We start from the raw sequence: 72,089 nt of genomic DNA, 5'->3' as shown, positions 1-72,089 counted from the left end.
GAAGATTGGCCCTGAACTAACATCTGTGCCCATCTCCCTCTATTTTGTATTCAGACGCCACCACAGCATGGCTGATGAGTGGTATGTAGGTCTGCACCCAGGATCCGAACCCACGAATCCCCAACCACCAAAGCGGAGCACGTGAACCTAACTACTACGCCACCAGGTTGGCCCCAAGTCCTTAAATTTCTAAGAGGGGTTGCCAATAAAACCACCTAGGCTTAGGGTTTTCCCTGTAGAATTATTTCCTTTAATTTTTTCCCTTCATTTTTAGTACTCTTTTTTGTTTAAAATTGCAAAGTATATTTATCTCCTATTCTATTCTGATAAGTCCATCATCTGAGGACACTATAATTTCCCCCTAAAATATGAGTGTTTTGCCACAAGAGAATTTTTCAGGTCTCTAATCTTCAATATGGTGGAAATGGCACAGGATTTTCAAAGCAGTTTCATCAAACGGCCCCTTTATTTATGACTCTGAGGAAAAGCAGGCGAGTATTATTAAGTGGAAGTTTTAAATAAAACACTCCACAGGTGTGGGCGCTGTGACTCTCACTTTTGCTCAGGTAACAGGTGAGGCACCAGGGCCCCAAGGGACAGACTCAAATTCTCTCTGGTCTGGGAGGTTTTGCGTTTTCTCCGTGACTGGGGCTGGTCTGACTCTGTCACGACCCTCGGGTTGCAATATTCCTCTACCATCGATCCCCTTAAATTTCATTACTCACCCCAAGAAGATGACCAGAGACAGCTGGAATCAACGGCTGGACCTTCCGCCTGCTTCGGGTGTGCACTTTTCTTCTTAAGAAGAAAAACGAGGAGGGAAGCCCAGGTCTAAGTTCACTGTCCATCTTCCCTTCGGGTTTGATGTCCCTAACCTCCTGGCTTTTCTTTACAGGCTTTTCTCATCTTGAGGACACAAACGTTGTACGTTCCTCTCGTGTTTTACAGCTTTTTACGTAATGTAAGAATTTCATCAATGATGAAACAGAAGCTCAGGAAGGTAAAGAAACTCAAATTGACTAAAGTACAATTATGCGCCCACCCCACACCAGTTAGCTCATCCCCCCGCCGTCCAAGTGAGTTGCGGGTTGTTACTTCTTCTTTATAGATGGGGGACCAGCGTCACGCGTTGGTGAAATTCAAATCTGAGTTTTCTGTCTCCAGACCCAAGGCTCCTTGCATTGTTTTACTTGATTCTCCTGTAATTTCCCAGGGCCACACCACTTGGTTGAGTGGTGTAACCAAAACCAAAACTCTGCTTGACTCCTAGTCCAAGAAGCTGTTACCACACTGCACTGCCCGAGCTAAAATAGCAAGCCTTTTTCCTGAATATTTGTCAGTAAATAAAAAGGTTGGATAGATGTTATGGCAGAGAATACTAGGTGTTCCCCGATATCTACCATAGGACATGAGGAAGAAGCCTGGGATCCTGCACTGACAAGCACTGTGTCAGTCCTAAACTGTGTTTTTCCATTTCTTTCTTTCTTTCTTTGGTGAGGAAGATTGGCCCTGAGCTAACATCTGTTAACAATCTTCCTCTTTTTTTTCTTTTGTATATCACAGTTGTAAGTCCTTCTAGCTCTTCTATGTGGGATGCTGCCACAGCATGGCTTAAAGAGTGGTGTGTAGGTCTGCACCCAGGATCCGAACTGGTGAACCCTGGGTCACCGAAGTGGAGTGCATGACCTTAACCACTACACCACTGGGCCGGCCCCTCCATTTCTTGAGAAACAAATAAACTGCTACCTTGTTTAAGATACTGTGTTTCTGTTTATTTTTTTCCTTGTTGCCGTCAAACTTAATCTTGACTAATAAACCTTACAAAAGATTATTTTGAAGTAGTTATTCCAAATCCTTTTTTTTTTTTCCGGTGGGGAAAAACAAATGTTGCTAAAACTCAAGCTATCTCTTCATTATTATTTTTCTTTGGGAATAAAGAGGCTGGAACAGGGCCTGGAAATGATGTCTTGGAGTTTTAATGTTCCCGTGTGGGTTATGTAATAAAAATCCACGCTGCTGGGCGGCTTTTTAGAAGTTCAAGATGAATGAACTAGGAAACCAAAATGTGATGGAATGACTGAAGCACAAAGGCCTGCACGCGCTCCCTCATCTCAGTGGGAAAAGCACAGTATTTACCGTCTTTGCAAGGCTCGCTCACCAGCGTGGGGCACAGATTGCCCAGCGACAGTCAAATGTCAGCCTTTTCTCCCAATGGCTTTCAAGCTTGTCAGATGCACCCATCCTCGTGCAGCAGCGCAGTATTTATGCACCGCCGACGGGACGATGCATGTGTAACACGTTATACGGTGACTGATAAAACTTTCAGCTCCTGAGAGCACTTTTATGAGACATGCAATTAATTATTTTCAAGAACTTAGCTCTTCTACAAAGAATGTGTCGATATTTCAATTGGACCACTCAGCCATTTCAACCCAGATAAATGACATTGCATCCTTTAAAAAGGGAGGCTGTTATTATGGACAATTTGATACTCAAGGCAAAAATTATATGATTAACCGGAGAAAAAAGAAGAAAATAGAAATCTACAGTAATCTCATCCCCGGAGCAGCAGTTCCCAAGCTCGACCCACACCAGAGTTACCTGTAGGGCTTGTGACTCAGAGGGTGCTGGCCACCCCCCCACCCCAAGTTTCTGACCCCCTAGACCTGGGTGGAGCCCAGAACCTGCACATTTGACAAGGTGCATGGGGATGTTGCTGCTGCTGGCCCCAGGACCCCAGTTCGAGAACCACGGACTTAAAACAAAGGCCTTCACATGGACGGCGTCCATCTTTTCAGTCTTCTGTTAGCTGCATGTCACCGTTCTTGTCAAGGTCACCGATAACCTCCACGTTGTAAATACCAGGTCATCTCTTGACTCTTTGTGACTTAGCCCCAGACTTAGACACAGGGATCATCCCTTCCCTCTTGATGCACCATCCTCATTTGACCTCTGAGTTCCTCTCCTTCCTCGCTCCTCCTTTCCTGACCTTGAATGAGGGGGCGCTCAAGGGCTCAGTCCGGGACCTCTGTTCCACTCCGTCTATGCTCACTCCCCTGATGACCTCTTCCAGTTAGTAGCTTGACTTGCAGATACCACCTCTCTGGGGAAGATTCTCAGGTCTGCGTGCTCAGGCTGCTCCTGGTCCCTGGGTGCGTACACAGACTCCTGGAGCCAGCTTCCCACTCTGCGTCTCCTCTTAGAGACGTCTCAGACTCAACATGCCCCACACTGAACACCTGACTCCTCCCCTCCTGTTCCTGCAGACTTCCCCATCACCAGTGGGCCAAACCAAAAATTTGTAGTCATGTTGACTTTTCTAATTATTTTTTTCAGCAAATTGGGTCAATTCTTCCTTCAAAATATGTCCAATATTCCTCCACTTCTCTGGCTCCTACCCTAGCCCAAGCCACTGAAGTCTCTCAACTGGAAACTGCACGAGCATCCTGGGTGGTCTCTGCCTCCTACGGCGGCAAGAGAGTGCCTTCAAAAACGTGCATCAGATCGTGTCATGGCTTTGCTCAAAATCTTGTCATCTCTTCAGAGAAAAAGAACAAAACCTTCACAAGGACCCACAAGATCCCAGGTGTTGTAGCCTCCACTGTCCACCCGGCTCGTCTCTCTTGCTTAGAAAGCTCTGGCCACACTGGCCCCTGGCTGTTCTCTGAACACTTGTTCTTTCTTCCTGGAATGTCTCCATGACTTGCTCACCAATATATTCAGATTTTTGACTTTTTTTCAAGTGAGAAGCCTGCATACATCGGAAAGGCCTTCCCCCAAACCCTCTGACCCTGCTTTATTTTTCTCCACAGTTTCTTTCTGCAAAGCAGAATCATGTGGTTCAGTTGCTTATGATGGAGCTCCCCCCACCCCACTGAACCCTTGTGAGGACGGGAAACCTTACCTGCAGTCTAACCAGGGCCTGCGAAAGTGTCTGCAACACAGTAGGCTCTGTGAACACATGAATGAATGACTTCTATTCAACGCAAACTTTGTACCACATACAATTTGGCCACCTGACAATAATAATATGATGATAATAATAATAAAACAGAGAATAATAATGCCTAACATTTCCTGAGTACACATGGCACTCATTGAATTGCCACAATCTTTCAACCTGGATACTGTGATTTTGCTCATTTTGCAGATGAAGAAAGGGAAGTTTAGAGAAATTGAACAGCACACCCGAGGTTCCTGAAGCCGAAGTCTGCATTCTTTCTTAGTTTTTTTTTTGCTGGGAAAGATCGGCCCTGGGCTAACATCTGTTGTCAATCTTGCTCTTTTTTTTTCTCCCCAAAGCCCCAGTGCATGGTTGTATATCTTAGTTGTAAGTCCTTCCAGTTCTTCTCTGTGAGCTGCTGCCACAGCATGGCTGCCAACAGACGGGTGGTGTGGTTCCACGATCAGGTACTGAACCCAGGCCACTGAAGCGGTGAGAGCACTGAATCTTACCCACTAGGCCATCACATCAGGGCTGGCTCCAAAGTCTGCTTTTTAACCACATCAGTGTGTGGCCTCCAGCAGAGCAATTTGGGCACATCTGCAAATATTTTCATAAAATTTAAAAATATAACGTACATCAAGTTATGCAAACTTTTAAGAATTTTCTTATCAAGACTTGTAATAATTATACATCTATGAATCAGAATGTTAATAAAAAATTAATTTACCTAAACCCACACCAATTTTGAATAATTGTCAACTTGATTAGTGAAAAACAATATCTTATTGTTGTATTGATTTGCATCTCTTTGCTGTTTTGGTTGAATATTTTGCAAGATATGTATTTGCCATCACTGGTTTTCTCTTTGTCCAAATTTCATATTTATGACTCTTCTCAAAAGAATGCTTATGTTTTCAATGATTTTTTAAAAGTCTTCCTTCACATTTAAGAAACCAATCACTTATTGCATATATTTGTAATATTTCCCTCAATTTTTCTTTGTCCTTCCATTAGGTTTGCTATATTTTTAAATGTGTGCAAGTTTTTGGTTTTTATATAATCAAATCAGTTGGTTTTTCTGAAATGCTTCCCGATATTTATGTCAGAAAGCCTTTCACATGTAAACATGGGCTGATAATTTCTTCTCATTCGTTTGTGGATCCACTTTAACATTTACCTCTAAAACATTGAGATTTGTCTCGTGATTGAGTTGGGGTCCAGAGCTCACCTGTGCAAATGTGTGGTTCCCCAATTGTCTCCAAACCATTTATTTAAAAATCCAATAGACCAAGTCCATCCCGAGCTGAGAGAGGGAGAGAGAAGGACACAGACATGTCCTTGCCTAAGTGTTATACCACATGAACCTTAGCATCTTTTCCTTTCTGGAACTAATTCGATTTTTTTTAGTCCAACGAATTTTTTTAGTTGACGATTTTGTCTTTTTCAGGTACATACTCCCATGATCTGTATTAACAATAACATGTCTTTAATTTATTTTTGATTTGTTATATTGGCTCGCATCTTCGGTAAAATGGTATTTCTAGTCATAGCAGAAAGTATATAAAAAGAAACCCCCCAGTAGGGTTTATTTCAGGAATGCAAGGTTAACTTGATGTCATAAAATTGATTAATACACTCAACCACATCAGCAGGTCATGGAAAAATAGCAATTGACAAAAAAGTATTTAATAAAATTCAACCTCTTCCTAAATTTAAAACCAAGATTAGAAATACATTTCTATTACATTTAATTTGAAAAATGTCAGCCCAAAGGACGGTATTTTATTTAAAGATACAACAGCTTAAGTCAAGAAGAAGACAAGACTAGTTGCTTTCTTATTTACTCGTTTGTATAACATTTTCCTGATCAGTTTCTCTTTTTCCTTCTTTCCACCTTCGAAAGTTTTGCATTTTATTTCTGTTTTAAAGTAAATGCCACCAGTAATTAAAAATTTTTTAAAACACTTTTAAATTAATATCAAAAATTGATTAGTGTCTATTCACGCTCCCTGAAAGGTGAGGCACTGAGCACAACTTTATTTCCTCCTTCCTCATTCTGTGGCCGTGACGTGTGACACTACACCTGCAGGATTCATACGAACTTTGTTCTGACTGCGAACCTTTGTTTCACGCCTTCAGGGTCTGGTGCTGCCTGCCCTCTGCAGGTCCCGCCCCCCTCTCTCCCCTCAGGGGTCAGCCACCCGCCAAGGCGGCTTATGGAGAGGCCCTGCCCACCCTCCCACCTGGCCCTCGTGGAGCAGCTCTCTCTGCTTCGGATCTTCTTCCCTTCTCTCACTTAATTCCCATTCATCCTTTGTATCAAGCATCCCTTCTGCATGCCCTGACAATGTTTCGTCCTTTTTCAATTATGGCATTGACTAAAATTCGTAATTATGTATTTATGTGTGGGAAATTACACGTTGTCTCTTTTCTCCACCAATCTATCCACCCACCTGGGCAGAGACGGGGTTTTGATGACCGTTTGCTCTCCCCAACTTTTTCTAATTGAAGAAGTGAACGATGCATATCTTAGATATTAATTTGCATAATCATACTGACAGTGATTTGAATACATCTGTATGTTACCAATTTCATTGTTCGCCAGCTGGAGGAACCTGTTTCTTTGAACTGGGGACGGTGAGAATGACGAGGCCAGGATAGGGTCACACCTTATCACTATCGCCTCTCCTCCCAGGCAAGCAGAAGCCCTCCATGGGGGTTCAGATGTGTTCCCTGAGGCACGAAGGTTTTCATCCCCCATCCCAATTTGCAGGGAACAGGAGAGATCAGAGAGCGTGTCTCAGTCTTTCCAAGCACTGGATCACTTCTCTGTCCCTGTCAGTGATTTCAAATTAATTCCCAAGATACATCGCTGTGAGCTTCAGAGAAAACTTATTTGATGCATTTCCCATCATTTCATAATGAGCGTGCTATCTTTTTCATGATTAAAAATAAAATGTTAGCCAAAAGAGAATGGCTCTTCACAAGCTTTGGACCTTTAGTGGAATCTAGTTCTACAAAGGTTTGAATTTTAGACTTAAACTGCAGTCCAAGAGGATGTTCGTTTCTTGTTGCATTTGCTTGATTTGTCTGCAATTAGAGTATACCGCCCTTACTTCCACAGTCGTTTGGAAATCCGTCTGGAGGGACGGGCTGGAGCTGCCTTGTGCCAGTTTGCAAGAGTTGAACGCCATGTTTTCAGGAATTTAGCAAGCCATGTGTTAAACCCTCAGTAACCTGAAACCAGCCATGGTGGACGTTTGACACCACGGAAATTGGCAGATGCTCCATCCAAATCTGGGCATTTGCCCTCCAGAGAGCTGATCGTTAAACATTTACCTGCACGCGCCCGAGCAGGCTCGAACCACGGCGTATCCCCCAGGCGGTTCACAGGCACAGCCTTCCACTCTGAGTAGCTTAATCCTTCACGCATTTGGTTAAGCAAGAGCGGATCTGGAGTGTTGCCCTGCTCTGTGAGCACTTCATTACCTTAGGTGCTTGGCAAAATCGGAGGGCACCTCCTTCTGTAGACCAGACATATTTGAATATTTGAATGAGTAATGAGGCAAAACTTCAAGATTCCAAGAACCTTAGAGACCAAGCACAGGCTTATACAACCGCTCATTTATTTTCTACACACACACACACACACACACACACCTTACAGGGTGTGTGAGAATAGTCAATACCCTCTGCCTGAGTGGTCGGCCCTCTCCTTTCGAGATTAATTCTTATTTCTTCTATCTTAGAGCAAAAGTTTCCTCTTTTTCGTGAGGGACAGATACTGAGGACTTAACTCATCTTTATTCAAACAGGAAAGAAGTTCTTTTCCACTAGTATCCCTCTAAAGGCAAAGATGATTGGCAGTGATGCTATCCAATTAGAACACCATTACCAGTGATTGGCAGTGATGCTATCTAATTAGAACATCACTACGAGTGATTGGCAGTGATGCCATTCAATCAGAACACTATCCCCCTGCTGAAGCGAGGTTGGTGGGAGGGTCCTTCTCTCTTCTTCAGCACCTATAGGTAAACAGCAAGCAGGTACATACTGTGAACAGTTTCCTTCTAGAAACGTTGTCAGCTGTTTCATGTCCATCTGTTCCCAAAATGTGACACTGACCTTTCTGAGAACAACGCACACAGATTATTATGGGTCTCAAGTGGAGAATAACAGCTAACAGTCACAATTTGCTTTCTTCTATTTTCCCCAGAGGAAAAGACACACGCACACACACGGAAAATGCGATGAATGTCAGTGGGGCTCCAGGCCTATAAAGAGGAATCTGACCACGGGTCTCCTGGAACGTTTGCACACAGTAGACATTGGTTCAATCCAGCACCAATACCGGTCACGAGAATAACCGGTGCCCAGCATATCCAGGCTGCCCAACTCTGCGTTCATCGACATTGCTCTTCAGTTCTCGTCTGGTATTTCATTGCACATTCCCCAGAACCCCTTCAACAATTCTAATGTTCCAAACCCCAATCCCTCTCTGCTCTTTTTTCCTAAATAGAGAAGCCATCTAAAGTACAAGCCAGAAAAATAAAAGACACCCAAGGGTGTAAACGGCTGCCTTCCTCAGGAAAGAGGGATGTCTGGCTGAATCGGTAAGCTTCAATGTCACGCACGATGACGATGTTCATTTCCTTTTGGCCTCGAATCTTGTGTTTGTATTTCACTACTTTTATTTTTCTTGGAAAAAATATTTATTTATTTAATTAGTAAATGGGGACCTTTGGAGAAACTGCTCCAAACACAGCTTCCTGTGCTCAGTTGAGATTAGGGCCGGTACACATCCTGTTTCAAGACCCTCTCTTTTAGAATCCTCAATTTTGACCTGTTTGTGGCATGCTCTCTATATACAGACTCGCATCCGTTTATACTGCGCTGGGCACGTCTGTCCCTGTGCAGAGGTGGGGGCCTTGTTCCTCCCTGGACTCCATTCCAATGCTCTTCTTGCACTGGCTTTCTGCCAAAGCTCAGGATCTCCAAGGAAACCCGGGGCCGGTTGCCATGGACACTCCCTCTGCTGATCAGCCACATCGCACCTCTCGGCTCCTAAATACACCCACGAAGCCAGTCCTGTGGGTGATCAGACAGTTCTATTCATTGACATTTCCAGAGCTCACAGCCATTTCATGTGCAAGGAACAGACAGACGAAGGGGCTTTGCAAATATCTGTACCTGTCCAAACCAGCATGGAGTGAGGCCACCTTTCTGTAGTCTGATTTCTGGCTGTGGGGAATAGGTAAGCTTCAGCAAATATCAGGCCCGAATTGGAGCAATTGCCCCGAGATGATCAGAGCAGCAGGAGCGAGGACTGCATATGACATCTGCCCCTTGAAACTGGATTATACTTGATTGACTCCCACTTGATTGAGGTCACCTCATCGGTGTCTCCCCTGGGGGTTTACCATGAGGCTGGGGCGGCCTGTAGGCTTCATTCATGCCAGAGGCGTCAACATTCAGCAAGTGACAATTTTTTAACAGTGAATATTTCGCTTATGATTTTGTAGTGATTAGAAACCACCTATCACCTTATTAGTATCTCCTGAAAAGTTTTCCTCTAAATTCTGGAGAGCTGTTGCTGGCGGAAAAGCAGATTTGACTCAAAGTCTGAACTGATCCATTTTCTGGTACAAAACATTTTTGAGCCACTGGTCTAGCAGATTCTGCTCGCCAACGGGAAATTCTATCTTCAAACCAAAGAAGGGGAGCTCCTTGGGGGCACGTCCTGTGGTTCCACGTTCTTTACTCACTACTCTACCACCAAAACTGACTGAAACAAAGGGTCACCAGACAGGGATCCGTGGTTTGCTGTCAATCCACAAAGATGAGGTCATATTTATTTAGACGTTTAACACAAACCAATAGTGTATATGAACAGACACAGAGGCGACTATGAGAACCTATATCTAAATCACTAACTTTTGTTATCTTCTGGGGGAGGGAGGGGGTGAAATTGGAGAGTAGGAATATTACCCTTTCCTCTAAACATCTCTGTTCGTTTGGCTTTTTGCAATAAGGATGCGTTATTTTTGTAGTTAAACAGGACAATTATTATTTTTTAAGAAAATTGATGGCACTCTTTCTTTTTCCCTTTGAACATACAGTTAGTTACCTGCTGTGAAGATGGAAAAAAATGGATGAAAATGAGCAGCAAGAAGATGTATGTTTTGGCTTGCCCAGGAGCGCGGGCTAAAGATTGCTTTGTGGAAAATTAGAAGACGTAAGAGCAAGGAGGTGACTCAACTTGAGGCGTCTAATTCCCCTTGCCCCTCCCAAACGTTGTTGGACATGACCACGGTAGTGTGTAAGTGGAGGGAAACCTGCACTAGCCCCTGAAACTAGGGAAGAATGTCATTTACACGCCACAGTCTCCCAGGGAGTTCACCTGTGTGCTGCCTGTGGGGCTGGATCCAAGGACAACTCCACGTGGTCTTCCTGAGAGGGGGGTGCTGTGTCATGGGCGTCAGTAGAGGATACCCTGGGGGGAATGGGTTAACCCCTGGTCAGGTTGAGAGACTGCATCACTGGGTATATGCACAGGGGTCATTCCACTCTGAAACAATGGCTTGAATCCCAAGGGAGAAGGGCAAGCAAAACCAGGCAAGCAGAAAGCTAGATGTTGTGGGGATCTCGTCACCCAGCAGTGGTTACCCAGGGCAGCAAATCCCAATGGGACTCTAGGCAAGAGATGGGGCCGCACAGAAGACCATGCACCACAGCTGGTTTGCCTCTGGAACCCCACCAGACTCGGAGAAACCATGAGGGAGCAGACAGCTCAGCTGAGTCTGAGCAGCGTTCCTGCACAGGGCCCATCCCACTGCCGGGCTGACTGGGGAGGGCTGCTCTGGTCCCCAGCCTTCCCGCTCAAGGTGTGAGAGAGCGTCCCTCAGTCTCCAGCTGGACCGCAAGGGAAAATTTCTCTTTGTGTTGTGGCCGACTATGTCCACCAGGAATTTGACCGTTATTTTCTTTCCTTCCTTCTCTTCTTCTTTTCATTTTCTTTTTAATTTTCAAGGAACCAGTTCTTTTCTGTTTTCTGATGCTTTCGTATTAAATTCATCATCATAGATTCCTTCCTCCTACTTTCCTTGGGTTTATTTTGATGTTCTTGTATGTTAGTTTTTGGGGTGAATGTTTAGGTCATGTATTTATACACCTCTTGTTTGTTTTTTTATTATTTTTTTAAAGATGGCACCTGAAAAACTCTCCGACCCCCAACCCCCAACCACCGGACAGCCTAGCTCCTGCAAGAGGCTCTCTTCCAGCAGACTCCCCCATAGCATCGCCACACACCAAGGGCAGGAGTGTGCACTCACCAGCAGAGCGACGGTGGAAACAGGTGACAACAGCCCTACCCAAGCCCTCCACGATTACACCTAAGCCCAGGGGGAATCCCCAGGGTCCCACACCCACCGGCAGGGAAGGCCTCCAGTCACCATTAGCAGGGAGGCCCCACCCAGAAACCAGAACAAAAGAAAGCTCCCGGCAAGCGGATTCCCCGGCACAGCTCCAGACCACCAGCTGCTGCTGCTGGGCACACGGTCTCCGGCCCTGCACGGGTCAGTGCAGGGGGTGTCCGGACTTCCCGTGGACGTGCCTGGGGACTGGGTGGAGCTCCAGCGCCCGGTTCTGCGGCCCAGGGAGAAGCTCCAGGGTCCCGCAACCCCCCCAGCAGAGAAAGCCTCTGTTTGGCATTAGCAGGGAGGCCCCACCCAGAAACCAGTACAAAGGGAAGCTCCCGACTGGTGGATTCCCTGGCATGGCACCAGACCGCCAGCTGCGGCTGGGCCCACGGTCTCCGGCCCTGCATGGGTCAGTGCAGGGGGTGCCCGGACTTCCCGTGGACGTGCTTGGGGACTGGGTGGAGCTCCAGCACCCGGCTCTGCGGCCCAGGGGGACGCTCCAGGGTCCCACACCCCCCCGGCCCGGAGGGCCTCTGCTTGCCATTGGCAGGGAGGCCATGCCCAGCATTTGGAACACCAGGAAGCTCCCTAGAGCAGAATTCCCCACAAGGCAGCAGCTTATCAGCCACCACCAGGCCCACGAACTCTGGCCATGTCCCAGACGAGGCAAGGGGCTCCCAGAGATCCTGTGAGAGTGGTGTGGGGCAGAGTGGAGCTCTGGTGAAATGGCTACGTAGCCCAGGGGGGAACTCCAGGTTCCTACAGCAGCCTCAGCGAAAGCCTCTGCACAGCTCTAGTGGAGAGGTCCCGACTGGCAATCGCAAGGTGGGAAGGCCCTGGGGCAAAAGTAGCACAGCTAGGTGGGCTTACGACAGACTGCAGAAGATACCCATAGCTCTGTTGGACCTATAGTGGACAAGTGTGATCTTGTGGGCTCTGTCAGGGACAAAGCTACGATTATAGGTGATCCTGCTCCCGGCTGCTGGGAAAGCCCATAACACCGCTGCAGACCACAAGGAGGGAACGCATCTAAGTGGGCTGCAACAGTAGGCACCAGCAGCCTGAGGCCCCCTTGTGATTGCTCCCACAACCGATGAGGGACCCCACAGGACCACTGTGACTACGAGGAGGGGGCCAGGTCCAGTCAGTAACAGCTGACAGGGTTCCTGGTCGATGCAGTCTAAACAGCTGTGGCCCCCCCACCCCCAACACCAGTCACAACAAGTGGAAGCAGTAACTAAACTCTATCTCTATATGGAGGCAGAAATCCACGCCATTAAGCAGTATGAAAAAATATATTAAATCTCCAGAACAGAAGGAAAATGATAAGCACCCAGAAAACAATCCCAAAGATAATGAAATCTATAACCTAAATGACAATGATTTCAAAACTGCCATTATTAAAAAACTCAACGAGTTAAAAGAGAATTTAGACAACTCAATGAGTTCAGGAGCTATGTCACAAAAGAGCTTGACACTATAAAGAAGAACCAATTAGAAATACTGGAGATGAAGAACACAATGGAGGAGATTAAGAAAAATCTGGACTCTCTGAACAGTAGGGTCGATAATATGGAGGACAGAATTAGCAATTTGGAGGATAGGAATATAGAAATGCTGCAGATAGACGAGGAGAGAGAACTAAGACTAAAAAGAAATGAAGAAACTCTCCAAGAATTATCCAACTCAATTAGGAGATGCAACATAAGGATTATAGGTTTACCAAAGGGAGAAGAGAAGGAGAAGGGGGCAGAAGGTCTGTTCAAAGAAATAATAGCTGAGAACATTCCAAACTTGGGAAGAGAGATGGAATTTCATGTGACAGAAGCCAATAGATCTCCAAACTTTATTAACGCAAGAAGACCAACCCCAATGCATATAGTAGTGAAACTAGCAAAAGTCAACGACAAAGAGAAAATACTAAGGGCAGCCAGGCAGAAGAAAATAACTTACAAAGGAAACCCCATAAGGCTATCAGCAGATTTCTCAGGAGAGACCTTACAGGCTAGAAGAGATTGGAATGAAATATTCAAAACTCTGAAGGACAAAAACCTGCAGCCAAGAATACTCTACCCAGGGAAAATATCCTTCAAATACGATGGAGAAATAAAAACTTTCCCAGATAAACAAAAGTTAAGGGAGTTCATCGCCACAAAACCTCCTCTTCAAGATATGCTCAGGAAGAACCTCATTCCTGAAAAATCAAAAAAAGGAAAGGGGTTACAAAATCCAGAACAAAGGAGATAAGCAGAAGGACAATAACACAAAGTAACAGTTCTCCATCAGGACAAAATGCAAAAGAACTGGAAAACAAGTGATAAAATGGCAATAGTAGGCCCCCACATTTCAATAATCACTCTAAATGTGAATAGATTGAACTCTCCAATCAAAAGGCACAGAGTGGCAGGATGGATTAAAGAACAAGATCCAACAATATGCTGCCTCCAGGAAACACACCTCAGCCCCAAAGACAAACACAGACTCAAAGTGAAGGGATGGAAGACAATACTCCAAGCTAATAATGAACAAAAGAAAGCAGGTGTTGCCATACTTATATCAGACAAAGTAGACTTCAAAGCAAAACAGATAAAGAAAGAGAAAGAAGGGCAGTATATAATGATAAAAGGGATGTTCCACCAAGATGACATAACAATTATAAATATATACGCACCTAACGCAGGAGCACCAAAATTCGTAAAGAAACTATTAACAAAACTAAAAGGAGTCATCAACAGCAATACAATAATAGTAGGGGACCTCAACACCCCATTAACACCAATGGACAGATCATCCAGACAGAAAATCAACAAGGAAATTATAGAATTAAATGAAAAATTAGATCAGATGGACCTAATAGATATATATAGGACACTTCATCCAAAAACAGCAGGTTACACATTCTTCTCAAGCACGCATGGAACATTCTCAAGGATAGACCATATCTTGGGAAACAAAGCAAGCATCAATAAGTTCAAGAGGGTTGAAATAATATCAAGCATCTTTTCTGATCATAATGCTGTGAAACTAGAAATCAACTACAAGAATAAAGCTGGGAAAGGGCCAAAAATGTGGAGACTAAACAACATGCTACTGAACAAACAATGGATTATTGAAGAAATTAAAGAAGAAATCAAATATTATCTGGAGACAAATGAAAATGAAAACACACCATACCAAATTATTTGGGACACAGCAAAGGCAGTCCTAAGAGGGAAATTCATTGCAATACAGGCTCACCTCAATAAGCAAGAAAAATCTTACATAAACAACCTCAAATGACACCTAACGGAATTAGAAAAAGAAGAACAAACAAAGCCCAAAGTCAGTAGAGGGAGGGAAATAATAAAAATTAGAGCAGAAATAAATGATATTGAAACAAAAATGACAGTAGAAAGGATCAATGAAACAAAGAGTTGGTTCTTTGAAAAAAATAACAAAATCGACAAATCCTTAGCCAGACTCACTAAAAAAGAAAGAGAGAAGTCTCAAATAAATAAAATTAGAAATGAGAGAGGAGAAATCACAACAGATACCGAAGAAATACAAAGGATCATAAGAGAATACTATGAAAAACTATATGCCAACAAATTGAACAACCTAGAAGAAATGCATAAATTCCTAGACTCATACAACCTACCCAAACTGAATTGGGAAGAAATAGAGAATCTGAATAGACCAATCACAAGTAAAGAAATAGCAACAGTAATCAAAACCCTCCCCAAAAATAAGAGTCCAGGACCAGACAGCTTCTCTGGAGAATTCTACCAAACATTCAAAGAAGATTTAATACCTATCCTTCTCAAACTGTTCCAGAAAATAGAGGAAGATGGAGCACTCCCCAATACATTCTATGAAGCCAACATCACCCTGATCCCCAAACCTGACAAGAGCAACACAAAGAAGGAAAAGTAAGGCCAATATCACTGATGAACATAGATGCAAAAATCCTCAACAAAATTTTGGCAAACCGAATACAGCAATACATCAAAAAGATTATACACCATGATCAAGTGGGATTTATACCAGGGACACACGGATGGTTCAACATCCGCAAGTCAATCAACGTGATTCGCTACATTAACAATATGAGAAACAAAAACCACATGATCGTCACAATAGATGCAGAGAAAGCACTCAACAAGATCCAAGATCCATTTATGATAAAAACCCTCAATAAAATACGTATAGAAGGAAAGTACCTCAACATAATAAAGGCCATATATGACAAGCCCACAGCCAACATCATACTCAACGGACAAAAACTGAAACCCATCCCTCTCAGAACAGAAACAAGACAAGGGTGCCCACTTTCACCACTCTTATTCAACATAGTACTGGAGGTTTTGGCCAGAGCAATTTGGCAGGAAAAAGAAATAAAAGGAATCCAAATAGGCAACGAAGAAGTAAAACTCTCGCTGTTAGCAGACATGATCTTATATATAGAAAACCCCAAAGAATCCATAGAAAAACTATTAGAAACAATCAACAACTACAGCAAAGTTGCAGGGTATAAAATCAACATACATAAATCAGTAGCATTTCTATATGCTAACAATGAACTAACAGAAAAAGAACTCAAGAACTCAATCCCATTCACAATTGCAACAAAAAGAATAAAATACCTTGGGATAAATTTAACCAAGGAAGTGAAGGATCTATACAATGAAAACTACAAGACCTTCTTGAAAGAAATCGACAACGACATAAAGAGATGGAAAGACATTCCATGCACATGGATTGGAAGAATAAACATAGTTAAAATGTCCATACTACCTAAAGCAATCTACAGATTCAACGCTATCCCAATCAGAATTCCAATGTCATTCTTTACAGAAATTGAACAAAGAATCCTAAAATTCATATGGGACAACAAAAGACCCCGAATTGCTAAAGCAATCCTGAGAAAACAGAACAAAGCTGGAGGCATCACAATCCCTGACTTCAAAACATACTACAAAGCTACAGTAATCAAAACAGCATGGTACTGGTACAAAAACAGATGCACAGATCAATGGAACAGAATTGAAAGCCCAGAAATAAAACCACACATCTATGGACAGCTAATCTTTGACAAAGGAGCTGAGGGCATACAATGGAAGAAAGAAAGTCTCTTCAACAAATGGTGCTGGGAAAACTGGACAGCCACATGTAAAAGAATGAAAATTGACCATTCTTTTTCACCATTTACTAAAGTAAACTCAAAATGGATCAAAGACCTAAAGATTAGGCCTGAAACAATAAGTCTTCTAGAAGAGAATATCGGCAGTACACTCTTTGACATCAGCTTCAAAAGAATCTTTTCGGACACCATAACCCCTCACATGAGGGAAACAATAGAAAGAATAAACAAATGGGACTTCATCAGACTAAAGAGCTTCTTCAAGGCAAGGGAAAACAGAATTGAAACAAAAAAACAGCCCACTAATTGGGAAAAAATATTCACAAGTTATTTATCCGACAAAGGGTTAATCTCCATAATATGTAAAGAACTCTCACAGCTCAACAATAAAAAATCAAACAACTCAATTACAAAATGGGCAGGGGACATGAACAGACATTTCTCCAAAGAAGATATACGGATGGCCAATAGACACACAAAAAGATGCTCATCATCACTAATCATCAGGGAAATGCAAATCAAAACTACACTAAGATATCACCTTACACCTGTTAGAATGGCAAAAATATCCAAAACCAAGAGTGACAAATGTTGGAGAGGCTGTGAAGAAAAAGGAACCCTCATACACTGTTGGTGGGAATGCAAACTGGTGCAGCCACTATGGAAAACAGTATGGAGATTCCTCAAAAAGTTAAGAATAGAAATACCTTATGACCCAGCCATCCCACTACTGGGTATCTATCCTAAGAACCTGAAATCAGCAATTCCAAAGTCACATGCACCCCTATGTTCATCGCAGCATTATTCACAATAGCCAAGTCATGGAACCAACCTAAGTGCCCAGCAACTGATGATTGGATAAAGAAGATATGGTATATATGTACAATGGAATACTACTCGCCATAAAAAAGGACAAAGTCGTCCCATTCACAATAACATGGATAGACCTTGAGGGTATTATGTTGAGTGAAATAAGCCAGACAGAGAAAGATGAACTCTGTATGACTCCACTCATAGGTGGTAGTTAACATATGGACAAAGAGAACGGATCGGTGGTTACCAGGGGAAAGGGGGGTGGGGGGAGGGCCCTAGGGGTGAAGTGGTGTACCTACAACATGACTAATAATGAAGTACAACTGTAATTTCACAAGGATGTTAACTTTCATAACCTTAAAAAAAAAAAAAAAAGATTGGCACCTGAGCTAACATCTGTTGCCAATATTTTTTTTTTCTTTCTTCTTCTTCCCAAAGCCCCCCAGTATATAGTTGTATATTTTAGTTGTAGGTCCTTCTAGCTGTGCTATGTAGGACGCCACCTGAGCATGGCCTGATGAGTGGTGCCATGTCTACGCCCAGGATCTGAACCAGCGAAACCCTGGGCCCTGAAGTGGAGTGCACAAACTTAACCACTTGGCCACGAGGGCCGGCCCCTCCTCTTGGTTAATAATGAAAGCCATAGAGGGCTTATGAATTCTGTACTGAATAAAACTTAGAGTTCAGCTAATAAGTTTTGATGCAAAATTGCCTTTGTTCTGGCCTATGCAGTCTGTGATTGCTTTTGTTTGTCTTCCTGACCCAAACATTGCTTGAAAATACTTTTTAATCCAAAAGCAAATAGGATTTCTATTTAAACTGTTTTAAAATTCTTAACTTAATGCCCATGAATGTGGTCCTTACAGTTCTGACTTTTGAAGTGTACGGAGGCTTTCTTCTGATATAACACATCATCAAGTTTTCATAAATGTTTCACGGGCACTTGGGGGGAAAAAGCGTATTCTCTATAGGGTAAAATTTTTGGTAAAATATTCATTGGTTATTGTTTTACTTTGGTTTCAAGGAGTCAAATTAACCATATTCCTCCCTTCATGACACTCCATCATCATTATTTCAAGAGAGGATTCTCTGTTCTTGAAGTTAATTTGCTTTAATCTGTTTTATTTCCCCCCACATTACTCTCTCTAATGCATTTGCTAATCTCCTTTGAAATGATATATCCTTGTGAAATACGATGTTGCTTTGTGTACCTGCATCTCAAATTTATATAAATCTTACTAAGCTATAGATTTAACTCCAGGCCCTGCCTTTTCGGGCTCTACACTGCGTTTTAAGACGTAAACATATTGTTGTGTTCTTTTTCCGTTACTTCTATCACACTTCAGTCTGCGTCCATCATATTTTACGCTTTATTTTATTCATATTCGATCCTGTGTTCCAGCTTCCCGCTTCTACAAACAATGCTACCTCCTACGACCCGCTTTCCCCAGCTTTGTAAGCCTTTCTTTAGAGCAGGGTTTCTCAACCTTGGAACCACTGGCATTCGGGCAAGATGTTGCTCACTTGTTGGGCGCTGTCCCATCCACTGTAGGATGTTCAGCATCTCGTCATCTTTGGCCTCCTCCCACTGGAAGCCAGTAGCATCCCCCTAATTGTGACAACCGAAAATATCCCCAGACATTGCCAAAGGTCCCCTGGGGGACAAATTTCTAGCTGAGAACCACTGCTCCGGGGTCCACACTCAGGAAAGTGATCGGTGGGTTTTTGTGTCTGCCTAATTTCACTAAATATGGCCAGATCTCTCCCACCCTCAGGCAGATGTTCTTTTTTTCATCATTTTTGTCAACAAAAGATATCATTTAGCTTTCTTGTTTGACTAATCTGGTGGCTTTAAAGTGGAATCTCGTTGATTAATAGAATTACCAGCGATGCTGAACATCTCTTTATGTACTAGTTTGCCATTTAAGGTCCCCTTCTATGAAATGCCTTATCATAGCTTTTACCCATTTTCCTACCATGTATCCTGCATTTTTCTTAATGAGTAAATATATCCTCCTAGTCTGTAGCTCTCTGTTAACTCTATCAGTGGTGTCCCTTATTGAACAGAAATCCTTAATTTTGATTTGGTCATATACAAAATTTTGCCTTATAAAGTTGTGTACTTTTGGAAGCTTAAGAAGACCTTTGTCATCTAAAGTTAACAACAACAACAAAAGGATCAATCTTTATAGTTTTTATTCATCTATCTAGAGTTGAAATTTGCATATATCATGATAAGAATCAAAAATTATTTTCCTTCATTAAGTGAGCCATTTTCCCCCCCAACCATAGTTATTGAACAATCTATCTTTTTCTAAACGTATGTGGCAAATATCTTCCTCCAGTTCGTGACATCTTTTTGTTTTTGTAGGATTAAGATTTTAAGATAGCCAAATTTAGCGATCTTTTCTTTAAATTTAGAATAGAAATTCTATTCTAATAGAAAATTTTGAATAGAAATCTTGTTTCTATTCAAGAAATCTTTCCCAGTCCCAAGGGCAGAAAGATTTTCATCTACATTTTCTACTAAAATTTTACCACCTTCTTTTGACATTTAGCTTTTAATCCTTTTGGCGTTGATTTTGGTTTTTCATGTAAAATGATACAACTTAATTTTCCCCCAAATGGATGAATATGTATTCCATCTCCATTTATTGAGTACTCACTCCTTTTCCCAGTGAAATGTCTTACTACTTTTATTATTTATCGAAGCTCCATAACGTGGGGGCTTGTTTCTGAGTTCTCTGTTCTGTTTCATCAGGGAATTTGTTGATTGCTGTGCAATGACACACTGTTTTGGATATGACGGCTGTATGCTAAGTCCTGATTTCTAGTCAAGCACATCTCCCCTCCTTATTCTTTTTCAGACATAACTGGCTGTTTAGTACCATCTTGTCAAGTTCCGTGAAAAACTCTAATTGGAGTTGTGTTAAATCTATGGTTTAAGTTACGGAGAATTAACATCATTTCGACATAAAAGCTTCCTATCCATGAGCAGGGGACGTTTCCCCAATTATATAGGTCTTCCTAACGTCTTTTAGTAAACTTTTATAATTGACATGTACAGATCCTTTGTATACTTTGTTAATTCATTACTGAGTATTTTATTGTTTTTGTTGCTATTGTAAATAGTGTTCTAAATAAATTACATTTTCCATTATTGTTGCCATTGTACAGAAATGCAATTAACTTTTTTAACATTGATTTTATATCTAACTATCTTATAAGAGTCTCTTATTGTTTCTAATAATTTTAAAAGTGAGGTTCTATGTAGACTATTATGTTTTCTGCAAATAATGACAACTTCATTTCCTCCTTTCTAATGCTAATGTCTTTATTTTCTTTTCCTTTTCTTACTGTGCTGGCCTGTGCCCTTCATCACAATATTGAAGAAAAGAGCAGTGAAAGTGGGTGTCTTTGTCTAGTTCCTGATTTTAAAGGGAATGCTTTTATAATATTTTCTGATTTAGAATGGTAGTTATTATAGGTTCATGTTTGTTGTTTATTGTTATTTTTTCTTAGTTTTTCTTTTCTTTTTTTTTTTTTCCCCTGAGGAAGATTAGCCTTGAGCTAACATCTGTACCAATCTTCTTCTATTTTATGTGGGATGCCACCACAGCATGGCTTGACGAGCGGTGCTAGGTCCACGCCCAGGATCTGAATCTGCGAACTCTGGGCCGCTAAAGCAGAGTCCGCGAATCTAACCACTACACCACAGGGCTGGCCCATGGTTATTGTTAATTTTGAGGAGAAGTGGTAGATAACCCACCATCGTGTTAAAGAAGCATGATTTTGCTAATTTACTAGGTTTTTATTTTGTGTGTAATCACACATGAGGGGTTTTAAATTTTCAAACAGGATTTTAACAAATTCTCTTTCATTCAAACTTATTTAATTACGTTATTCAAATCCTCAATAGATTTACTTATGCTTCCCCTCTGTTTGGTCCATCAGTTTCTGAGTTGCGTGTGTGATAGATCTTACTACAATGGCTGATGTTTCTGTATCTCTATACATTTCTATACTTGTTACACACATTTTGAGACTATGTTGTCAGATGCATATGTTGTCTGTGCTTGTTTTATCTTCAGAGTATATTGCTTCTTTTTCCAGTATTTAACATCCCTTTCTGTCTTTCTGATGACTTTGACTACAATTATTCTTGTGTCATACTTAAGCTATTGCCCAACTTTCTTTTGGTTCATATTGGCATGAGATATTTTTTCCATCTTATTATTTTCAATCTTTTTATGTCTTTTTCAGCCTGCCTATTGAAGAAAACATGAATCCTATTTTTTGCCATTCTGAGTGTGTCTGTTTTGAAATGTGAGTTTAGATTATTGATACTTATGGTGATCAATGGGCAATTAAAACTTTTTTTCTGCCTTCTAATGTTTTTCTACCATTGTACTTTCTTTTTTCTTTCTTTTACATTATTTTTCTGTTTTCCACGGGTTTGAAAGTTATACATGTCTTTCTTTCTGGCGCTCTCTTATAACTTGTTAAAGTTCATACTTACTTTTTCCTAATGTATTTCTCAGGTTCATCAATATAGGAATATTTCTCAAAATATTTCTCAAAAGAGATCTCAGCTGTCAGCTCCCTCTGGTTTCCTCCTTTCCTCTTTACTGATCCAACCTCAGACTCCAAGCTATTTTGTTATTTTTAATTTTATTGATTAATTATCATCTTTAGCTTGGAGGGATGGGATAATGATTTACTTGGACTGGAGAAAACTTACTCTTTATTTAGGTGTATCCCACAGGGATTGAATTTACTTGAATTTACTTCTCTTTTTGTTCCTGTATTCTCTGCAATGAGTTTTCAAAATGGTCATTGGGAAACTGTCTTAAGTTTTTTCTTTCTAAAAATATCTTTACTTTTTTCTGACATTTAAAAGACAGTTTAGTTTGGTATATGATTCTAAGCCCTAAGTTATTGTCATTCTACCATTTGAAGCGCTGTCCCACTGTCTTCTGGTGTCTGTTGATGAGCATGAAGTCTGTCTGACTCCCTTGCTTTCTAGGTGATCTACTCTTTCTTTTCAGAATCTTCTAGAATTTTCAGTTTAACTTTAGTCTTCTTAAATGTCACTGTATTGTGACTGGGTGGAGGTGGTGTGTATACTTGTCTCTCTCTGTGTGTTCTTATCTGTTCTGGTATTCCCTCCCTAAGACATTTCTTCTTTTAATTTAATTTTAAAAGTTATTTCTTTATAGGGATTTTCTGCATACACAAAATAGAGACAGTATTACAATGAATTCTTATAAATTCATCACCCAGGTTGAACAAATATGGCCAATTTTGTTCCATTTATACTCACCCTACCTCACCACTGCCGCCACCACTTTATAAGTTTACAGCAAATCCCAGGCACTGTAACTTTTCATTCATAATAAATTCAGTACCTCTGAGTAAAAAGGACTTATTTTTTAACATACCCATGACACCGATATCCCACCTAAAAATACTCCAATAATTTTTTTAATATCATTTAATACCTAGTCTGTGTTCAGAATTTCCCGATTGTTTCAAGGATGTCTTTCTACAATTGCTGTGTTCAAAATAGGATACAAACATGATCAAAACACTGCATTTGGCTGACGCGTTTCTTAAATCTTTGTAAAATCTATAACTGCTCTCCCCTCCCTATTAGCTTTTTCAATCAAACGGTTTCTTTCAAGTTTTTCTAACTTTGAGAAATGCCACGTAATATTTTTTCAATTGTCCCCAGCTTTGCTCACATGGTTCTCTCTCTTTCGGAATCTTACTAAACGGATGCTGACAGTTCTGCGCTGGTCCTCCGGCTCGACCTTTCTCGTGCTCTGTTGCTCTGTCCTTTTCTAGTGTCTTCTGAGACAGCGTACTCACCTGCTCTGCTTACTAATTTATTCTTCAGCTGCACCTAGATTGCTATGGAAGGCATCCATTGTCTTCTTTATCCCAATTCTTATATTTTTCGTATCTAGTATTTGTAAAGGGTTCTTTCTTACAGCTTGTTTGTATTCCATGCTACCAACATTCCGTAAAACCCCAACAGCTATACTCTTTGTATTATGCAGATTCTCTCAAATGTCTTGACGTTTTTCTCCCCAGTTCCCATTTTATCAGAGGCAGCAGTGACCCTGGCAGGTCGTGTGTCCCCAAAACTCGCAGGGGGAAAGTTTGGGTGACGCACCTCAGAGATGAGAGTCTCTGAGCGTGACCGCGCCCTCGTTCTGTGCCACCCTCCCTGTCAGACGGGTACTTTCCATCTCTGTCTGCGCTTTCCCAGACTTCAAAATGCCTGAAGATTTGTCTCCTTTGCTTGCGATCACCCAGCTCTATGGGGCTGGGCTTGCGCTGCTGTTTGCCTGCCTCCCAGTGGCAATGGTTTGCCCAGGGGTCTGCCTGGGAGAGAAGAGACCCCAAATCCTCCTCTCATCTGGTCCTTTCCTCATCCACCTGCGGTGCATGCTCTTCTGCTCCAGGGACCTCTTCCCTCCCCTGGGGTTTTCATAGTTTATCAGTCCCTCCACCTCCGTCGCCCTGTTACGAGCATGTTAACCTACATCAATACCGCACGGCCGTCTTTGTCCTATGTAATATTTTTGTTTTAAAATCTACGTTGCTATGGTGTCAAGTCTACTCCTTTATGTCCATTTATTTAAATTATCCTTACCTGTCCTTCTCTTTTCCTCCCCCACCTCTTTGTCTCAGGTGTCTTTCTTACAAAGTGCTTAGTTAGATAAGATGCTTTTTCTATCACGTCTGAAAGAAGTTGTCTTTTAATAGGAAGCTCTAACCCATTTAAAGGGCTATATAACTAAGCTATATTGTTTTCAAGCGTATCACCTATTCCTATGCTGACTTTGATTATCTGGTTCTATGTTGTGTTTTCCTAAGTGTTTTAAATATGTTTTTCATCTTCTTCTAAGAGAACTTTTTCCTCTGCTGGTATTTTAAAAATTACGCATCTTAGTTTTACCTTTACTAATAATTTAAAATCTTTGGAAATGTTTTTAGCTGATTTATTTTGAGTTTGTGTTTTTCTTATTTAAGAGAGGTGATTGAAAACGCTTCTATTTTTCCATGTGCCTCTTTCCTACCCCTCTGCTGATATAACCTGACGTTTTAAATTCTAATCATTATGAATAAATTATAGTTCAAATGTGGCAGGTTCTATATTTCAAGAATTATTTTTTAGAGATATATTCGTTAAGCATTACAGTCTCTTTGCTGGACTAGCTTATGTTCTCTCCATCGTTCTCTTTCATCATGACATCCTCATTCTTGGGCTCTTAATTTTGCTCCTTCCCTGCAGATTTTGAATCCATATCTAGGGATTTTTTAAAAGAAAAATGCTTGGATGCTCTGTTTCGGAACCTTTGCATATTTGAGAATGTTTCTCTGTTTCTGTCATTCTTGAAAGATGATCTGCGTGGGAATTAATGTCTGGGTTACATCCTTTTTCCCACAAAATTCAGTCATTATGGCTTTAGTGACTTCTGGTGTTCCGTGGAGAAATAAATCTGTAACTGTGACATAATTACAATCAAAGATCACGTAATTTGTCTTGAGAAAAGAACTCTCCCATTTGCGTGGATAAATGAATGTGGAAGAAAGGCCAAGACGTTTTTGAATAAACTTTTGAATCAATCGTAGAATGAGGGGAGACCTGATAATTCAAATATTAAAACATCTTATTAAGTTCTAGCAATTAAAAAACTCTGGCTCAAGAATAAGCATACAGACCACAGAAACAGATTTACTCTGGGAGTTAGTATAAAGTAAAGATAACATTACAAATATGGGAGAGAAAAGATATTTAACACATGGCATTTTGAGAAGTTAGTTGCCGTGCAAAGAAAACTCATTTGTATCCTTAAATTGACTGATACATTTTATAATGTTTGAAAGCTAACTTACTGTAGAAAAACTAGATATAGATCTAATTGGGTAATTTGTAAACCTGCAATGAAGGTAGACTGACCTTGACAACCCCGTTTATCCACCCTGACTATGTGCAAAGTGATGTTTCAGGAGCAAGGAGCGTACGATGAACAAGGCAGACCCGTGTCCCCTGTCCTGGCAGAGCTCGTGCTCCACATCAAAAACGGAAATTTCCCAGAGAAGAAGGAATTCTGCCTCAAGACCGCAGCGACCAACCGTGCCCTTCAGACTTCAGACTTGCCAGCCCCCACAATTACATGAACCAACTCTTTAAAATCTGTTCACACACACACACATATACACAGATGCATACACGCGTGTGTGTGTCTCTGTGTGTATATATACACATATATTTTATTGGTTCTGTTTCTCTCTCTATATATATCTCATTGGTGCTGTTTCTCTGGAGAATACAACTACCAGACCAATAATATTATTTTTAACACTTGAATAATTGTGTTAAATTCTGTAACATATCAGCAATAAATATTTAAACAGTAGTAAATATTAAGCAATAAATTAATTAAACAATAAATAAATATTAAAAGGTTTTCTAAATTTTAGGGAGAAGTTCTCCTGCGACTTCTCCGCCTGCTCCGTTTTCTTCTTTTGGGATTCCACTCACATTATCAAGGGTAATCTCTTTTACTTAAAACCAGTTGCTTGTGGATATTAACCACATTTGCAGAATACCTTCACAGCTACACCTAGATTAGTGTTTGCCTAAATGAGTGGGTACCCTATTGACACACAAGACTGACCATCGCAACAGGTAGTAATGTTTACTGAGTGCTTCCCAGGTGCCCCACGTGGTTCTAAACCCACGTCTTACATCATCTTCACAGAAACCTTCTGAGGAAGGAATTAACATTGCCTCTATTCTACAGACAGGGAAACTGAGGCATAGAGAGATTATGTAGCTTACGTAGAGTCACACTGTTAGTAAGGCAGGACTAGGATTCAAACCCAGGTCACCAATCTCCAGAGGCCTCTCGGTTAACGGCTGTGTGGTACCGCCGATAACAGCCTCATCTTCAGTCTCCAGGTTACACCTACAGGCAACGGCGAGAGGGGCAGTGGACGGTGAGAGGTGTTTGAAAACCTGCTCCGCGCCTTGCAAAAATCTTGATGTTGATAAGAACACACATTTCATTTTCTGTTTCAACATCAGGAAACGAAATATTAACCACTAATAGAAACAAATTACGATTTTCAACTACTAACAAAGTAGAAGAAAAATATAGATTTTCAAAATACAAAAGAGAACGAAAGCTTTGACCAAACGCGTTTGTAATCACAATTAACGTGAAGGGTTAACTTCCTGATCAAAAGTTAAAGACTTCAGGGAAAAAAGCAAAATGTAGATGTGCTTTACTACATTATTTTTTATATATTCATTTTTATATATTTACTACTTGTTTTGTATGTTACTATATTATTCACCACATAATATGGCATATAATAGTATATCTAGTAAAATAATACAGCATGTATTACGCATATGAACACTGTCAGACACACAGGAAGACCCACAAATATCGTGAGGTAATATACTTCATTCACCCTAGTCTTTGACAAATCGAGAGGATACAAATTTAAGAATAATATAGAGCATTGGGATATTGTAAACATTCAAACAAGTTTTAGTTATATGCCTAGAAATATTTGTTACGATATGATGGAGTATTATTAGTCTTATTTTACCAATCAATAAGGATAAATATTTTTTATAAATCAATAAGATATTTTATAAATCAATAAGAAAAAATATGGCAGCTCAATTCAAAAGGGTTAAGAAGCTAAAGAAGAAAGAAGTATAAATAAGTAATAAAAATGTACAAATTATGTAGTCTATTAATATTAACAGAAATTCATTTTATTAAAAAATTAAATATAATTTTAGGTATCAAATTGGCAAATATCTTAAAACATAATATGGTTGCAGGCAGGATTGTGATGAAAAAGAGTTCCCATAAACGTTTTTTGAAATAATAAATTGATATAAGTTTCCTGGAGTCCTATCTGGTATCAAGAGACTCAAAAATGTCCACGTTTTCTGACTCCATATTTCTAAGATTTTTCCCCAAAGAAATAAAACATTCAATGGAACATTAATTGTACAAACAACACTAGAGAGACATTTCCATCCTTAGGACTAAGTCATGCTCAACATTAAAATCAAGTTTCTGAAGGTTATTTAATAACACAGAAAAGTGTTGTATAATTTAAAGGAAATAAGAAAGCTACACAACTGTATTTTTGGTACATCTGTATTTTTTAAAAATTATATGACATATATGCTTTTAGAAAGTACATATGTAGATGTTTAAATGCACAGAAAAAAGCACCAAATGAAAATATATAAAACTGTTAACGGAGGTCGATTATGGACGAAGGGCTTAAGATTTCTTCTTTTTTTCTTACTACTTTATTTTTCAAATAATCTCCTGTGGAAATATTATACTCTAATAATTATTACAAAATGTTATTTCTGAAAGTGAGTCATCTGGTTTGGTAGCGTCTCTGACAGATGGTGTGCCAGCCTGAGCACTTCCAGCGTGTGGGGGTCTCAACCTTCCCAGCTCATCCGTTTCACTGTGTGACAGTTACAGTTCTTAGAAAACGTCCCTTATATTGAGCCAAAATCCGTCTCTCTGTTAATTCCGTCCACTGGTCAGAAACACATCCTCTCTTCTGTACGGCCAGTCCTCGGCTCTCTGCAGGCAGCTGTCACGTCAGCCCTGAGTTTTTCCTGGTTAAATCTCGTCAGCTTTAACCACCCCCGGTAAGGACAGCATCTAGCTCACTGGCTTCCACGTTGCAGAATTATATGCTAGGTTTGAAAAGTTTAATTATCAGAGCCAGTTCTCCTACTCTGAGCCTGCCCGTGGCCACCTCTCCAAGCCCCAGCCTGGTCCTCATTCTCCCGGGAATAACCTCGTCTCAGAGCAGGTCCAGAGGCCTCAGGGTTCTCACCCGGCCCCTCCCCTCTCCTTCACGCGGCCGTCTCAGCTTCCTCCTCGCTCTCAGGACGGAACGCAGGGCCTTCGTCTGTTCACGGCTGGACTGCAAGCGTCTGCTCCTGCTCTACTGTTCTCTTCATTCTTCTGCTTTAAACTTCTCTCTCAATTCCCTGTTTCTTTAAATTGTTAACCCACGTGACGGCCTCTTCTCTCACCATATCCCCACCCTCACCCTGATCCTCTGATACCTAGAAGTTCACGAAGAACAAACCATTTCTTCCAATTTCGTCACACTTAATCTCAGAATAGCATTCTTTTTCATTTCCTCTTACCTTAAAACTGCAGTCACACTTTAATAATTTATCATCAGAAGAAGCAGAGTTGAAACAGAAAACCAAAAGAAGTAGCAAAGACTGGATTATGATGTAATGTTATGCTATAATGTAAAACTTCTAAACTCAGTTCTGATGGAGTCTATGAACCCAAAACAGCCACTTCTCCATGAGCAAGAGAGCAGGCACCTTAAGCATCATCGCAAGCTGCTTCTACCCAAGAAAGAGAAAAGCGGCTTGCAAATTCTTGAGTGCAGCAAACACCATTCCACTGGCTTCCTATCGAATCTACTTCTGGGGGTTGCCTGTGTGTCAGTGAGGGTTTTCTAGAGAAACAGAACCAAGAGCTTGTGTCTGTATAGATAGCCAGGAGGCCTGAGACCCAGAAAGAGCCAGTGTTTCCATTTTGAGTCCAAAGGCAGGAAAAGTCGATGTTCCAGTTTGAGTCTGAAGGCCCCTCCTGGAGGATCTCTCTCTCTCTCTCTCGGATCAGTCTGTTGTTCCAGTCACAACTTCAACTGATTGGGTGAGGCCCACTGGCATTATGGAGAGCCATCCGCTTTACTCAAAGCCCACTGATGTAAACATTAATTTCATCCACAGATGCTCTCACAGAAACACCCAGAATAATGTTTGACCAAATATCCAGGCACCCGTGTGACCCAGCCAAGCGGACACATTCAATTACCCGTCACAGCCCGCTTGTTAGAAGCATTCTGAACACTCACAAATGGATATTAGTGGAACAAACAGCAAAATATCTGGTAGAATATTATGTCGCTACTAAAAATCATAAGTAAACGATACCAAAACTTCCTGTGTGGACTGGCCCGGTGGGTGAGTGGTTAAGTTCGCACACTCTGCTTCAGCAACCCGGGGTTCACTGGTTCGGATCCCAGGCACAGACCTACATACTGCTCATCAAGCCATGCTGTGGCAGCGTCCCAGATAAAATAGAGGAAGATGGGCACAGATGTTAGCTCAGGGCGGATCTTCCTCACCAAAAAAACCCCCAAAAAGCTTCCTGTGAAATAAGATTTCATGAAGAAAAGCAAGATAAAAACTCATACATCCACAAGGCACCCTATAGCCTGCCAAAAATAAGTCTGCAGACCAACGATGATTAGAAGAAAATCTAGGAAAGGATGAGAGTGGTGGGGGTGAGGGTATGAGACTCCCAAAGTTCATAGTAAAATAATTTTCCTGTAATTATGATGCATCCAAATTGATGTCTCGACCATATGTTTGTAATTTTTGTTGTGCCCGTAAACTGATCACTAAGTGATCCCTTAAAAACCATCGAGGGGCTTTCACGCTAAGATTTGGGCTGAAATCAATGGAATTTCCTTACCTAAACTAGTGAGGGATATTTCTTTCTTTGGACTTTCCTGTTTATTTTTAAAATAAGTGTTAGATCAAAGAGATTAAATGCCTTTCTTTGAACATGTTCTTTTTGATAAGAGACTCAGTGATCCCAGGAATAGGAGAGTAAAGTGGAAAGTCGTTGTGTTGGTTGATAACATCACGTAGCCTTCAGGTGTACACCGCTATACTTGGACTTCTGTGCAGACTACCTCGTGCTCACCACCCAAAGTCTAGCTTCCATCCATCACCATGCACCTGTGCCCCGCACCCCTCTTGCCCTCCTCGCCCCCTTCCCCTCTGTAACCATCAATCTGTTCTCCATATTAGGCGCTTGTCTATTTGCCCACAGGTTTTAAACAAAGCTCATTTGCAAGAGTAGCAACCCCACTGCCAGCCATCACGGTGATCTCGGTTATCTTCTCCGCCGCAGGACGAGGGGTGTGGACCAGTCAGGTTGCAACAGCACGAGATGGCTCCAATTTGGACAGAATGTGGGGAGACAACCACAGGGGAACCGTGGGACACCCCAGTAATAATAAGAGTAGGAAGCCTTGACAGGCCCAGGTCCAAAGGAGCACAGGCTTAAGTCAGGGGTCAGCGAACGCCGTCAACACCCACTGAGAGGAGAGCTGAGAAGGAGGGGCCCCCACAGGAGCTGTAGCCCCCAAAGGACAAGCAGCTCTCAGGGCCTCTGTGCCTCCAGGGTAAGCACTAGGGAAGACACAGCCCGACTCCTTCCTCCACCTCTCCCGCATCCTGACCGTGCCTCCTGTTGGTCGGTCCCACCAGAAGCCAGCAGACCAGGGAACCCCGGCACAGCCATTAGGTTCAGCCTTGAGTCACAACGCGGGGCAGAGAATGGCCAAGAAAGGCAGAGGACAGTGCTCAGCTTATGTGGGGTGGGGACGGTGACGGATAGAAAATCACCAGCACAGTCCGTTCTTCGCCAGGACGCGTGGACAAGGTCAAAGTTCCCTCCAGGCCTTTGCATGACGTTTGTTAGGAAATAATAGACTTGTGACGGCTCTTTCTGAAGCGCGAGCTAATCTGAACGCCTGCCAGGATCCTGGCGGCTTCGACCTTGTGGGGTCGGCTGGAGTTTAACGACGAGCTTGGTCGTCACCATTCTCCGCTGGGACACCTCTGGTGCGGGCTGGCCGGGAGGCGACATTAGATTTGAGAGCCTGGCGCTTGACCCCCTGGCAGGAGTGCGGCAGGAACGCACGGGAAAACCCAGCAGCCTCGCACCCGAAAGGAGAGGAGCCCAGGTTGAGGGGGCAGTGGTTCAGGAGTCAGCATTTCTAACGGCCAACTTTGAGCCCGCTGAGCTTTTCTCACACCTGGAAACCACTTTCCTGTTTCCGATCTTGGCCACTTGGATGAGAAACTTTTGGGGCAAACACAGGGTGAGGGCAAGTACCCGAGGTTCAGAAGTTCCACCGTGTCAGAGACACTCTCATAACTAAGCAGGGATGCTGTTTGCGTGTGGGACACAGGCCCGAAGACCTGTGGGCACTGATGCTTAAATGAGTTCCTTATCCTTGGTGTTTGATACGTTTTAGCAGTAACCCTGGTCCAGCGCAGGTCGTGCTCTAGGATGCTCACACTGATGCTGGATGGAGACGGGTCTGCAGTGGAGGCTTGTGGTCGCATCTTTCAGGGTTTGGTGAGTGGCCCACTGGCTACAGAGATCTCCCGTCAAGAACTGTGACGGAGAATTGTCAAATCCTTACCAGACGTGAAATTCAAATCCCCGAATCCTCTTACCAGCAACTGTTGTCAAGAGACGCCCTCAGTGTCCACAGCCCGGCCCTCCCCACCACTAACGCCCTCCCACTCCCCTTCATTAGCATTTCTTTCTTTCTTTTTTTTGTTTGGTGAAGAAGATTGGCCCTGAGCTAACATCTGTGCCCATCTTCCTCTATTTTGTATGTGGGATGCCACCACAGCATGGCCATCAACAAGTGCCTGGGATCCAAACTTGCAAACCTGGAGCCGCTGAAGCAGAGTGCTCGAACTTAACCACTAGACCACCGGGCCGGCCCATTAGGTATTTCTTATTGTGCATCCTGCTTTGGTAATTTCTTTGCCTTGCCTTTGCTTAAAATTATTGTGCTTAATATTTTCTTTGGAATCTCTGTCATCATTCAAGTCTGTGCAAACTGGACACCTGTGTGTTCACCAACTTTGTGCTCCGTTTTCTGCTCAATTCACTTCTAATCGTAGCCAACTATTTCTTCCCAGTCACTTTGAGCCTGGTCTCAATATCTGCCCAGCTCTCTCCCTTCACCCTTTACTTTCCCTTCTAAGAATTCACCTGATCTTTTTGTTGAATGGTAGAGGATTTACCGCTGGTCTGACAGAGTTCCACATCACAACTCCAGCTTATTTCCCTCCCATTCTTATTTTATTTTTATTTTTAAGGGCTGTTCCACCAGGATTTTCTGTCTGAAGAAGTGCTTGTGGTCCAAATCTCTATTGCATCTCTTTCTTTCTTTCTCTTTTTCTAATCTCTTTTAATATGCGGTCAACTCTCTACTATATAGGTTTGTGGCTTTCCTCATGTTTAACTCTTCTGACGCCCCGTGTCACGACACCACTTTGTTATATTGCCTTCATTTGACCACCAGCCTGCCACTCCCTCCAGTTCCAGCCATTGCTCCAGGTGTGCCTTAGCATGAGAGGTTTTCTGACTCATTGTTAACATTTCCTGTACTTAGAGAGCATGTAAGTAAAATACAGTAAAATTCTAGAAAAAGACGATTTCTTTAACTAGGAGTGACAACCAATGTTGCATTCAGCACCACCTCTAAATACCAATTCCCAACCGGCACCTCTGAACAACAACCACAGCCCCCTGACTCTGGTCCTGCTCTCATCGCTGTGGCCAATTTGGACGGCTCATCACGGGACAGAGAAAATCCGGGAAGAGAGAACGCCTGGAAGCTGCCTTGCCGGATCCCTCTGGGGAGCCAGGCTGACCGTATCCGGCTCGAACCCTGAGATTTTCTCTCTCCGGGCTGACTGCCCATGAGACGCCTGTGTCTCTAGATGTCCAGCCTTATTGCACGTTGGGGTTTAGTGGCCTTCCTGGCGATGCTTGTGTGCGCTTTGTACACCAGAATGGCAGGTTCAACGGGAAAGGGGCGAACCCACCTGTGGGGTGGGGGACACGCCAGCAGGGAGGGGCGTTGGTGCGTCCCGCCTGTCGGATGCCACGTCATAAGTGGGCTTTGCTGGAATGGGGACAAGTCCTGGGCATTTTTCTGAGGGTACTTTTTTAAGGTCAGACTTTCCCATGTCACTCATCAAAGCACATGCAGTAGGTTTGAATGCACGCAGAGACAGAACCAGTTGTGTGACATTCTTTATTCCTCTCTGTCATTGACCTCTATCCCATTACTTTGGTTCTCGAGGCTTCAGTATTGCCAACTCCAGAAAGTCTGATCCTGCCAGCTCAAGATCAGCACCGTCACCTCCCACTGGAGCGTCAGACTGCTAGGTAATCCTCCGGTCATCTGGGAGCTCTTCTCAGAACTCAGCTCCTCTCTCTCCTTCCTTTCTCCCTGGGGATGATCTAGCTCTGGGATTAAGGGCAAGGAAGGAGAAAGAATCTCGACACAAGAGTAAATGGGGTGTTGGGGTCCACAGTCCTTCTCCCCTCAGGTTGTACTCCTACCAGAAATAGTCTCTGACGACCTGTTGGCAGCCACTACTTTTTAAATAGACTTTATTTTTTAGAGCACTTTTAGGCTCACAGCGAAACTGAGCAGCAAGCATATAGAGTTCCCATATAACCCAGCCTCCCCCGCTATCAACGTCTGCCAGCAGAGTGGTACACTGGTTACAATCAATGAACCCACGTTGACACATCATTATCACTGGGTCCACTGACGACATTAGGGTTCCCTCTTGGTGTTGTATATTCTATGGGTTTGGACAGACGTATAATGACCTCCATTGTAGTATCATACAGAATAGTTTCACTGCCCTAAACACCCTCTCTGCCCTACCTATTTATTCCTCTCTCCCCTCCACAACCCTTGGCAACCACTGATCCTTTTACTGTCTCCATAGTTGGCCTTTTCCAGAATGTCGTAGAGCTGGAATCATGCAGCGTGCAGCTTTTCAGACCGGCTTCTTTCACTTAGTAATGTTCAATTAAGGTTCAATCACTGGGAGTAAGTTTAGCTTTGCTTGAAACTGCCAAACTTACTTCTAAAGCGGCTTTACCATGTTACCTTCCCACCAGCAGTGTACTCGAGCTCCTGTCACTCCATGCTCGCCACCTTCTGGTGTTTCCGTTGTTCCAGATTTTGGCCATTCTGACAGGCGTGTAGTAGTGTCTCACTGTTGTTTTAATTTTCGGTTCACTAACGACATATGATGTTGAACGTGTTTTCATAAGCTTAGTTTTCATCTCAAGTTTCCAGATTCTTTCTTTCATGGATTGTGTCTTTGGTGTCGTATCTAAAAAAGTCATAGCTATACCCAAGCTCATCTAGAGCTTCTCCTATATTATCTTCTAGGAGTTTCATAGTCCTGCAATTTACATTTAGGTCTGTGGTCCATTTTGAGTTAACTCTGTAAAGAGTGCTGGGTCTGGGTTTGGAGTCCTTGTTTGTTTTGTTTTGGGGTGTGGATGCCCAGTTGTTCCAGTATCTCTTGTTGAAAAGACCGTCTTTGCTCCGTTGACTGCCTTTGCTCCTTTGTCAAAGATCGGTTGACTATATTTACGTGGGTCTGTTTCCGGGCTCTCTGTTCGCCTCCATCAGTCTTTCTGTGCATCGTTGTGCCATGGTCTCTCATAGCCAACTGAACACCCAGTGCCCCCTCACCCAAGGCCCTGCCTCAGTGGGGACCGTGATGCCGTCCTGGGTGTTCGGGATGCTGGAGGTGCCTCTGTCGGCTGCCCTGAGCACCTCACCCGTCGTTACAACTCTGCACCTCTGGCTTTGTGAGGAATGCAGGGCCTCTGTGATGGGTTCACAGATGTCACCCCAAGAAGCAAGACGTAAATCGCCTCTGCTCTCAGTTTCTCCCCACAGCCCTCTGGACTTCCTTCCAAACACATCCGGGAGGCAGCAAGGCTTTCTCCTGCCAGGTGTTGAATTTTTATTTCCTTTTGGGCAAGAACTAGATCTTATAACAGTATTCATTCTCTTTCCAAACTATTATTTTTTTTAGAAACTTTATGCCTTCCTCCTTTGGAGCTCTTGGTCTATTTAGTCTCAGAAGACCTGCTTTCTCTCTCAAAAACAAATAATCAAACAAAAGAAATATTTTGCCATTGAAAATCTTGGCTTTTATGAGTTTAAAAAAGTCCATTCAGCAACTTCATTGATGTCTGTAGTTGTCATTTTAGTTCCTGAGCTCTACCCTTCCACCCCGAGACTCGTTCACACAGCAAGTTATCATGGCTCCCTGAACAGTGGGGAAAAAGAAATAGTACTAAAAAGCAAAAGAAAAATGGAGAAAGTCTAGTTAATATCTCAGATTTTCCTGGGTGCACAAGTAGACGTGCACATGGGTTCCAAACAAGAAAGCAGATGCAGATCAAAAAAAAATGGAGCACTATACACACATTGGTACGTTTCTTCCTCACCTTTAATTGAGAGGTAGTTTTGCAAAGTAAAGACGGTAATAGTGTAAGAGTCAGAAGACCCAGGACCTACATCTGATGCGCCAACTGGTGGTGTAACTGTGAGTCAGATCTTATTTCAGTTTCTTTATCAATTAAGTACAATATGTAATCAAATATTTATTTAAATAGTTAATGGCTATTATTAATGACAGAGCTGTTGGTTATTTAACTTTTCCTTTCTTATCCACGTTTTCCAACATTTTTAATAGACATGAAGTACTTAGTCTGATTTTTTTCCTAATTTTTTAAAAATGTAAAATGCAGGGCCAGCCCTGTGGCCTAGTGGTTAAGATCAGTGCCCTCTGCTTCAGTGGCCCAGGTTTGGTTCCCAGTCGTGGACCTACAACACTCATCAAGCCATGCTGTGGTGGCGACCCACATACGAAATAGAGGAAGATTGGCACAGGTGTTAGCTCAGTGTAAATCTTCCTCAGCAAAAAAAAAAAAAAAAAAAGAGTAAAATCCAGGGATTGCTGTGAGATCTCATTGTTTCCACCTATCATATTGGCAAATACTGTACTCTTCAAGTGCCCCAAAGAACCTGGCAGAGGAAACAAAAGTTTTCTCCAAGTGAAGATCATGTTGCCCTAGAGCTCAAATTATTTCTGACGTAGTTTTACAAAGGCAATATCCAGCATAGCATCAAAGATAACCAGGGACACAGGAAAACCGTCCAGCATAAACGAGACCTGTAGAGCGAAACAACGATAGAATGGACCTACATGGACCCCCATGGACCCCAGATGCTGGAAGGAGCAGACCCGTCCTGTAGTGCGACCGGGCTGCCAGGATGAAGGGGATGAAGAATTCTGCAAGGAATGAGAAACTGCAACGACTGCCATAGCAAAGTTTGAGAAGAACAACGAGCAAATTCTAAAACGGAAAAAAAATACAGTAGCTAAAATGTATTACATGGATTTTAGGGCAGAATAGACACTGCTGAGAAGGGAAGCAGAACCTGAGGAGGGTCAAAGAAACAATCCCGAATGAAGCACAGAAAAACTCAGGGTGGAAGTTACATAGAGAGAACAAGAGGCTAATGCCGTGAACATTTTAAACGTCTCTCCCTGGAGTCACAGAAGGAAGAGAGAGAAGGAGAATGTGAAGAATAACGGCTGAGAATGTTTCAGGAGCCCTGAAAAACCTGATTCCACAGGCTCAAGAAGCCCAACAAATCTGAAGCAGGACAAATAAAAATAAATCTAAACCTAGGCACCAAACAGAAAAAACCCACAAAGACAGATCACCTTACAAGTTTCAAAAATTAGACTGACACTCTACTTCTAAACCACATTGATGGGAGCCAGAGATAGTGGGAAGATAAATTTAATAGGCAGAAGAAGAAAAATAACTGCTAATTCTATTTACACCAGTGAATACAGCTCTCAAAAATGAAGGCAAAATAAGTAAATTTTGAAAAAAGTAAAAAACTGGGACACTTTTCCACCATCACATCTGCATCATGAGAAAATCTGAAGAGTATTATTGGGATAGAAGGAACAGGCTCCCAGATGGAAGGCGTGTTGGAGATGAAAAAAAAAAATCAATGAAAATAAAACTAAACCCAAATCTAAATGCTCGTTTGCTATACAAAGCAAGAATAGTATTGTCTTGCAAGGGTTAAACCATATAAAAAATGAAAATACAAATTGATATATAAGTAGGAATAGGCAAAATTGAGTTAGACTAGTCTAAGCTGCCAGGGCATTCAAATTTTCAGGGATAAGAATGCAAAAATATTAGTTAACGTTAAGTGGTAATGTCAAAAAATCATATTGTAATTATAGAGTAACCCTAAAAGGAATAGTAAAAGAGAACATGGCATGCACACTAATCCAAGAAAAATATTAAAATAATAAAAATGATTCAATTAAAAAGAGGGCAACAAAAGAGATTAAATGAAACACAAAAACAGAAGGGACAAACAGCATGCATTTAGTAAGGTGGTAGTTTTAATCCGAATACATCAGACAAAAAGAAGGAAAAAACATCCCTTCCGTACATCGCTTTTGTGACTTACGTAAAACATAAGTATATAGAAAGGCTGAAACCAAACTAGAGTAACGGGAAAATATTTAGTCATTGCTGGTTTAGAATGATTTCCAGGAATATTCCTTCCACCCATTATGCTAACTCACTCAGCATCCTAACACAGAAGGGCAGGGCCAAAGGAAGTCGCAGGCTGGGCTAGCGTCTTCTGGTGCCTAGAACCGGAAATATGTGGGACACGGAGAAATAAGATCTTAAATGTAAAGGGCCAAAGGTACCCTTAGAAAAACGTCCCAGTCATTAGATCTCCAGCTAGTGGATTCGGTTCTCACCAACACCTACTCAAGATAGAATTTTGACCAGATAATAGAGTATAGACAATAATAAACATACCATACACGTTATTTTCCTTTTTGATAGGTATCACTAAAAGCAAAATTTTTCAGCATTTCTGTTTGTAGGGCGTAAACACATAACATCCTACAAATAGTGAGAAATCTTTGTGTGAAGTCACGTTCTGTTCATCCCATCTTATTAGATCCCATTTTAAGATATCTGACATTTCTTATTCAGACAAAGTCTAGTTTCTCTGTGAAAACAGCGCTCAGAACTACCACCCACGCAGTGAAACAAGCTGAAGAGGTGTAAGTTCCCGTGACAAAACGCGTACACACATTCGTCCAGAATATCAGAGTAATCGGATTACGCTCGATGGATCTCAACACAGTGCGGCAGTGACTTCAAACCGTACCAGAGTGATTCTTGTGTATCTTTAAGTTTAGATTAATTTTGGTGTATTTAATGATTATACCAAAATTCAACTATAATGAGAAGAAAGTACCTTATTGGAAGTCAACAATAGAAAGTAAAAAAGAAGACTCATAGAAGTTTCAAAATGTCAAAAAAAATCTCATTCTATTACAGTGAAAAAATAAAATTCTAAAGCTGATGATCAAAACCATAATGATAAGGAAAAGGATTACGATAGCCAAGAAAAAGCTGATAATGAAAAACCAGCACCAGACAAGATCAGGAGAACATTCCCCAAGAAAGTGAAAAGCAGAAGGAAGATGAAGGTAATAATCGACAAAAGCATCACGTGTATGGTCAACAGCAATGTGCACGAAGGTCAGCACCAACTTCGTCTTGATGAATTATTTGACTTCAGGAAGCACCCAAGTCATGACTCAGTAATGACTCTTTCATTCTGATCTGATATGGAAGCGGAATTCACCCCGTTCTGTTTAATGAAAGATGGTTTTGTTTTTCTTTCAAAATTAGAATCCAATAATAACAACAGGGAGTCAAAAAAATATACAATGGACAAAATATGCTCCTGCAATGTATTTTGAAAGATAAAATTTAGGACTCGTCATCCGGTCAAAGGGTGCACAGCTCGTTTGGTTTCTAACCAGTTTTTGACATGACAGCCATTGCTGGTGTCAGCAGGGCTTTCAGACTGTTGAAATATGTGGAAACCCTCAAGAGTCATGATGACCTCACAGAGTATAAGAAGGTGACGTTTGCTTGGTTACATGCGGATCAAATACAAATGAAATAGGTCCAAATCTTTAAGAGCACACAGATACTGTTTTGAAGAGCTAAAAATAGTGATGCTGATTAATTTTTACACCGAAGAGGCTTCCAGGAGTCGAGACACAAAGTGTCATTCTTCAAAGAATGGCTGTTTAATGAGCATCTCAAACTGGCCACCATATGAACACTCAGAGACGTGTAAAAATGAAAAGAAAATCCACTGACTTATTCAAAACGGTTCAGGAAGAATTAATTGAAATATTCATTAAAACTAATTGAGTTAACTGAAATAATGGTAATAAAATTATCAATCAGAGGAATAAACCAGACGCTAAATAGTACTCCATTATCGTCGATTGTACACACTTGTGGGTTTTCAATAGTGATCAGTGTGCCATTATTTTGCATTACTGTTACAGTGGAAAACTCCATGAGCGATTTTTAATTTTTCCACCAGCAACAAACATCTATTTGAGAATTGATTCAACAAAAGAGAAACAAGTTCCGGGTGATTCTATCCTGCTGTTAAATAAGATATTCTCCTTGTGGAGGGAGCACTTTGCCAACAGAGCCTTTTTTCTAGAGGAGACCAATGGTAATGAGATGGGCTACCCATCTTATCATTCCGCTGTATCTCTTCTTTCTGGAAAACTTCCTACGACTCCAAGCATAATCTCTCTTTCATTGACTCTGCTCTCTCTGCTGACTGATATTTCTGAACCCCCTATATATTGGCTGCCTCCACTGCAAACACGTACTGAAGACCAAGCTCGTCATGAGTCATCTTTCTGATACTCACCTGTCTGAACGTCGACTGCATAGTGGGCTCTTTCGTTTGGGTGGAACAAAAATAAGACGGCTCAGCCCCGGCCCCCACAGTCTAGAGGGAAAGGCAGCCATGAGCAAACGCTGGCACACACGCGAGGTGCTCCAAGGCATCACACGGCTGCTCCCTGGTCCTGGGTTTCGGGTGTCTCCCTCCTCCTGGTTCCTTGGGCATCAGCTTCGGTTCCTCTCTTTCCTCTCCTCTCACATGCAGGCAGATCAAGGCTGACACTGCAGTTTTATGATCTCTTTCCAGTCTCTTGGTGGCCATCGCCCTTTTTCATACCTCTATTATCCCTCCACATGTGCCTTTGAAATGGGTTTTCCTGATGCTCCGGTGCATTTTGCACATACAGCCGGAGTGAGCATTCAAGAACACAGCTCCAGGCCTGAAATGATTTCACCCCAGGCTGAAAGGATTCACTGGCTCCCAATGTCTACAGATTCAAAAGAATCGAATCCAGTTCTTAGCTTGATATTGAAGGATGGCACCTTCCCAGTGGGTTCCCATTGCCCCCTGAACACACACACACACACACTTTTCCATATGCCCTTGGGCTCCGGCACCCCAGGCATAGGCCATCCTTGAGCGACCTGTGTGCTGTGACTCCACATGTGCGTGGCTGGCTGGGCCGCTGGAGCATGAGCGTGGGTGCAGCCAGGAGCACATCTCTTGCAGGTTTGTGCGCTGGCCCTCCCTCCCCCACGACACCCACAGTGTGCACGGTGGAGTCCAGCATATACGTGTGTCCAGTAGCTGCTTTTGAGTTTACACAAGTGCTTTCGAAGTTTTTATCGGCTCAAAGCAGTGAAGGGAAATCAACACATTCATGAAGACCGGCGAACACATACATTTGTGTTCTGCAAAGGCCAACGCAGCACGCGATGCTGGCCAGCCCATCAGAGTCTGCAATACGGGAGCATCTCCCTTGAGAAGTGGGGAAACTGAGGCCTGGAGAGGAAGAAGGAAGGGACAGATCCCTAGTGACAGAGAGTCTACAGCGGGGCAGGACGGGAGCTCAGGTCTCTGAAGCTCCAAAATTTTGTATCTCAGTGACAGGCTATTTTACGGTTCTGTCATTTTGATTGTTTTCATGTGGCAGGTGTTGCCAAGAAGCAAAGAAACAAACAAACTTATGCCTCGTCTACAACATTTTCACATAGTTCAAAACCATTGTCCAAAGGACACTCGTACGTTCTAGAGGACTCGAAGAAGAATTATGTTTGGGGATTGTAAGGGTGGAGGGGCCCTCACTGGCACCCCAGCCTGCCTTCCACGGGACAGGCACTGTGGGCGAGTCACGGGCTTCTGCTTGATAGACGTTTGATAGGCGAGGAGAGCGGGTCTCCAAGAGTCGGCAACATCCCTTTGGGCAAGTGACTTAACTTTTCTGAACCTTGTTTTCTCATCCACAAAATGGGGGTGAAGCTTGGAACTAAGCATTCCCTACGTTTCCATCCCTTTCTTCCTCTAGCTTTGAAACTCTGGCATTCTAATGCCCTAGCACAGACTCCCCGGGGCCATCTGCTTGCTGAGATTGGAAAGCTGGTCCATCTTGACAGGAACCTCCTTCCTCGCAGTGAGACGGGGCTTGATGGCCAGGAAAGGACACTTCTCTCTCTCTCTCCGGGAAACACAGCCCCGGGCACATGCAGATCTGTTCACCCTTGGCCGCCCCGGAGGAAATGAGGTTTTTTCCCCTTGAGTTTCTCCAGTTTTCCTGCTGAGCTGGAGAGCCCTATAATTGCACCCTGTCACAGACAATGACCCACTCGGAGGGGATCCATGCCACCGGGCTGCTCAGGCCCTGGTGACAGCGAAGAGGAGACACAGTCCAGACTTTATTCCTCATCTGTGAGGGCCTCCGCTCAGCACCAATGATGGTGAATTCACCACGGCCTCGCTCAGAAGCGACGTGGCTGCAGGGCGACACTCGGAGGGGCCACAGAGGGCGGGCCTATGAACTTTGATCTGTGTCAGCAGATCTCCAAGACGCCTCCTGCCTCACTAAGCTTCTTGATTCCCCCGATGAGAAGACTGTGACCTCGGCTCGGGGCCGTGAGCCCTGGGTGACCCGCTCTGGGGCAGCACCAGCCGGCTAATGAGAAACAGATAATGGAAGAGCGCCATCTAAATCTAATTCTGAATGAAAGTCACCTCTCAGGCCCTATTTCCTGTATGCCCCAAGGACCGTCTTTCAGAGAAGACCGTTTCCTCTGGGAAATCGTCCCACATTAGTTAGTTCATGCTCTTACGCAGCTGTGTGCTCCCCCAGAGTCGAGTCTCCTATGCTGTGTTATACACGCTGTGCTGGACGACGTTGTGCTGAGCTATACTGGACAGTGTCACACAGCACTACACGCTATACTACATGATACCATACACTACACTCCATACTGCATGATGCCATACACTACACTCCATACTGCATGATACCATACACTATACTCCATACTGCATGATGCCATACACTATACTCCATACTGCGTGATACCATACACTATACTCCATACTGCGTGATGCCATACACTACACTCCATACTGCATGATGCCATACACTATACTCCATACTGCGTGATGCCATACACTATACTCCATACTGCGTGATGCCATACACTATACTCCATACTGCATGATGCCATACACTACACTCCATACTGCATGATGCCATACACTATACTCCATACTGCGTGATACCATACACTACACTCCATACTGCATGATGCCATACACTATACTCCATACTGCGTGATGCCATACACTATACTCCATACTGCATGATGCCATACACTACACTCCATACTGCATGATGCCATACACTATACTCCATACTGCGTGATACCATACACTACACTCCATACTGCGTGATGCCATACACTATACTCCATACTGCGTGATACCATACACTACACTCCATACTGCATGATGCCATACACTATACTCCATACTGCGTGATGCCATACACTACACTCCATACTGCGTGATGCCATACACTATACTCTATACTGCGTGATACCATACACTACACTCCATACTGCATGATGCCATACACTATACTCCATACTGCGTGATGCCATACACTATACTCCATACTGCGTGATGCCATACACTATACTCCATACTGCGTGATGCCATACACTATACTCCATACTGCGTGATGCCATACACTATACTCCATACTGCGTGATGCCATACACTATACTCCATACTGCGTGATACCATACACTATACTCCATACTGCATGATGCCATACACTCTACTCCATACTGCGTGATACCATACACTATACTCCATACTGCATGATGCCATACACTATACTCTATACTGCGTGATGCCATACACTATACTCCATACTGCGTGATGCCATACACTATACTCCATACTGCGTGATACCATACACTATACTCCATACTGCGTGATGCCATACACTATACTCTATACTGCGTGATGCCATACACTATACTCCATACTGCGTGATGCCATACACTATACTCCATACTGCGTGATGCCATACACTATACTCCATACTGCGTGATGCCATACACTATACTCCATACTGCGTGATACCATAGACTATACTCTATACTGCGTGATGCCATACACTATACTCCATACTGCATGATGCCATACACTATACTCCATACTGCATGATACCATAGACTATACTCCATACTGCATGATGCCATACACTATACTCCGTACTGCATGATGCCATACACTATACTTTATACTGCATGATGCCATAGACTATACTTTATACTACATGATACCATAGACTATACTCTATGCTACATGATACCATACACTATACTCTATAGTACATGGTACCGTGCACTATACTCATAATACTACACCATACTACACAATATCACACCATACTACACTATACCCTATACTCACAATACTGTACACTATACCACATACTATATACACTACACTCACAATATTACAGACTATACTATACACTATACTTGCAATACTACACACTATACTATACTATACACTATATTTGCAATGCTGTACACTGTGCTGCCGCTCAATGGAAAATATCAGAACGTGACCATTTGAGAATGGCAGTTTCATATCCTCCTTTGCAGGTCTTATCTCTATTTAATCTTTTTTCTTTTCTTCTGCACTGACTCGTACTTCAAATTCAATGTGAAATAGAACTGACGATAATGGATATCCTTGTCCTGACTTACTCCTGTCTCGATGAGTCAGGGTTCTCCAGGGAAACTGAAACAACAGGATATAGATGTAGGCATGGATAGAGATATCTACAGATACAGACAGACATAGGGATGTCTGTATGTATCCATATATCTTGGAAGAGATTATAAGGTATTGACCCGTGCAGTTATGGAAGCTGAGGGGCCCCATGACACGCCGTCTGAAAGCTGGAGACCCAGCAAAGCTCGTAGTCGAGCTTGAAGGCCTAAGAGCCAGAGAGCTGATGGGTGGGTTCCGGTGCAAGTCTGCGGCCTGAGAAGCAGGAGCACCAAAGTCACGGGAAGATCGATGTCCCAGCTCACCAGCCCAGCGGAGGGCAAATCAACCTGCCTCCCTCCTTCTGTTCTCTCCAGGCCCTCAGGGGGTTGGACGATGCCATCCACGTTGGGGAGGACAAGCTGCTTCACTCAGTCCACCGATTCAGACATTAATCTCTTCCAGAAACAACCTCACAGACACACCCAGAAATAACGGCCTAGTCCACTTGACCCAGAAAATTAACCATCACCCACACAGGAAAGAGAGCATCTCCAACACCCCAGGGCAGCCTCCACGCCCTCTTCCGTGACCATCTCCTCCAGCTCCAGGCAGCCGCCACCCCAGCTTCAGACAGCGCGGATCACGTTACCTGCTTTTATGCCGCACACAAATTGAAAAAGATGAGAGGCACTTTTTCTGTATCTGGTTTCTCTTGCTCAATGTCACGCTTGTGAAATGAGTCCCCATTGTCAGGTTGACGTTCTCAGTGCTGTATGGCGTTGTTTGTGTGAACACCACAATTTATTTTCTCGACGTATTGCTGATGCACTGTAACAGTTCCTCAGTTTGGGGTTCTTACAAATAGCACTATTTTTAACAATCCAGTGCATGGCCTGCTGTCTTTTTACTAAGGAAGGAAGTATGTTGGGGAATGAGTACTTTTTTTAGTATGACTGAAGTCTTTTAACCATTTTCTGTTCATTACATTTTTCTATTTTTTTCATGGGTCAGTTTTGTTATGTATTTCTTTTTCTTTGAAATTGTCCACTTTAGGCTTTCAGAAATTTTGAAGCAAAGTTGCTCATAATATTTGCAAGTGATTTTTAAAATCTTGAATAAATCTACAGCAAGTTTTTAGCTTTAGCCTAAACAGTACAAACTTAGACTCGTTCATTCTTTTTCTGGCTATTTTTTAGTTTTATTTTTCTATCTCATTTTCTTGACATCCATCTTTATAATTTCCTTTCTTCCACTTGCATTAGGTTTGCACTATTTTTTCTACTTCAGTTAACTATTCGGTCCATGTATTTCCAGCCTCTCTTCTGTGTGTGTCTGTGTGTGTTTTAATAAACATAATCATGCTCTACATCTCATTTAAGTATCGCTTTAGGTGTATCCCACACATGTTGACATGCTGACATATTGCTGGTGGTCTTAAATATTTTGTAATGCCCGTTGTAATTCCCTCGCTTACTGGAGATTATGGTGGTGTGGATGGACAGCTTATGAAAACCTTTGTCCCTTCTTACTGAGCGCACAGCTCGCCTCACCTCCCGCATCCCTTGCAGTTATAAGTGGCCTGCGACTGTGCTGTCACCGATGGAATATGATCAGACGTGCTGTGCACGGCCACCAGGCCTGGTCCCTAGAGATGTCCCATGTTTTACCTTCCACGCTCTTTACCCTTCCACTGGCTTGATACAGGTGAGTTCACACACCCTGGAGAGCAAGCAATGAGGCAGCTGAAGCACCAGGTGGGACATGGACCGCTCACCGGGCAGCACCATCCATCTGGGGCCTTAACTGAGGCTGCGGGATGTGGGCGCATGGTCACATTGGAGCCGCTCTGCGTCGGAGGCTTGTTTATCACAGCGATGCCTTAGTAAGCACAGGCATATAGGCTGTGTTTTGTTAGATCTAAAACAATACATTTATTGAGTTTTCCCCTAATTTAATTGCTTTGTGGTCAGGGAATGCTGTCTGTTTGGATGTTCTGTTGGAACTTCTTTATGGTTTGGCATGGAGAGAAGTTTTTCAATGTTTCATGTAAGTTTTAAAAGTATGTATTTTCTGGGAGGCAAAGTTTTATATATATGAAGCAAAGTTATATAATATGCATATATATTACACATATATAATACATATATGTTTGTATATATTTTATATATATAGTATATATACATATTCTAGCCTCTTAACTATATCATTCAACTTTTCAGTGACCTTAGTAACTTTTGATTACTTGATTGCCCTAGAGAGATTTTCTTAAAATTTTTTCCACTCTAACTGTAGAATTATTTATTTCTCCTTTAAATGTCAAATTTTGATTCAAAGATTTTGAAGGCATGTAGTTAGGCACATTTACTGTCATGATTGTTTTACCTTCCTATCTTCTGAATGTTCCTTTCATAAGCTTGTTAGTGTTTTTGTTTCAGAATTTATTTCATCTGATATTGTCATTACCAGGTTAGCATTTTCATTTTGTTATTTTAAAACTTTCCTTGCCATTTTGCCTTAGGTTGTCAACATCAAATATCCAAATTGTGCTTCTTTCTTATCTGATTTGATAATCTGTACCTTTTAATTTCAATCTGTTTATACTCATTGTGTTTGCTGACATGTTTGGGCTTATTTTTACCATCTTCTTTGTTTTGTAATTACCATATTTTATGTGTGTTTTCCTTCTCTTCCTTCCTGTCCTCTGTTCAATTAATTTAAGTGATTATACAACACAGACACACACAAAGACACTCACACACTCGTGCACACCCACATTGGGATAATGCCTGACACATAGTGTAATAGAAGTATTATTATTATCATTACTATTATCATCATTATTGATGAATTTTGCTTTATCCCATTTTCTCTCCTCTAACTGGTTTGGTAGCTGTTCATTTGAATTATTCTCATTTTTAGTGGCGACTTTTAAAATAACAAAGTCTAAAGTTAATCAGTATATCGCTCCCCCTCTGCCAGAAAACACAAAGGGAAGCTTTAAGCACAATTTCCCTCCACTATTTCCATGTTATTGCTGTTGAGCATTTAGTTTTCTTTTCAAAATAAATTACACAAAATTAACACTGTCTATAATGTTTTATTTGTATTTATTTAGATTATTTAAATTTGCCAAAGTCCTAACCAATTTCTTGAATACCCTCCTTCTTGCATCCTGTTCTTTCCTGTGGGATTCCATTTCCCTTCTGCTGAAGAACATTCTTCAGTATTTCTTTAAGTGATAGTCATTAAGTAACAAAGTCTCTCAGTCTTGAGAATCTGAAAATGACTTCATGCCGTGCTTATTTATTCTTTTGAAATTACAGATTAATCTTTTCGGTGTTTGCAAAATGCCAGGACACATACTAATGACCACAGAGATTATAATATGGATTCTAATGTACACTGGTTGCCAGCATGGCATTCTGTTTATATCCATTGTCCATTTCTTAATTAAGATATTGGTTCATTTGTTGTGAATTTGTAGGAGCTAGTCATGCATTGGGGAAATTAGTGTTTCTTTTGTAATATTATTTGCAATAATAATCTCCTAACTTTATCTGTCTTTTGATTTTGCTTCTAGTGGTCGTTACTATGCAGAAATTTTGTATTTTTACATAGTTTATCTTATTAGCACTTTAGGGTTTCTGTGTTCTATATCATAGTTTAAAAATATTTCTTATTCTGAACTTGTAAAATAACTCACATTTTCTTCCCTATTGAATAAGCAATCTTTTCCCTTAATGATTCTAGAGTCCTCCATGTAAAATAAAATATGTTCTATTTTTCAGTCTATTTCTGGACTTTCTGTTTCATTGACCTGTATCTTCATCTGTCAATACCACACTGTTTTACTTATGTTTCAATAATGTGTTTTCATATTTGCTACAGATAAAGGATGTCACATACTGTGTAGTATGTGTCGTTCTAAAACATAAACATATAACTGATGTTGGTGATGTTGAAGTGGCATTGATGTACATATGTTACTGGTGTTCCCATACACTGGAGCTTCAGAGATCAGTAGAAAATTACAGAACTCAAACCAGAAAAGCAGCCTTAGCCTCTGACTCAGCAACAGTCCTCCTGTTAGGTGTCAAGAGAAACACTTTAAATAAATGAACATTTTATATATGTGAAAACATTCTTTGTTGCATTACTAATTATAGAGAAAAACTAGTAAGAGCCTAAATGATCAATAATAAGGAAATCAGTAATTAACTTTGGGAAATAATCTAAGTGGAATAATACTTATTCATTAAAATAATAATTATGAAAATTATGTGACATCTTAGAAAAAATATTACGGGTGTAATTAATTTTAAAAAGCAAGATAAAATGCTGTAATAGCATATATATAGGAAGCATATACATACATGAATAGCTAGTAATGATTAATTTTTTTCCTTTTTAAGAGATTGCTTTATTAAGAGATTTCTCAATGTTTTAAACTGTATAAATACAATATTTTCATGGCTCTAAGTGCCTTTTGTTTAGAAGTTTTCTAAGGGTTATTATTTTATCACATATTTACCCATTATATTCTATTATGTCATTATCCTTAAGCCACCAGTCGGTTTAAAACATTTAAAAGGAACACCTTAATAATGTACTAATTATTTTGCTAAAAAATGGCTAATTCAGAGATTGCCATAGCAGAATGACATTAGAATCTGAGTCATTTGAAATCACCTTTTTAAAGCTGTCCTATTGTCAAGCAGAGACATAAAAACTGTACCACTGTCACAAAAACGTAAAAAGAAGGAGGAGGAAGACAAGGGACAAGAAAAGAGAAAAGGGGAAGCTCATACAATTCTGGGTTTCAGGTTTTTCTTTTCTCCGTATCAGGTACAAACAATGACACTTGCCCTGCCCGCCCCAAAGGATCGTTCCAAGGCTCAAAGGAAAGAAAACGCGGACTTCAGAGAAGAATTATTGTTATAATTACAACAGTACTTATTAATGCCATTCCCGTTCTAAACGTGCAGGGTTCCACCTGCTTTGAGGGAACAATGCGGCGGGTTCCGCTAACGCACGCGCAGGTTGCTGACATCTTACGGAGACGGGCTCTAAAGAGGGCAATTATGTGTCGCCCCACGCTGCACAGGGAGCTGGCGCTTTTTTCCCCTTTCGCGAGAGCATCGCTTCACAAACCTTGACCTCGACAGAGACTGAATGAGACAACGCACAGGCCAACATCGACTTTGAAATATCTGGCAGGACACGGGGCTGAAAGCGTCTATCAATAATTCATCTGAGGTTACGGGCAGAACAGGATCCCCACTGGTTTTAAAGCCGTTAATTGGTTGTTAGACTGCATTGTCACGATGGATGTGAAAAACACGTCTGAAGTGTAAAAAGACACAGATAATAAAGGCAGCCATCTCTGTTTTTTTTTTTTTTTGCACAACTGGTGTGACTTCTTTGCAGGCAGGAGAAAAGCCTAGGTCAAAAGGGACTGAAAATTGAGGCTTGACTTCTATGCGTCTCTGGGCTTTTTCTCTGAGAACTGAAAAAAGATGGCAAGTCTTTCTCAAACCATGGCCCTTTCTCCCCAACGAGACACAATTTTTTTCTCGAATGTTAGTTTCCTGATGGCTGCTTCATCATTTTGTGATGAATACTGCTTGCAGACATGTTATTAAAAGTATGTATTTTAAAGATGAAAAGGAACTTGTAGGCTCAAAGTTAATTTGCCAAAAAAATAAATAAATAAATAAATTTGCTAAAAATCACCAGAAACTAAGACAGATTTCTTCAACAGAGTCTCGGACAGTTTGTGGTGAATATTTGGATATTAGAGCAGAGGTTGAGCCCCTAGAGGGACGAGGGAGGGACCATACGGGAACGACAGGGGACGGGGGGATGTGGCAGGGGCTGGACTTAGTGATTTGGCAAAATAGTGATGAAGTGAGTTGGTTGTTCTGTAAATTGTTTTTTAATTAATTAATTTTTTTTGAGGAAGATTAGCCCTGGGCTAACATCTGCTGCCAATCCTCCTCTTTTTGCAGAGGAAGACTGGCCCTGAGCTAACATCCGTGCCCATCCTCCTCTACTTTACATGTGGGATGCCTACCACAGCATGGCTTGACAAGTGGTGCCATGTCCACACCCGGGATCTGAACCAGCCAACCCTGGGCCGCCAAAGCAGAACGTGGGAACTTAACTGCTGCACCACCAGTAAAAATTTATTTTTGATCAATTGACTTGCAGAGAATTGATTCTGGTTCGTTGGCCAGCATCCAGCATTGGCCATCAGCAGGTGGCTCCTTCCCTGGGCACCGGACATTACAGTAAAAGGATTATATGAGAAATCTTTGAAGCCTCCCCTCATTTTGAAATGTTTTCATTCTGTCACTTGTCTTTCTAAGTGGCCACAAGCGCACCAGGAAAACCACAGTTTCCTCTCTGAGTGGGGAACAGTGTGGGGAACAAAGCTTCTTACCTGTCAGGCAGAGCTTCCCGCTTCGTGCTTTTAGCGTTTTGCATCTCATTTTGTAGTGTACGGAGCCCTTTTGGGGGCATTCGATTCTCCTGAAAACCCAGACAGGAAGGAGCACAATTGTTTGAAATCTGCATTGTTCAAATGAGAAAAATCAGACCCAGAAAGTTCAAGTGAACCTAAAGATGACACCAACAAACACTTACAGACTTTCCGGAGATATTTTTATCTTGGTAGAGTTCCGGGACCTCACCCGATCCTGACGACCAGGGAGCGATTGCAAAGTGTCCGTCAGTCCATGAAATGCTTTCCTGGGTCAAAAAAATAATAATGGAGCATCAGGTGATGACCCATTCTTCTTGAAAGACGGTGAAATAACCCTTCCAGGGCTTTCCTCTTCCCACTGGATTCCTCAATTTAGGAGCTCTCTTTCTTTCTTGCTTTTTTTCCAGATAAATATTCTTAGCCCTCTTTTATTTCTCCACCAGCTTTATTGAAGTATGATCGACAAACAAATACCGTATATATTTAAGGTGTACAAGTGATGTTTTGATGTAGAGATACATTGTGACATGATTACCAAAGTCAAAATGATTAATGCATCCGACGCCTCATATGGTTGTCTTCTTCTTTGTGTGTTTGTGGTGAGAACACTTAAGATTTACTCTCTCAGCAGATTTCTAGAATACAGTAGAATATTATTACCTATAGTCACCACGCTGTACCTTAGATCCCCAAGACTTACTCATCTTAGAAGCAGAAGTTAGTACCCTCTGACCAACATCTCTCCATTTCCTCCACGCCCTGCCCCTGGTAACCACTGTTCTGCTCCATTTTTGTGAGTTCAGTTTTTAAGATTCTACTTATAAGCAAGAGCACACAGTGTTTGTCTTTCTGTGGCTGGCTGGTTTCACTTTTGCATAATGTCCTGCAGGTTCATCCATGTTGTCACAAGTAATAGGATTTCCTTCTTTTTTAAGACTGGATGACACTACATTGCACATATAGGCCACAATTTCTTTATCAGTTCATCTGACAGTGGACACTTAGGTTGTTTTCATGTCTTGGTTACTGTGAATAATCCCCAGTGATCGTGGGGTGAGGAGCTCCTTTATTCTTTCTCTTCCCAATAGTATGTGACTAGGGACACCAGTGCATAGGGATAGTAATGCTAATTTTCGCAGTGGGCATACTATAAATGCCTTTCTGAAAATAAAGGACATTATATCTTTCCAGTGTACACGTGTAATCACTGTTTAAAATTTGAACATTACAACAGTAGCAGAAGTACTTATCAAGAGTGAGTGATGCATACAATGCAACTGTGTACCTGCCGTTTACAGCTGCCTGAAACACACCTGGAACAGGACAGGAAATGGCAACACAGGCACGGATGTGAGACTGTTGCTGGAATCTTCTCCCCATGTGATTCTGCTTTCCCTGTTGCCACTGCAGAATCTGAGGCTCAGGTGATCAGGGCTGTGAAAACGGACCTTCAAAGTCCAAAACATGCAACACAGGAGCCTTCGAACTTTTTGTAATCACTGCATTTGCTTCATTTCTCCATCACTGTGGCTGTTTGTGGCAGGAGAGCTTTCCAAACCAAATTCTAAGAATTGTATTAAATATACTTAGAATTTGCCTATATACCTGAGTTCTCGCTCCATTCCTCTGGATATGAGATGTCCCAGAAGGGAGTCTACTCCCGAATCCAGTGATTTCCAAAACTATACTTTGTATTGCCTCCTTTTTTCATATTGGTCAACTCCCTAATTATTATTATGACTTCAGTTACAAATACAGGAGTGTGTCTGAGCACACAATTAAAACAGAGACCTCTGACATAACAGCTCAATTCTACTTACTGAGGGAAAACAGAGGTCCAGAGAATTTAATAGATTATCCGAGGTCACGGCTTGTAAGCAACAAATTCTCAAAAGGTCTCACTATTATGTTATTCCTACCATACAAGTTGTTCCTCCAGGCTCCATGAGCCTCACTTATAACACAAAGGATATCATCTGCACTCACAGTAGCCGGCCAGTCCCCTCCATGGGAATATAACATATTTAAATGACCTCTTGGATGCGTGTATGTGCACGTGTGTATACAAATTGTCTTCCAAATTCACGACTCCATCAAGGCAACCTTTGAACTTCACAGAACTGCAAGCAGCTTTTCTTAGCCATTTTCTGTGCAAGTAACACAATTGAAACAATTCGTCCTTTGTGTTTGTTTCCGAGAAACAATGTAAAATATAACGTGACCTCAGATCCCTTCCAGATCTATGAGGATCTAGGATTTAAAGTTTCTCATGAAGAAGGTTTGGGACGGAAGGGTGGGCCAGGCAGGGAGACCCCGGACACTTAAGGGGAGGGCGCACATCTCTCTTTAGAAAGAGTCTCCAGTAGAGAGATGGACGGTCTCGCCTTAACTCAGCTGTGGTTTGCTGTGGGCTCATTCAGCAAAGAGCGCTTTCCCACCCACTGTGCGCTTCCGACATGAAAATACAACTCTTAACAAAAACAACAAGGCATAAATATTAACGAGGTCTAGCACGAAACTGTGTTTAAGAGGGTATTATCCAAGCAAAGTCATGTACCAGCATATACAACTACCCTTTCACGTGAAAAATTTTAAGGCCTTTCAGAGGAAACCTGCTGGCTCGTCTACGTGTCTGATACCCAGGAGGTTAACCTGCTGGAGCTCGACCACAGGTCGTCCTGATGGAGCCAGACCTCTGCGGGGGCCCTTGGGCCCTGGCTCCAAGCTCCGATACAACAGAATTGGGCAAAGGAAACAGGCCAGGCAGAAAGAAAGTTTTTCTGATTGGAAAAATAATAATAAATGATTTTCTTGCAGAGTCAAGAGATTTTTATGCTCACAGGTGTTTATAATTTTCTTTTCTATCTTCAGAAAACTGAGTAGAAGAGACCCGCCCTGGGGAACAAGAAGGCATTTTCTCTGTTCCAAAATGAGCAGGGAGGTTAAGGAAGCCAGTGGCCAATCTGAGGGCAGAAATCGTTACTGTGTAAACAACAGGGAAAGGCAGGCGTGAGGCACGAGGGGCTGGAACCTCTTCTGCGTACATTAAAAAGCCTCCTAAAGAATCAACAAAACCAAAAGAAAAGTTTTGCAAAATAATGGCACCACTCTGTTAATATGACTGTTCACTTTTTTGTTTCCTGGTACTTTCTTTCCATTAAAAATTGACTTTCACATTGTGAGTCTTCTTAGCGTCTGTATGTGTTTTATTCTGGATCTTTCCTTAAATTTTAATATAAAAATTCACCTCTGCCCCACTGTGAATTTTTAAAAATTGCTTCATGCAGGCCTTTGAGGACCAAATTGATCCAAAGTAGCCGAACAGAGTAAAACTGAGATTAAGAAAGCTTTGTTCTTATCTGACATCTCGTTCTAGGTGACGTAAATTTTATTTTCTGCAGAAGACTGTTTGTTGGGTTCTTAATTTCTAGTCATATATTTATCAAATTTTATCATCGCACAGGCAACAAATTTTGTTTAAAGAAATGCAATGAATTAATACAATGAGTTAATAAACGTACTAATTCCGTTACTAAAGTGTCACTAGCACTAACATTTTAGTGTACCCCCTTCTAGTTTTGGTTCCATGTGCATATTATGTGTATATGCTACACACACACAAACTACATAACCACAAATGTATATAACACACCAATTATGCCATCCCATTCATTGTTTTGAATCAGCTTTTTGACATCTAGAAATATATCGTGACCTTCCTTCTTCTACATATTCTTCCCTCTGTCACTATGTGGATCTCCCATTGTTAGACAAGCAGTTGCCCATCGTTAGATTTTTGGGTTTTCCTCCAGTTTTACTTTTATAAATAATTGAGTTATGATTCGTTTTGTCTCTACATGTTTAAAAATAGCTCTGGTTATTTTCTTAGGGTAAATGACTGGATCAAAGGGTACAAACCTTTTAAGGTTTTTGATTAATGTTCCCCAAATGCCTTCCAGGTTGGCTTATAAAAGTCTTTAGGTGTCTTCTGCCAGCAGAGTCACAGTGCCCTTTTTGCATGCCAATCTCGGATATTCACAGAAATAGAACAAAGAATCCTAAAATTTATATGGAACAACCAAAGACCCCGAATAGTCAAAGGAATCCTGAGAAGAAAGAACAAAGCTGGAGGCATCACACTCCCTGATTTCAAAATACACTACAAAGCTATAGTAACCAAAACAGCATGGTACTGGCACAAAAACAGACAGACAGATCAATGGAACAGAATCGAGAGCCCAGAAATAAACCCCCACATGTATGAACAGCTAATTTTTGACAAGGGAGCTGAGAGCACACGATGGAGAAAGGAGAGTCTCTTCAATAAATGGTGTTGGGAAAACTGGACAGCCAAGTGCAAAAGAGTGAAAGTAGACGATCATCTTACACCAAACACAAAAATTAACTCAAAATGGATTAAAGACTTGAATGTAAGACCTGAAGCCATAAAACTCCTAGAAGAAAACATAGGCAGTATGCTCTTTGACATCGGTCTTAGCAGCATATTTTCAAAATACCACGTCTGACCAGGCAAGGGAAACAAAAGAAAAAAATGAACAAATGGGACTACATCAAACTAAAGAGCTTCTGCACAGCAAAGGAAACCATCAACAAAACGAAAAGACAACCTAACAATTGGGAGAAGATACTTGCAAACCCATATATCAGATACAGGGCTACTATCCAAAATATACAAAGAACCCATACATCTCAACAACAAAAAAACCAACAACCCAACTAAAAAATGGGCAAAAGATCTGAACAGAGATTTCTCCAAATAAGATACACGGATGGCCAAGAGGCATGTGAAAAGATGCTCAACATCACTGGCTATCAGGGAAATGCAAATAAAAACTACAATGAGATATCACCTCACTCCCGTCAGAATGGCTATAATTAACAAGACAGGAAACAACAAATGTCGGAGAGGGTGGGGAGAGAAGGGAACCCTGGAACACTGCTGGTGGGAGTGCAAACTGGTTCAGCCACTATGGAAAGCAGTGTGGAGAATCCTCAGAAAATTAAGAATAGATCTACCATATGATCTAGCTATCCCACTGCTGGGTATCTAGCCAAAGAACTTGAAAACGCAAAGGCATAAAGATACTTGCACCCCTATGTTCATCGCAGCATTATTCACAATAGCCAAGACTTGGAAGCAACCTAGGTGCCCATCAAGGGCCGAATGGATAAAGAAGATGTGGTATTTATACACTATGGAATACTACTCAGCCATAAGAAATGATGAAATCCAGCCATTTGTGACAACACGGATGGACCTTAAGGGTACTATGCTAAATGAAAGAAGTCAGAGGGAGAAAGTCAAATACCGTATGATCTCACTCATAAGTAGAAGATAAAAACAACGACAAACAAACACCTAGAGGCTGGATTAGTGGTTACAGAGGGGAAGGGGGAGGGAGGAGGGCAAAAGGGTGATGAGGCACATGTGTGGTGATGGATTGTAATTAGTCTTCGAGTGGTGAACATGTTGTAGTCTACACAGAAATTGAAATATATAATGATGTACATCTGATATTTATATAATGTTATAAGCCAGTGTTACCACAATAAAAAAGGAAAAAATCCAAAAAATAAAATAAAACCTGTGATGATCACAAAGACAAAGGAAATATTCTGTATTTTAAAATTGTGAATACTTGAGAGATTAAAACATTATATGATGTGCTCGCTGGCCCCTGCCTTTCCCTCATCTCCTCTTTCTTTTCCCATAGTGCCTAGATTCCTTTTGGCACTTCCACACTATTTTAGATACTAATATTTTATGGTGTAAACGTAGTGGGCTGAATGGGAGTGCCCAGAAAGATATGTCCAAGTCTTAGTCCCTGGAACCTGTGAATATTACCTTATTTGTAAAAGAGTAAATATTACCTTATATGGACAAAAAAGCGATTAAGTTAAGGGTTTTGAGAAGAGAAGCTCATCCTGCATTATCCCAGAGGGTCATAAATCCAATGACAAGTGTCCTTACCAGAGGGATGCAGTGGCAGGTTGGACAGACACACACTGGAGAGAGGAATGCAGAGGAGAGTGACACGCCCACCATTCTGGGAAGCTGGAGACAGAACGGCCTCTCTCCTGGAGCCCTGGCGGGAGCACAGCCCGGCCAGATTTCAGACGTCTGGCCTCCAGAGCTGCGAGACGACAAACATCTGTGATTTCAAGCCATGACGTTGGTGATCTGTTGCATCACCCCTAAGAAAGCAACGCAGTGGACTCATATCTAGACCTGAAAACGTCCGTCCCTTCTTCCCTGTTAGCATTTTCTCCAATCCAGAGTAATTTTAGGATCTTTTTGTCAAAGCGTGATGAAAAACAAAATCCCATTTTGGTGTTTCTTAGAATAATGCTAAACGTATAAAGTAAATTCGAGGCAATAGATTTCTTTGCAATCTGATCCTTACACACGGGAGCATAGTATGGCTTTTCAGACTTTCTTCTTTTACATCGCTTAATAAAGCTTTGAGTTTTTCCTCATGTGGGCTTTGTAGTTGAGTTTATTTTTAAGTTTTTTGGTAAGCATGTTACACATTGATGCTAACATAATTGAGGTGATTGTATTTTCGCCATTATGTGTTCTAAGTCAGTGCTGTCTAAAGAACTTCCTGGACGATGAGAATGTTCTGGATTTGACCTGCACCATGGTTTCCACTACCCGCATGTGGCTACTGAGCACCTGAAATGGGGTTAATGTCATTGAGGAACTGAGTTTTTTATTTTGTTTTAACTAGTGTAAATTTAAACAGCCACAACTCACTAATGGCTACAATGTGGGAAAACACAGTTCTGATTATTTTTTTTAGTCTTTTTTTTTTTAAGGAAGATTAGCCCTGAGCTAACATCCGCTGCCAATCCACCTTTTTTTTGCTGAGGAAGACTGGCCCTGAGCTAACATCCATGCCCATCTTCCTCTATATGTGGGACGCCTACCACAGCATGGCATGCCAAGCGGTGCCATGTCCGCACCCGGGATCTGAACCGGTGAACCCCGGGCTGCCACCCTGAGTACTGGTCTGCAGGCCAGCAGGGCAGATGGAGAAATCTTGAGGAATGTAAGTCCTGTCTTCCAGGGGAATTGTGTCATCTGAGGCTTCATCATGGTCTTCAAGCAAGGAATGGGGAAGGGTGAAACAGTTCTTCAAACCAAAAAAGTTCTGGAGACTCTGGGTTTCAAGGTGCTAATGAGCACCTATTCAAAGGCCCTATCCCAGATCTCAGGGCCCCTCTCCTCCTCTCTCAGGGCCCTGTCTTTGCTGTTGGAGACTGCCCACAACTGAGAATCCACGTCCTTTAAAGTTCACCTCTCTTAAAACCTGGTCATGACCCCGTTCCTCAGTTTGGCCGCCACCTCCACTCCAGTGTAGGAAAAGAGAAGCTTCAAATGCGCTAACGAGGCCCTGAAGGAAAGTCCAGAGAACCTTTCACCCTTTGCTTTGAACTGATGGTGGACTGCACCACGCTCACCATCTTCTCTCTCTTCAGATCATCGCTGGTATTTGGCTGTAGCTGCCACATTTCATAGACATCATAATTACTATTTCCCCTGCAGCCCTCAAATGCCACAGATATTGCTTCAGCTCTCTTTGGGTTCACGCAGCCTACTGAGAAAGTGATCTCAGGAGAAAATGAGGGAAGGAGGCAGAATCAGGAAGGGAATAGGGCTAAACAAAGACATGGTCTCAACTGGAGTCCAGCTTAAGCCTGAGCCTCAATTGTTCCAGAGGGCAAGTCCCCCATTAGGGCAAGGAAGCCTGCCTTGTGTAGCCTTCTGTCAGGCAGTCATTGGCTCCCAGCTACCTGAGAAGGAGAGCAAAGACCAGGGAAAGGAAATCCTGTTCTGCAGACTGTAATTTTCTGCAGCAGTTGTAGCTACGAGCTTGCAGGACTCAATGCAGCAACTGGGGGAATTGTGACTGTCCTGGCAAAGAAAATCTGGGGACCAAGAGTGTCCACTACTCTAACTTCTTGTATATTGACTATTGGGAATTGAATTCCATTCTGAGACTTATTATCTATTAAGATCATCGTGTTTTCTTTTCTAATTTAAGCTGTCTATGTGATTTATTATATCAATAGTCATTGGTTGTTGTTGCTCTTTATTCATTTTCTTGGTACCTGAAGTACTGCTGGACTACTCTATGTGACCTTACCCAGGATGGGTTGGTCATCTTAAACTACTGTTAAATTCGATTCACAAATATTTTATTTAGATTTTTCTTCTGTTATATAAAGCTGCATAAAAACGAATACAAGTTGCTTTAAATGGCAGCGATAGTTTATTTGCTCACAATTTTTCAGTTTGGGTAGGGGTAGCAGGGATGTCTCTGCTCCGTGTTGCATTTGCAGGGTTGGCACATCTAAGATAGCCTCTCCCCTAACACGTCCGGCGCCTCACCTCAGGTGGTGTGGAATCTCTCTTTCTCCCTGTGGCTTCTCCACCGGACCAGCTTGTGCATCCTCAGAGTGTGGCGGCTCAGTTCCAGTGAGGAGTGCTCCAAGAGACCAGGTCCCAATGTGCAAACGCATCTCATGCTCGTTTGCATCAGGCGTCCAAGTGTCCCACTGGCCAAAGTGGAGCACGCAGCCAAGACCGGAGTCCATGTGGGACTGTAGAAGAGTGTGAAGGTCACGGAATGAGGGTCACTTGAGACCATCAAAGTGTGAGTTTGCTACATTCCACCCTAATGAGTCATGTCACTCCCACATACTCACCTCCTGGAACCTGTGGGGTCTTATCCTAATCCAGGGTCTTTGCATCTAATTCAGTCCAGGTGAGGACAAGGTTCCCTGAATATGACTCATCTCAGTATAAAACCTGTGAGCTAAACAGGGACATTTTCTGCTCACCTGAAAACTCAACATGCAGTGACGAGGCAGGAACAGGAAACTGCAACAGGCATTCTCTCCACAAAGAGAAAAACGGGAGGCACAGAGTACCCCTCAGACACAGCGTTTCTGAAATCCAGCTGGCTTCATATTCCGGTTTCTTTTTAGGACTCAGTCATCTTCCCTGGGAGAGATTTCCCGGACTTGTAAGTCTTCTCCGTAATTTCTTGGGTCCTCCCTCTGGTTTCTCCTTCTTTTTCCATAAGAAAAGGGCTGTTTTTGCTGCTGAGACATTTTTTCAGCCTGCTTTCTGCCCACTGTGAACCTCTCTGTCCCTTTTAGTCCAAGCTGTCGATGCTTATGGTGGTACAATCCTCTTTAAAATAAAGAAAAGTGTGGACTTCTTGTGAACGGAGTGGGGTTCAGTCCATTATCCAAATGTCATACCCACAAACCTCATCAAGACAGGCCCCTCCCTACTTTAGGCTACAAGTAAGGGAGCCATTGAACAACAGGCTTAACCATTTTGACGGCCCCAGAGGGCATATTCGGGCCTCTTTAAGGCACTCAGAAGCCCTTTTGTCCAGATGAGAGGGCCTCTGAAGAATTCATCTTAAATTTTTCTAAGGCCTCAGTGAAGCCCTAGAAACACATTTTCTACTTTGAGAGTCTTTTGTTAGGAGAGACAGGGTAAAGCGGAGAAAGCAAATAAAAACCCACGGCTGAGAACATGTAAACCATCAGGACTGAACCACAAAAGCATTCATTCAAAAATTACACTATTCTCTCCATGCTCTCGTCTTCCTTCTCCAACTCTCTCACCCTCAACGTTTTGGGAAGACTGGGGCATTTTATTTTTGAATGCAACAAGTTCCGGATCCTTTTTATGCTTTTTAATAGTTTCTATTTGCTGGGATTTCCTATTTGCAGATTCATTATAAATATATTTTCTTTTATGTCCTCAAGAACAGTTATAATTCCTACTTTGAAATTTTTACCTGATCGTTCCGACAGCTGGCTCATCTCAGATTTAGTTTCACTCAATTGCCTTTTCTCTTGTATGTTCAACATTTTCCTGTTTTTTTGTATTTATAGTAATTTTACATAGGGTACTGAATATTGTGAATAATACGTTTTTGAGACTTGTATATTCTATTGCATTTTTCCAAAGAGCTTTGATGTTTTTTGCCTTGTTTGTTTTAGCAGGCATTTAATTTGTCTGGACTCAACCTCCAAACCCTTTCTCTCCTGGGTGGGAGGCAGTTAAGTAATTTTACAATTTATAGATCATTTTTATCATTTTATTCTCAGCTGGGCTATTTGGAATCAGCCTGCACACACACAGTTCAAAGTTTTTACAAAAAAAAAAAAATGTGATTCCTCTTTCCCGGCTCGTTCTTGTTGGGGCGTCTCTGATCTGTTATGATCACAGCCTGGTGCTTTCTGCCAGTGAAACTGGGAGTTTCTCTCTAAGGCAGTGGGTTTCCATCCAAGTTTTCCCAGCCCCACGTGGTGCTGACTGGGGTCGGCCCGGAGGCAGAGAGCAGCAGAAATGGAGACACCCGGGACCACTCCCCTCACCCGAGCATCCTCTCCTGCAGCTTCTCCCTGTTAGGTTAGGACTGACTCTCCAGCACCTGCAAGAAGTTGTTTTTAAAACGTCCTGAGTTTGCAGTTATTATCCGTAGGGCGTTTCATCCAACAGGAACCCTCTGCCATCACTGGAAACGGAATCTCTGTTTCCTGAGTGGTAAAAATAGTTCACATGGAAAAATATCTAGTCCCCACACCGAGGTTGGGAGTGAGGTAGTTGGGGAAGGGAAGGGAAGGGAGAAATCGGAGAGAAGAGCACAATTTTTGAATAAACGTCTCAGTTTCTTTCTCAGTAATGAATGTAAACTTTCCTGTGCTTCAGTGTTTGATTCATGTGTTTTTAGTCACGGATTTTTGTCTAGATTTGTCCGCTGGTGAATGTTTCCTTGAGCGAATGATTTAACGTCTCTGAGCTCCACCGTCTCCATCTTCTAACGGAGTCCATCACGCCCCTGTGAGGAGGAGACTGAGAGCACAGCCTTCTGGAATGTTCATTTCTCCTTATCAACTCATTTTCGCAGGACTTATTCAAGAGTAAAGACTGCACTGTATTCATCTTTGAAGCCGCATATTTAGATCATTTTTGTGGCCACATAAATCTTCGCATAATTAATAGATAAATACACTTGCCTGCGAATGTGGAGAGTAAGACAAAATTTATAAATACGTTAAGCTACTGTTTCTAGGGAGGGATACTTTATTATCCTGTTCACAATGAAATCTGTTATGTTGATATCCAAGTTAATCAAGGTGAAATGACATCTGCTTAGTTTTAGGAGTAACTATTTAGAATCTGGACTTCTAAATTATGGTCTTTGTATATTCTCTAACACTATGCAAATTAATATAATTTTATGTACCTATTGAAAAATAGTGATATTAAAATGTGCAGCAGAAATACCTCGGTGGAAAATCAGGTTTCTTGGCTAGGGATTAAAAATATTTCCCCTGGAGCCATTCTGAGAAAGCATATAAGAGTCCGTGATCATTGCATAGTGTAATAGTATAACTAATAAAAGGTTTTGTAATTGTAGCTCTTTATGAACTAAGTGAGTTATATGAAATACTGTGGAGCACGTTTTCCCTGGGTGAATAAAGCTCTTTACGGAACTAAGGTCTCGACCAGGAGAAGGGCGTGCAGATCTCAGTCGGACCCGCACGCTGTGGCAGCAGCTGCTTTCTTAGCTGTTGAAGGCGTGAATTTGCTTCCAGCGACAATACTTTTTGATGTTGTTTGTCTAAATAATTTAAATCTGATTCTGAGCCCTCACCAACCTGAATGTCAGGATGTTTATTAGTCAAAACTGGGGCTCCTTTCCTGGTTCCATTTCAGTGTGAAGCTAGTCCAGGCTGGGGTCTTGCTGTCGTGACAAACCCTGTCCCAATCCGCCCATTTGTGCAGCCATCACCTTGGCCATCCTGTTCCAACAAGACATACAGCAGTGCTGAGAATAAAGTACCTACTGTGCGTTGTGGCATATGCCGGGCCCTGTGGGAGATTTTGCACAAACGGGGCACGATCCTTATCTTCGGTGAAGTCCAGGAAAACAAATCTCAGGGTCAAAAATGTACAATTTACAGCCTTTTGAACGTAGATGTTACTTTTAGCCTAGCTACAAGCAGCATCAAACGGAAAGCTGGCTGTAAAAAGCAGAACCACAGAACATTTAGAAAAGAGTCACGAAATGGCAGAAAACTCCGTTCTCAGCAGAATGCTGCCAACAGGAGAAGCACTCCTTCCACAGATTTCTGAGCGGAGGAGGCGTGCCGAGAGCTTCCCGGGCCGTGGATAAAACATGAAACCAAGAACAGAGCAGATGAGGAAAGGTTTCTATTTTCTTTCTGATTTAGCCATAACTTGTGGTTTCTGTAAAAAAAAAAAAAAAAAAAAAAAAACAGACTAAGCTCTTCTCGGGGCCATTAGAGGGCCATGCAGCTATGTGCTTTCACTCACACTGTTTACTTGGGAACATCTGTGCCATGATCTTTGGTCATGCCTGTGGAATACATGAGGTCATCTCCTTGGATGTTTATATAGCTGAGCAATAATCAAAACCAACGCACCAGAGACGGATTCCCATCCCCAGATTTTTAAGCACTTTCTCTCTTTTCATATCACCTCTCAAATTCGCTTAACCCAGCAGCATGTGGGTTGTTGAATTAGCTAATGGGAATAATCCGTCCCCAGCCTTTGCCAGTCTTGCCTATTCTCTCTCAACACACACACACACATGCACAAGCACGTGCACACACACTTCAGGGCAGAAAAGAAAGATGAGAAATACAGACTTAGAAGAGTTTGAGTCTTGACTCTGTCATCAGCTATTTCTGGAGCCTCAGGCAGGTCCAGCCCACCACCTGTGACTAGGGTGAGCTCCCTTTGCTCCTCTTCTCTTTAAAAGGTTTCTTTGTCCTCCTCTCGTGTACCTGGCAAAGTCCACGAGATCCTTCATGTGGTGGCCCACCTTTCCAGAATCACCTTTCAAAATGTCACCCAAAGAATCCCATTTGCATCCCCCTGCACTCTTTGCCAGCCTTACAGTTGGACCTGCTCTCCCTCTCTTTGCTCCACGCCTCTTCCGCATGACCTTTCACCTGCCTGAAGGACATCACCTTCTCTGTCCCTCCTCCTTCTCCCTCGGCACCTCCAACACGTCCTCACAGATGTAGGGTTGCAGCTGCAGGTGACACAAAGGTATCTGACAGCCCAGAGCAGATACGATACTGGAGATGAGCAATCGTGGTTTTCTTTAAACCGGGACAGACTACGCTCTCGGATGGCAGGGTTGGTGCATCATTTGACATCAGGAATTAGAAGGTTTCTTCTTGGTACCTGTAACCTTTTGACATCAAGTTCTTTCTACTTTCTTTTTTTTTGTTTTTTTATTCAGCCATGTTGCTCAGGGTGTCTCGGCAGCAGTGGAATGGAGTGTGGCTTGTGTCCTGCCTCATTTGGACACTCCTGACACCAGAGTTCTCACCTAGTGGTCACTGTACTTCCTCTCCTGAAGGATTAGCCTCTCTACCAGTCTTTTTTTGGAAGCACGTGCCTGAGGGCAAATTACTCTTAAAAGACCCCTCTCTGCACCTATCCCCCTTTCTGCTCCACTCTTCCAAAAAGGCACTGATGGAAATAATCAAAGAAAACCTCAAATGCAGAAAAAACCCGTAGCAGCTTTGAGAATGGTAAGGGCGCCCACTGCGTGCCCTCACCTTTGAGGAATCGCTGCTGTTGAGTCTGTCGCTGGGATCACTGAAGGAGGCGGTCAAGAGCTGACTCACGCCTTCTCTTCCTCAGAAAGCAGCGTAGAGCGGAGCGACGAGAGCAGTATTTACCAGCAGCTCCAAATAAGAAGGAGGAGGAGTTACCCCCGAGGATGGTTCTGGTAAAAGATGGGGAGCAGCCACCTTGCCAATAGGGGACCAACGACATTCATTGGTCGCTTCTGAAAGGACCAGCAGACCCTCATGAAGCAAAGACTGTGGGCGGCATGGCTTGTTAGCTGGTCCAGCTTCTCAACAACGGGAGGACTGCTCCCTAAAGAAATTGGACATGTTTCTACCCCCAGGGTGGCAGGAAGCTTGGCCAAGCCATGTGCTGGGAGTGGAGGACTGGAAAAGCAGATGAGGAAGGTGACCACATGCCCGGCAGGTTTGACGAACCCAAAGGAAGACAGTTGGAGAGATGGCACTTCCCACCTGGGCTGCTCTTGACTTCAACCTCCTTATTCTTTTAGTGCCAGGTGGCTGAAGGGCAATGCTGTCTACACCGCCAGCCTCTGATCATAAGACTAAAGAGGAAAATTCCAACGGGAACCAGGTAAACTGCAAGGGGGCCCACCCAGACCGCTTTGAAGGACAAAGGAAACTGGGATGGGGCCAGGGCAAGCCCACAGCCTTCCCCGTAGCTTAGCATGCAGATTGGGGGCTGGATTTCAGCCCCAGGGGCCTCCTCGGCCAGGCGCCTTTGCGCAGGGCCTTCCTCTGCTGGGAAGACCATCTTCTTCCTAAAATCAGCACACAGGAAAAAAAAAAAAAAAAAGCAAGACAAGCCTTACCAAAAATTCACTAGCGTGAAAATGGGAGACAAATATCGCCCACGAGGCAGAAAATAACAGCACATCTTCACAAGAGAGTTCCCACAGGCAACTTTCTGCATTTTTATTATACAACTATTCACTATAAAAAAAGATTATTAGAAAATACCAATAAACTAAAAGAAAAACCATCTATGGCTCACCCATGAGACACAGCCCGTCACGTCTTCTATATTTATCAGTTGACAATCTGGTGTGAAAAAAGAGCTTTTCCCTCTCTTCCGTTTATTTATTTTTGTTTATTTATTTATTCGTTTCCTGACATATATCATCCTAGACCTTTGGTTGTTATTCTCTCCTCCGGGTTATAGAATCACAACTAGTTCGGGGGTTTTGGTGCTTGCGTTATGCCAAGTGTGGCCAGAGGGAGCCCCTTCAGCCTGGCTTTCGGCCTCGCCGTCCTGGGAGCGCGTCCTTACTCTTGGGTTAACTGGGAGCTTTCCTAGCCCCAGCCCTGGAACGAAGCCTTTCCCCAAGGAGACCTCCTGGAGCTTTTCCACGGATTCCTTCCCAGTCACATTTTCCTAGGAGTGCTTATGGGCTCCTGGCTCGACTTCAAAGAGGGCCCAGACGTTTCCTGGCTTGTCGGGTGAGTGGGTGGGCAGGTGCACCCCAGGACCCTAGAGATGGAAGGCTTCCCGAAGGAAGGTGACGCCAGTCATGAAGCACGTGAGCGGTGAGCACAAGGGACAGGCAACGGTGGCCCCAGGAGTTTGTCACGGACCTTCATCTTCTGGCCTTGGCTCCTTTGACTCCAGGCAGCACAGACTCTTGACCGTGTCTGGACACATTTTTGGTTGTCACAACTGGGAAGATGCTACTGGCATCTATTCTGTAGAGTCCAGGGATGCTGCTAAACATCCTACAACGCACAGGACGGACCCCGCACAATAAAAGTTACCCGGCCCAAAGTGTCAATAGTGCTAAGCTTGAGAACCCATGTTCCGGATGTATATATTCTCATTTATTTGGAAACACTGTTTATATATTAAGAACATTAATATATTTTTATCTATTATATAAGTTGCAAAATCTTCCCAGTTTTTTGTCTTTTGCATTTAATTGTATTTTTAGACCTAAAAAAAAATTTCATATATTCAAATTTATTAATTTTTAGGTTATTTCAGAAAACATTATTTCTATCATTGATATTATATTTTTTCCTAATCTAAAATTATACAAATATTCACCTATTCTTTTGATGCTTCTATGGTTTTATCTTTCATTTTTAGCCATCTGAAATTTATTTTGTGGTAAAGTAGAATGTAGGAATCTCACATTATTTTCTTCACAAATAGTTATCACCCTATTCCAGCAACATATATTGAATAAATTCTATCCTTCCTCTGACTTTTAAAATAGCAAAACTACTACATTCTAAACCTAAATATATACTTAGAGTTGTTTCTTGGGTTTTATTTTGTCCTATTGGTCTGTATGTTCTGGTGACAGCTCTGTTATACTTTTATTATTGTAGATAATTGTGTCAGGGTCAAAGAAAAACCACATTGAGATTTGGATTAAGAAAATACTTTCTATGTTAATTTATGGAAAACTGATGTTTTTGCAATGAGGCTTTTTATCCAGAAATAGTCTATGTTTCTCCATTTATTCTTTTATGCCTCTTAGTTTAGTAGTTTTTTTCCCCAAGTGCATTCTGTACATTTCCTTTAACTTTATTGCTAGATATTTCATATTTTTGGTGTTATTAAAATATCTCCCCCTTATATTCTAATAGCTCATGTTTTATGGGAAAGTTATTGCTTTTTTAAAACTTCATTTTGTAACTGGTTTTCTAAATTGCCACTGTTAGCAATTTTCAGTTGATTCTTTGTTTATTTTCCAGGAATCATGTCAAATTACTACTCTTGTGCCTTTTTCTTTCTTGTTATTGCTCTGGGGATCACCCTCACTATTAGGAGCTAAAATTGCTGTGAAGTCTTGACTCAAGTCCAAAAATTCAGAGACGAGACACGTCTGGAAACATCTCAAGAATATGTCCTGACTTGAAGGTGCCTGTCCTCATTATTTGCCATGTTTCCAGAGCACATTTTACAGTTGAGGTAAATTTGCACCTGTTGCAGAGCACAGAGATCTTAATTACACAATTCTGTGAGTCCTATATGCTCATGGAACCACCTCTCAAATCAAGATACAGAATGTTTCCATCACTCCAGAAAGTTCTCTCATTTGCCTTCCCCGTCAGTCTTCATCCCCCACAAGCAACCACTGTCCTAAATTCTATCCGTGTAGACGAGCTTTGCCTGCCACGGAATTCCACATAAGCGGAATCACAGTCTGTCGTCTTCCGTGCGTGGCTTTTTTTGTTCAACATAATGTTTTTGAGATTCAACCACATTCTTCCACATACTAGTAGTCCATTCTTATTTATTACCAAGCAGCGTTCCATTTTACAAATGTACCAAGTTTGTTTATCTATTCTTCTGCTGTTGGGCGTTTGGGTTGTTTCCATTTTTTTACTACTATGAATACAGTTGCTAGGAACATTTCTGCACAAGGGTTTCTGTGAACATATGTTTTCATTTCCCTCAGGTAAATATCTGGGTCATAGGGTAGGTATATGTTTAACTTTATTTTAAAACCTCTGCTTTCCAAAGTCTTTATAGCTATTTTTATGACTTTTTATCTTCATAGAATTTTAACCTTACAGAATAGTTGCAAAAAATAGTGCAAAGAGTACTTGTGCACACTTTACACCAATTATTCACCTATAGTGTGTATTTTACCCTGCTTACTTTTCCTTTTTTCAGTCTGCCTATCTATCGTTATCATATATGTGTATTATGTACATTAGTTAATTGGGCAGATCTGGGCTCTTTATCTCTGAATAGTTTAGTAATCCATCTAAAAATGGTCTCATCCAATGAGTGCGGTTCATTTATTTCAAGAGTTCCCTCCACTTCAGTTTCTGCCTACTTTTTGTCATTATTCATTGTCGTCAAACAACTGTTTTCTAAAACATACTTTGTTCAGAGTTGATAACTGTTCTCTATGCGGAGGAGCGTTTGTCCAGAAAACCTGTCCCACCATTACAGGAACCAAAATCTGCCTTTAATATGGTTGTTGAGAAAACCTTCTTGAAGTACAATAAAATCTTCTCCCAACAAAGTGCAGTTAAGATTCCTCCCCTTCATCATCCTCGTAGCACAGACCAGGTGACAAATAGCACAGGCGTTACCAAGTGAGCTTAAAATACACATATATACTTCCAATTCAGAGATGTTTGCATCCAGAAAGCTAATTTAATAATTTTTACTTCTTCTTGTGGGACCTCAGTGTTTTCTGACAATAGCATAAAAAAGGTCTCTCATTGAATCTAGGGTCTCTCAACATCTTAGCACCACTGTTATTTCTAGAACAACGTGAAATAGTACTGATTACAGTGGACACTCTCTTTTGAACACGCTTCATAATATACAATCACGGAATAAAATCATGGAATAAAACCTACTTGGTCATCAAAACCTAGCTCTTCATCATGTATTATTGTTTTAATTTAGTGTTTGAGTCCAAATAATGTTCTACCTAAAGGTCATGTGTTTACATCCATAAATTAACCTGATCTGTGGTTTTTTCCTTGACTTACCTTTGTCAAATTTCTCTATGAGAGTAGCATTAGCTTCAGAAATGAAGATGCTAACTTATTTTAGTATTCTCTGCAGGTTCAGAGAGCAGAGAAATCATTCATTCTTTGAGGATGTGAAACAGTGCACCTGTGAAACTCTCTGCATCTGGCTTCTTTTTATTGAAGAGTCACTTCTATGATGAGTTTTTCAAATTTTCAAGGTTATCGGTCTACTCAGGTGGTTTTCTTCCTCATAAATAAATTTCAGTCCATGATAATTTTCCAGAAGATTATGTGCGTAACTAAAATCATCAAATTTATTAGCATATATTTCCATACAATAGCTTCTTACAATTTTGTAATCCCATCTGACTCCATGATCATAGCCACTGGAGTAATGTTGCCTTTCTGTGTTTGCTTTTTAATTTTTTGTTAGAACCAAGAATTTAGAATAGTCGCATTCCAATTCTTCAATTCATTTTTGTTTGTTTGTTTTAGCTCTTTTTTTTCCTCAAAGATCCAGCTCTTGTATGTTGACACTCTAAAGTGGTTTCCCAATTCATTAAAATCTATAGTGCTATTAATTCCTTCCTACTTTTTTCCGTACGTTTATTTAATTACATATGTTCTCTGACTTCTTGTACTAAGTACCCATTTCAATTATTTTAATTCCTTTTTATTTCATAATAAATATAGTAAACGCTCAAAGTTTTCAATGACTTCAGCTGTGGCGTATGTTTTGATTCAGTCATGCGGCTATTGTTATTTCCAAAGCAGCTCTATTCATACATTATAGACCCTATTAAATCATTATAAAAATGTTGCGGTGAAAATTATTAACACGAATAGATACTAAAGATATTTTTTAAGTAAAAATACTGGGTTATAATCTGGCATCTACAGAATCATCCTATTTTTATTCATATGTTTATTAGTTCAAAAAGTATTTATAAGTTTCCACTGTGTGGTAAACCTGTTGTAAAAAGTTTTTTGTGAGTAGATATACATATAGATATAAATCTGAAATATATATATATATATCAATTGATGGAAAATTATGTTAAAAGTATTTACAGATAATTAAATAGATATGCATAGAAAAAATCTGGGGAAAAAATTAGCCCAGACCTCATTATGTGCATATGGTAGAATTATTATTATTGCTTTAAATACTTTTCTTCTTGGTTATCTCTATTTGTTAATTATCTACAATTAACAGATATTACATTTTTAAATATTGTTCTTGATCTTTTTAATGTGGCTCCTCTTTGACTCAGTATTTATGTTTCTAGGAATTTTGCCTGGGCAAATAATTCAGGATGTAGCAAAAATTTAGGAATAAGGTTGTTTAATGCAAAATTATAAGTAAATTAAAACTGTGCAAAAAATCTCTATGTGCAAAAATAGGCATTGGATAAAATGAATTCTGGGGTGTCCTACAGTGTGTTACATACCCAATAACATTGCGTTACAAAATACACTTGTTTGTAATGATGCCTTTTCGTAACAGGACATACTCTTAAATGAAGGAAGCTGTTAGCAAGTATGATACGTAAAACCGTTATCCTTAAAAATCAAACAGAGGGGCCAGCCCTGTGGCCTAGTGGTTAAGGTTGGTGCACTCTGCTTCAGTTGCCCAGGTTGGGATCCCAGGTGTGGACCTACACAACCTGTCGACAGCCATGCTGAGGTGGCTGCCCACATACAAAATAGAGGAAGATGGGCACAGATATTAGGTCAGGGCGAGTCTTCCTCAGCAAAAAAAAAAAAAAAAGAAGAAAAAGAAAAGAAAAATCAAACATATAATTAGATACTCATAAAAACATTCAGAAGTTACACAATATAATTTCAAGTGTTTATCTCTAAAGTATAATATCATGGGTTGTTTTTATTCCTTTATTAATGCTTACCTTTGTTTTCTCCAATAAACTTGGATTCCTTGTATTATTTTTTAAAAGATAAAGAAGTGGGAGCAAAACTTATGGGCGGGTGGTAACTGACTTTTGAAAGCATGTTTCTCATTTAATCTGTTTGGGAAAATTTTTTTTTAAATTTTTCTGGAGGCCCTAATAAAATTTAGGTAAAATAGCAATAATTAAAATGGTGAAGGAAAAACTCTCCAAGGAATTTTTATTATGAGTTTCCAAAAATAAAGAGTGTGTATGAGACTTTTCTTATTGATTGATTAGGAAAGTTTCAACAGACCAGACAACAGAAACTAATATTATCAAGGGGCTGGCCCCGTGGCTGAGTGGTTAAGTGCGCGCGCTCTGCTTTGGCGGCCCAGGGTTTGGATCCTGGGCACAGACATGGCACCACTCATCAGGCCACGCTGAGGCTGCGTCCCACATGCCACAACTAGAAGGACCCACAACTAGAAAAATATACAACTATGTACTGGGGGGGCTTTGGGAAGAAAAAAAAAACAGGAAAAAACAAAAGAAGATTGGCAACAGTTGTTAGCTCAGGTGCCAATCTTTAAAAAAAAAAAAAAACAGAAAAGAAACTAACACTATCAGTGAATGAGAAATGCTCCCTCATTTAATTCAGGGTGGAACCCCTGCTGTCTTGCTACCGACTAACCCGCAGACTCGGACCCCATCTACTTCTCCTTAGCGTCACACCTTCATGCAGAGCGGAAATACACCACCACTGACAGGGGAGCAAGAGTAACAAATGGGTCTAAACCTAAACTCATCGTGATGAGAAGTGCGGTTTTGGCAAAGTTGTAAAATTCTGGTGAGCAAAAACTACCCAGAGCTTCCAAATTGTTAATTATCTCAGAAAGTTCTTTGGCAAAATATATCAAATATTTGTATCATTTGAAATAATATCTATTCAAACAAACTGATATATAATTAATATATTTGAGCTAAAAAATTCACTGTACCATTTACGAAAGGGAAGAATCAGAAATAACCTAAAAATTTCATCAATGGGATAAGAATTGATTAAATTACGTATGTCTGCTCCATGGATTATTAACTAGCTTTAAATGCAACGTGAGACAGAGTTTATAATAACAGGCAAATGCCAAAAATATAATGTTAAAAGAGAAAACTAGGTACATAATTTTTGGATAATATGATGACCAAATGAAAAATGCAAAAAAAAAAGACTGCATAGAAATAATGCTAGAAGGTAACGGAACAACATATTGACTGGTTTCTGTGGGTTGTATAGATACAAATGATTTCTTGTTTTCTGTAAAATTTGTTGTCTTTTTCAAATTTTTCATAATGAACATGTACTATTTTATAAAAAGCAAGATAATAAAATTTACATTATAAAGACGTTTCTGGAAAGTTGGAGGTTTTATTATGAGTTTCAGAGAGACATCATCTTTGCATAAAATGGTGGAATTGCTGGAAATTTGATCTACCATTTTTT

The sequence above is a fragment of the Equus asinus genome, chromosome 2 (genome assembly GCF_041296235.1).
Source record: "Equus asinus isolate D_3611 breed Donkey chromosome 2, EquAss-T2T_v2, whole genome shotgun sequence".
In the NCBI taxonomy this organism is placed as follows: Eukaryota; Metazoa; Chordata; class Mammalia; order Perissodactyla; family Equidae; genus Equus; species Equus asinus.
Note: the sequence above shows the minus strand (reverse complement) of the source record.